Source organism: Acyrthosiphon pisum, chromosome A1 (assembly GCF_005508785.2).
Source record: "Acyrthosiphon pisum isolate AL4f chromosome A1, pea_aphid_22Mar2018_4r6ur, whole genome shotgun sequence".
NCBI classification, from domain to species: Eukaryota; Metazoa; Arthropoda; class Insecta; order Hemiptera; family Aphididae; genus Acyrthosiphon; species Acyrthosiphon pisum.
In genome coordinates this window covers 83,298,467-83,360,228 of record NC_042494.1, presented here as the reverse complement: position 1 = coordinate 83,360,228, position 61,762 = coordinate 83,298,467, and the positions used below count along the sequence as shown (strand labels likewise).

The 61,762-nt window shown below is 28.0% G+C and overlaps 5 protein-coding genes across 9 annotated transcripts; 4 read left to right on the top strand and 1 right to left on the bottom strand.

The window, feature by feature from the left end:
• Positions 1–2,767: 2,767 nt before the first annotated feature.
• LOC100164214 (uncharacterized) lies at positions 2,768–7,528 on the top strand. The gene is given in 4 exon segments (NM_001162142.2): positions 2,768–2,888; positions 3,019–3,192; positions 6,688–6,969; positions 7,084–7,528. Coding segments are annotated over 4 exon segments (558 nt in total). The 5' UTR covers positions 2,768–2,828; the 3' UTR covers positions 7,126–7,528.
• Positions 7,529–9,562: 2,034 nt separating this feature from the next.
• LOC100166250 (serine/threonine-protein phosphatase 4 catalytic subunit) lies at positions 9,563–14,209 on the top strand. The gene is made up of 7 exons (XM_008181835.3): positions 9,563–9,905; positions 9,989–10,216; positions 10,780–10,932; positions 13,198–13,371; positions 13,439–13,565; positions 13,659–13,848; positions 13,932–14,209. The coding sequence occupies exons 2-7, from the start codon at positions 10,055–10,057 to the stop codon at positions 14,059–14,061; spliced, it is 936 nt and encodes a 311-aa protein (XP_008180057.1). The 5' UTR covers positions 9,563–9,905; positions 9,989–10,054; the 3' UTR covers positions 14,062–14,209.
• LOC100162151 (neo-calmodulin) lies at positions 14,052–31,063 on the bottom strand. Of its 4 annotated transcripts, none has more exons than XM_016802016.2 (7): positions 28,355–28,451; positions 25,243–25,447; positions 24,427–24,570; positions 23,831–23,940; positions 16,397–16,487; positions 16,224–16,280; positions 14,052–14,831 (listed from the first exon to the last, which is right to left on the bottom strand). In XM_016802016.2, the coding sequence occupies exons 2-7, from the start codon at positions 25,247–25,249 to the stop codon at positions 14,737–14,739; spliced, it is 504 nt and encodes a 167-aa protein (XP_016657505.1). In that variant the 5' UTR covers positions 25,250–25,447; positions 28,355–28,451; the 3' UTR covers positions 14,052–14,736. The 4 variants fall into 4 exon arrangements, with proteins under 4 accessions (XP_016657505.1, XP_016657504.1, XP_001948572.2 ...); XM_016802015.1 differs by lacking the exon at positions 28,355–28,451 and adding an exon at positions 30,875–31,063 and having other exon boundaries at positions 14,084–14,831; XM_001948537.5 differs by having other exon boundaries at positions 14,084–14,831; positions 27,822–28,445.
• A 4,783-nt stretch (positions 31,064–35,846) lies between these two features.
• LOC100168295 (MPA13 allergen-like) lies at positions 35,847–47,073 on the top strand. 2 transcript variants are annotated; one of them, XM_008181808.3, is made up of 3 exons: positions 35,847–35,957; positions 45,364–45,644; positions 46,686–47,073. In XM_008181808.3, the coding sequence occupies exons 1-3, from the start codon at positions 35,885–35,887 to the stop codon at positions 46,737–46,739; spliced, it is 408 nt and encodes a 135-aa protein (XP_008180030.1). In that variant the 5' UTR covers positions 35,847–35,884; the 3' UTR covers positions 46,740–47,073.
• A 9,385-nt stretch (positions 47,074–56,458) lies between these two features.
• LOC100159399 (MPA13 allergen-like) lies at positions 56,459–60,966 on the top strand. The gene is given in 3 exon segments (NM_001161928.1): positions 56,459–56,622; positions 59,559–59,839; positions 60,700–60,966. Coding segments are annotated over 3 exon segments (408 nt in total). The 5' UTR covers positions 56,459–56,549; the 3' UTR covers positions 60,754–60,966.
• Positions 60,967–61,762: the final 796 nt, after the last annotated feature.

Sequence of the window (61,762 nt, the reverse complement as noted above, 5' to 3'; positions counted from 1 at the left end):
GTTTTTGCGATATATTTCAGGCCTTTAACACTAATCTAGACTCGTAAATTGTAGATTTATCAGTGTTATGTTTTCACTATGAGCTGTCCAAGTGTCTTGTCATATATCGTTCTTTATGAGCTATCGTAGTGTTATATTAGTATTATAATATCCATGAATTCTTATTTCTTTATTTTAAAATCTTTTAAAACTTAGTGCTTACGGGAAGTTAATTATGGATATTTTAAAAAAAAAAAAGTCTGGGGGGGATATATCCCCATATCCCCCCCATAATTACGCCACTGAAACCCATCTGTGCTGGAATCTATACCCATCATAGGTGCAAATAGACAAATTATTTTTGGGGGACTAAAACACCTCCAATAATATTTTCTAAAAATTATAATATGCTCAGTACTAATTACTGACTTTTGAACTGTTGGGACTTGGCAGAAATGTGGGGGGACTAAGTCCCCCTCAAGCCCCCACCTATTTTCGCAATGATATCCATTATATCCAGGGGTGGATTTATCTATTTGCCGCCTCTATGCCAAATAAAAAATTGCTGCCCTGATCAGGGCATAAATTGTAAAATCCGCCCCCGAAATCTGAATACAATTTTGCTGCGTATAAAAATGTGCCACTCTATGCGGCCACATAGTTCGCTGTGCCTCAAATCCACCCCTGATTATACCTTATACACCCTTACACCCTTTAACCCTCGTCACGGCGACAGAGAGATAAGATTTGTAAATTAGGAATGTCTTTTACAAAAAAATAATAATTCCTGCTAATTTCTATTATTATTATTATTATTTGTAACCAATGGCAACCATTTATATAAACAAAAATATTAGATTTCTATATTTTACCATCCCCCATTTCATTCCCTTCAAGTTTCAAGACAAAAAGTAGCCTATGCTTTTTTCCAAGACCATATATGATCTATCTCTTTACCAATATTTATCAAAATTGGTTCAGTGGTTTAGGTGTAAAAACGTAACAGACAAATATACAGACAGACAGACTGACTTTCACATATATAATATTAAGTAAAGTATGGACATTAGATAAGTACTTATAGTAAAAAGTAAAAGTTAAAAGAATTTCAACATAAATGTTTTATTCACTTTTAATTGATTTTTGTCTTTGGAGTCTTAGAGATATCCAATAGATGGATCAAGGATGAAGCGTTAAACAGAACTTTAAAACTTACATTCATACATATTATGGATTAGTGGATTACGCGTTATAAAATAAAGTATACAATTACTGAATTACTATTATATTATAGGTAGTATTAGTACCTAATTTAATAAAATTAATTTCCTAAGAGTAGAAGTTTACTTTATAATCACAGTATCACATATCTAAATTTGAGAAAAAGTATCTAAGTATACCTAACTTCTAATGACGTTTAACGTTATTATACAATAAAAATATTAGAAATGATTTTTTGATAATATGTAGAACTTGTTCTGAATAGTATATTTGAGATATTTAAACACGGTGGTAAATCATTGTATACGCATACAAAAGTACTAAACAGAGACGATGAGTCGTACTCTGTTTTTTAAGTATCTATATTGACTATATTTTATAATATATCTATTTATTTATTGTTAATAACTAATTAGTTATTACCTATTAGTTTTTTTAATTACTATCTAATATAGTAGGTTGAACTAATCTTTGACAAAAATATTACAAATAATAGGTATTAATAGATAAGTAATTTTTTAAATTTTTCGATTATTATTTTTGGAATTACAACCAAATCGCAAAAATTGTTTTAGGGGAAATAGTATTTTACGTTTGAAAATCTAATATTGTCAACATAAAAATGCTAAACATGTGTGTGAAGATATTCTCCTCCCTACTATCACTAAACTACACCAAACAAATTGTAAGTTGTAGAGCTTAATTTATGAGCAATTTAAAATAAGTTTTTAAAATTAAAATTCATAAAGTTATTTATACAACTTTTTAAACTTTGTGTATTAGGGTTTACTCACCTCATTATTCGTCTACAAGAATTATATTATATGAATAATAAATATGTTTTTATTAATAACTAACCATGACAGCGAGAACTTACGAAAAATCGGTCAGAAACAAAAAATCTAGTATCCAGCCCAAAAACATATTTATAATTTATGTTAAAAAAAAAAAATAGCATCATAAAACTGGACCATAATCTAGAATGTATTCAATTTTTTTGATTCAATAGTAAAATAATTAAAACTAAATAATTAGGTAGTAAATAGTAGGTATAGTTTTTGTTACTAATCAAAATATTAACAAGACATTATTACATCCGGTCATTGACATAATTACAATAATTTACTAATTTACATTGCATACAATTTATTCGAAGGTAGATAATAATATACTCAATATAATATTAAGTATTTAGTTAGGTTTAGTTATATAAACTGTATAAATAAATAATATACCTAATGATATTATGTATTATTTAAATTTAATTTCGTTATAATAATTTATCAATGCATACAGTAGTTATGATACATAAGATTTATTCAAAGAATGTTTTTGACACGGGTCAATAAACAGTCCAATCTACAGTCCAAATTCCACGAATAACTAATCACTTAAAACGTTAAATAATCAAACGCATACAAATCAATACGTTAAATTTTCTTCTGTATGCATAATTAAGAGCATATTTTTATCTTTATGAATAGTAATTAGCATGCATAAGCCTAAAGGTCATAAAAGGAGGAGAATTTAGTGGAAAATTGATCTACGATCTGTCCATGTATAACTTAACATTCACTCCTGAACACTAAGAGATACAAGTTTCATATTTTGTATTAAAAAATAACACAATGTTGGCAAAAATATTTTTGGTCGTTTTTCTAACGACTGGTGTTATGACATTCGCTAAGGTAAATAAATATATTGGAAATAATAGTATAATTCTAAATTTGTTTAATTTATTTAAGTTTATTCATTAATTTTACATAAACATTTTTTTAAATAAATATGTATATGTTTTAAAAATCATTGATATTTTAGGATGAGAACGAACTTGTTAGCTCAGCTCTTGGGACTGGAACGGCATTTATGAAAGAAGCTTCAAAATATATTGCAGATGACCCGGATAAATACTCCGTGGACTTGAACGCTTTGTACAAAAAATATGAAATCGCAGCAAAGGCTGAGCAAGCCAGAAACATTATCCATAATCAGGTAAAAAAATGTGTTTATAATTTAGTAAATATTAAATTATTTGATATTCAAACTTATATAAAGATATGGATGAATGGACTAGACAAGTAAATCCACATTGTATTGTATACCATATAATATATTTAATTTAATATTTATATAAATTGCTCCTAAATATAATATTTTACATCTCCTCGGAGGCTCATTATGTTATTAATTAAGTATACATACTCAGCTAGGTGTCGATAAGTAGGTACACTATAGGTGTATATATTATATTATATTATATTATAAATAAATTATACCTTGTAATTTTACAACTAGTACATACTATTACTTATTATGAGGAATTTATTGTTTAAGCTTTAAGGTGTTAAAAGTGTTCCCTTTCTGATGATTTAATTAATAATTCTGATCTTTTTTTTTTATTAAAATACATATTGAGTCATATTCAATAGAAAGTCATATTCAAAAACAAAAGACATTTAATAATACGTTTTCAGTAAAATATAATGTTCAAAATAAATAGTAAGGTACTTATCTAAAAAAGTTTCTTTAAAAAAAAATCTCAGCTGATGTATATAAAATATTTCTAAGTTTTTTGGTGCATTATATTTTGGACTTTGATAAAATACTTTAAATTTTTATCTTAATAACTTTAAACGAATATTAAATGAAATTAAAATCATGTATAAATATTATTACATATATATAGAAACATACAACGTTATTTAGATTTTTTTTATGTCGTAATATAAAGACTATTCTATGGTAATAACTCATTTTTTTTAATATGTATACTAATATTTTTTACTGTAAATCGTTAAGCAGATAAATCGTTTTAAATATTGATGTATATATATTAATCGAAATTTGGTCGAGTAGTTTCTTTGGTATTAAACTATTTATGTATAAGAATTATATTCTTAGAAATTGTGAGGTTAGGTTGATGAACGACATTTTTGCCCCTATAGGCTATAATATATAAGTGCATAGTCTATACTCTATAGTTATAATACTTAAATATAGGTTCATAACTTTATCTTTTATGAGATTAAATTGATAACATTTAACTTCAGCAGTTCTTATCTTTTTTCATTCCTAATTAAACTAAAAACATATTATATTATACTATTAATAAATAATAATTATATTCCGTGATTTATACGTCCCCCATATAATCATAATTTATTAACAATGATTCAAATTAACACTGAATAAAATAAATTATGAATACAAATTGTTCTAGTTATTTAAAAGTTAAAGCAAACTCAAACTTATAAAATAGTCGAGACCCCATATTTAATATTCCAACCTTGAAATGTTGAAAAATAAAATATAAAATATAAAATAATTAAAAATATCACAGTTATAGGACTTAGCAACATAACAAATCGACCTTTTTATACTTTAAATTCCCAACTGGCAACTACAATATATGTCTATGGTTGGTTTCTCTATATAAAAACCAAATCAAAGACAAATATATTATATTATAGTTTAATAATCAACTTAAAAAATAAAATATATATTTTTAAGCCTCAGTACACCTATATCAAATTGTTAACCCATCTTTGTCAGGTATTTTAAATAAGTGTTATCGTCTTTGAAAAATAATAAAATTATGAGTGTTACTCACTGCCTAAGTCTGTTTATTATTCTATACCAGTGATGGGAAAGTTCTTTCTAAAAATGAATTAGTTCAAGTTCAAGTTCAAGACATTAAATATGAACTAGTTCAAATTTTAGTTCATAGTTTTTAGAATGAACTAGTTCAAGTTCTAGTTCAGACAATTCAGTAGTTTATAGTTTTTAAAATGATCTAAAATCATAAAAGTTACTAAAGAAAATAAAATAAAATAATACGTGGAAATACGTGCGACTGCCGACTATGCGTCGAAACCGGCGATTTTTATTAGTAATTGAAAATAACAATTATAGAGTAGGTAGTGGTTAAAATAATGTTGAGTAATAAACGAAAACAAAATCACACTTTTTGTATTATATGTCAAGTTACAACAGAATTATAATAATATACCATAAATGGTATACCAACTATTCTTATCGGCGATCAACGGCGCGGCGTTGTGATTTCAGGGCAAGAATAAATATCAAAACTAAAAATAAACAAAATTAAAAACAAATTATATCTTTTGATTCTTGAGAAGGAACCTGATCGGCTACAAGACATTTCAAAACGTTATCTTATCGCCTGTTCTATTAAAATTAAATTGTCAATGAACGAAACCAAAACGTTTAAAATCATAATTAATAAGAACTTAGTTCACGTTCAAGTTCATTTCTTGAAAATCGAACTCGTTCATATCAAGTTCACACAATTTGAATTTGTTCAAGTGAACGCGTTCTTATGAACTCATTCTTTCCTATCACTGTTCTATACACTGTATAGCTTAATGCCAGAAATATGTGAAAACTGAAAATTAAAGATACATTACAACACTACATTAGAATATTTTAGGATGAATTTTTTTTTTAATAGCTCATAATGTAATATCCTAATATACAATCTAATCTATGCGAATATATTATTCACATTAAGTAGGTATTTAGATATGCGAGTTAGAGAGGAAAAACCACTGCTATAACCTATGAGGTTAAATGATTCAGAACTTTGAAGCCGTCTATTAGTGACACTTGCCTTTATATTTTAGTTGGTTCTATTTAAAAGATCAAGACACCACCTCATTTTAAGTCGGGAATTTCCAAGAATAGTAACAAGATATGACGTACACTATTAATAAGGGGATTCTCGTGATTTTAAAGTTTATTGAAGAACCTCTCTTAATATATCGCGCTGGCTTTTTTCATCGACTGTTTTTATGTCATTATGACTGATGAAATTGGAAATGTAAAGGGAAGGGGCGTTAGTGAATTTACATATCCCGGACATCTTACCCCCTCGGACAATTTATATCCCCATCTAATCCCAATGTTTTAAAACAACAAATTATGTTGTTGATTCAGGATCTGTTAGATAAGATTTAAAGATGGATTGAAATTATTATAATTTAAATTTTAAAAACATATAACTAAAATAATTGTATTACTATTTACATCGGTCAATCGTTATTGGTTGACCAGTTTTATTAAACAGATAACTATTGTTTAGATAAAAGATTAATATATTTATAATAAAACAAAAAAGTGTAGTGATTTATAGGGCATGATTTGGTATAATTGTCACTTTTCAGGTTGAATACAGATTAATATTATCTAATATAGGTACATAAAGATGATTTCATTATCATTTTAATATCTTTGTAATTTTTTTTTTTTATTACCTATATTCTATAATTATTCTAATGCCACATATATTTTTGCCATATATTGGCCCCCTCACGAACATGTTCAGTAGGGCCCATTATCTTTTTGAAGAATAAATAAAAATATATATCCCATAGATAGGCTTAATAAAAATAGCATATTGCATTTATTATAATTTTAAAAATACAAAAGTTTATTAATATTGTTTTAATTGTTTAATATTTATCATAGTTAAAAAGAAGTTTTGAGTTGACTAATGATTATGTCAAGAAATTTGATATTGAAGGCGAGGAACAATTAAAGAAGAGTATTGATATCATTAAGAAGGAAGACTCCGTGTTAGGAGATAAACTAACTAAATTTTACGATAAGTCTTGTGAATTAGACAGATTATCTGAAGATATTATCAAGTACGTATTGGACGCAGATAAAGTTAGTGGTGCATTGGACAAGGCCAAATCTGCACTCCGTCCAATCGAACACAAATTGGCTGATTCGATCAAAAAGTTCGAGGTAAACTATTGTACATTTGTATAAGATTTGATTGTATTTGTAAACTAAAATATTTTAACAAATTGAACCAACTTATTAATAATTCAATACATATAATATATTGTATCATTTCAGACCATCGTTCTTGAACATCTGCCAAAAAAAGGAAAGAAATAGGAGTAATATATCAACAACAATTTCAACTTTCAACAATTTTTGAACAATATAATACCTAACCTAGTTTTAATGTGTTCAATATTGTATTATTACATTTAAATTTAAAATATATAATTTACGATTATATTTATAATACAAATTTTAATACAAAATACCACGCAGCATAGCCCATATGTACCTACTATAAATAGCATCCAAAATAATAAATTACATGTACTAATATAACTTCTTAACTGATTATCTAATAAAAAAAATAATTCATCACCAAGTTCACAATATCATATTTATTTATTTTAAATACCTATAAATATTTTTATTTATTGATATTTATTTGTATACAAATGACAAATCTATTAAAATGTGTTTAATTTACCAATATTATACTTTAATTGTTTATAACATATCATAAAGGTTTTTAAGACTTTTAGGGCTCGGATGTTTATGAAATTGCATATTTTTTTATATTTATCCAATTTAATGCTCACCTGGTACAAATTTAATTCATGTTCTAATGAATCTAATAATACTATTTTTATTTTAAATATTTTTTGCTTATTTAATGGTTTTGTATTTTAATAGCATATTTTGGGATATTAAAAATAAAAATGCATGTTTCAGTACATTTTTCAAAAATAACTAATAGGTAATAAAAATAAAATATTTGTGTTGTGTGCATGCTTTTATTGCATATTTTGGTGTTTTTATTGGCTAAAAATGCATATTCTTATATTTTTAGCGCATAAATGCATGCATATTTCAGTAATTTTATGTGCATAAACATCCGAGCCTTAGTTATAATTATTTAAAAAAATAACTTTAAGACCCTTACTAAGCTAATATTATATTATAGGAATTATGAACGTGTCTATATAATTTGTATGGTATTATATAGTTTATAAGGATTTGGATCAATATATTATATAAAATTAGATAGGTACAGATATAACTAGAACTAGATACAGTCATGATAATATAAGAAATAAGAAGTGTGCTCAATAATAAGACTACTCATATTTTTTTAAGGGGCAATTTATATATTAATATCATGCAACTAACAATAAACGTAAGTTTACGTCACACGTATACATTTAATCGGAACAAATGTAGTTTAGCTCCTAAGCGAATTTTCTTAATTATTTTTACAGAATCTGTGTTTGCATGCTTAATATAATAGTAGAATCAGAAATTACATATCGTACTTGCACTTTTTTTTTATTGATAATAATATAATATAATAATTTAATAGCAAAAATAACTTAGTGACGCGCGACGGGTTGGAAATTAGAATACTTCAATTTGCTGAGTTCAGAATTCTTAACAATGAATCTAAGTCTGACTGACAAACTCTGATTGCAAAATTGTTCTTAACTCATTGAAATACATAGGTTTCTGAACAAAATTTTCAAAAATCGCTTGGGAGCAAAACCACATTTATAGTTTATGCCATAAAATAGTAGGTAGTTAATAGTTATAGGTACCTTAATGTTAAGAAATAAACTTTGTTTGGTGTAGAGGGACAAAATATATGTTCCAATATGGCCTTGACCGCCTTAACTTCTGCTACATAATATATAAATGTATTCTAAATAGTTTCGTTAACTAAATATAATAGGTATGATACATATCTATCTGTCTTTTTATATTTTTATAGAATGGTTTGACTATGAACAAAAAAATGCATATTTAACTACCTAGTAATTTCAAATTTTAAATCAATTTTATATTATTAAAAAAGAATAAAATATGCATATGAATAAAGCTTTGACTGTTCTGAGCTAAACGGTTGAAAATTCAATAGATATCAGAAAAAATGTACTTATTCAAAACGGTGTCGCAAATAATTATCGCACATATGTGCAAAGTATGTAATTTTTTTACTTTGTGTGGCTGGAAAAGACTTTCTCACACTCGGTGGGGTTACTGTGGTAGAGTGGAGGTCTAATAAGCAGGAGGGAAGCCGTCATTGCAACATTTTATGAAATTCTAATATTTTAATTGCTATTTTACTAGTGCGCAGTCATAATTCGTTTTGAAACTTATGCAGTTATAAGTTATAACCTTATACCCTATATTAATAATTTATATTACATATTATATTAAACTTTTATACAAAACAATAAAATAAATTGTTTATTTTAGACACGCAATTACTTCAAAGTTTAAACAATCAAACGTCTTGTCAAGTAGTTCTATATAGTATCACAGATTAAATTTTCATTTAATCTGTGATAGTATAATTTAGAATCTTGTAGTAGATGAGGGGAAGCTGTAGCGAAATTAATCAAGCACAACGAAACCGGTTTTTAGTTTCCACAGGCGCCAAACATTGGCGCGGAGAATTCGGCGGGAACGCTTGTGAACAACGGGATATTTTCTGCTAACCGTTGCGGTAACCCTGGTTCGTGGTTGGCGCATGCGCCATTGCGCTCAGTCCGTCGCGGTTAGTCCCCGCAATCGGCGTGTAAACACTAAAAATCCCGACATCCGATAATTATACATACTTTTTTCGCACTTCCGAGTTGCGACCTACCTACCCGTTTTTGGGCTTTAGCCGCTGTTTTTTGTTTGTCCTCTTCGATACGATTCCATCCGAGTTCAACGGCCGTAATTCGTCGTTTTTCCGAACGAGCGTTTGTCGTACTCCTTTATAAATTCCGTTTTGGTAATAACGATGGTCTGCAACATCACTGTCAACTGAGCCGTCCGACCGCGTCAGTCGGCCCCGCCACCGGACAGGAATCGCGTCCCGCAGGAGTCGTTGGGTTAGGTACCTAATGCGGGTGAGTATTCGTTGGCCAGAATCTTATCAGCGATCCGTGTCCGTCTGGGCTCCGACTGAGAGCGCTCATAATTACGGTCTCAGCTGCAGGTGTGTTTGAAGCCAGTCTGAACTACTGACAGTCATCATTCCCCGTGCCTTTGCCCCCAAATGTCCAAGATGTATGATTCAAACAGCGACTTGGATCGACAGATTGAACAACTCAAGAGGTGTGAAATCATCCAGGAGCATGAAGTGAAAGCATTGTGCGCCAAAGCACGAGAAATACTCATCGAAGAAAGCAATGTACAGCGTGTTGACTCTCCTGTCACTGTAAGTATAGTTTTATATTGTGGTAATTGGATAAATGAATGTACATATTTATTTATTGTATAATCATGTTCATATTTTAACCAAATTTCACAGCAATGATTTCAAAATATACCATTCATTTCTGTGATTATAGGAACCACCACCTATTTTGGTTGTCTCACTATGGATAGCATCACCTTTCAATCTACTAAAGATCTTAGTAGTAGCGTTAGGATTTTTTCAAGGGGGGGGGGGAAATACAATTTTTAATAGACATTCAGAATACACATATTATATTCATATTATCATATAATGTTGTATTGTGTACAAAATTTGGTCTCCAGGGAAGAAGGGTATGGCCCCCATATCCCCTCTTCCCGTAGATACGGCACTGGATCTTAGAATTTGAAATAAATCATTTATCAAATTTCATTTTTTTTTTTTTTTGTACAACACCGCCTTTCTGTATATTCTAAAGTCAACTTAATTATGGTAGATCTAAGCATAGTTCAAATTTGCAATTTTATTATACATAAAAATATGTTTATAAATTATATGTGTATTTATATATATTAATGTTGCAGGTATGTGGTGATATTCATGGGCAGTTCTATGATTTAAAAGAATTGTTTAAAGTTGGTGGAGACGTTCCTGAAAGAAATTATTTATTCATGGGTGATTTTGTCGACCGAGGATTCTTTAGTGTTGAGACATTTTTACTTCTACTTGCTCTAAAAGTATATATACTATAAATCAACTTATCTTGTATTTATTATTTTTTTTATAATAAGGTATACCTTATACCTGCATTATTAGTTATATTGATAAGAAAAGGGACTAAGCAACATGGTTGGATTGGATAAGTGGGAGACAAACTATGTATTTGATCTTAATATTTTGTGATCATTATATAAAGATATATTGATTTTTAAAATGTAGGACTTACATGAGTTACTTCATGTGGAAAAAATATTTTCCATCTCTTGAAAACCTTGAAAATGTTGCTTAGCCCCTATTACCATGTAATTTGTGAATTATGATAGAAGAACATTTACTTAGTGCTATATTTTTCTTAAGACACAAATAATATGAAAATAATTATTGGAAGAAAAATTATTTTTAATAAACTTATAGACTACTTGACAATTTATACATTTAAAATTAATCTGTCTTATATTTTTTGGGATGGCTATAATATAATGTAATCAAACGTGTCCTAAGTTATTATAGTAGATCCCAAATAATGATAGCTTGAAGCTTGCAATTTTCACAGTACCTTTGCACCACCACGTAAGTATGTACTAAGATAGCATCTTCCAAAATTCAAATTTTAGTGCTTGCACAAGTATTTTGAGATTCATGATTCAAGATAAAAAATTTTAAGTTTTGAGCATCATCCACCAATCTTACAAATATTAAATAAACAAATTAAATAAAGTTTGAATCATAATATAGAGTTGTCACTTTTGACGGATAACAAAGTCAACGAGATCAGCCAGTATATTATAAAGTTAATAATTTTGAGTGATAGTGTATCTGAACCGTTTGGAACTTTTTCATTCATGTATTATTAGTTGTTACAGATTTCAGCTTAAAATATTTTAGTTTCACTAATAAATTAAAAATGTATTTCAAATTCCAAAAAGTTATTTTTAAAATTTTAAAGTGAACACAACTTTGCACAAATTGTTTTGTTCTTACAAAATATGTCATTTGGTCAGAAAATTCTTTTTGTTTTTTTTATTTTCAATATAATAGTTAATCCAAAAGAAAGCCAATCATCAAATTTAAAAATAATTATCTAGGTAGTGAATCTTGTAGGATTTTATTGATATTTTACATTAAGTTGAATCTATATAAAATATTACAATTATTATAATTTTTTACTTTTTAAATATAAATTCTGTGTTTGTGTGTGTTTTAAAATTTGTATTCTCAATATAGGTATTTTCTATATTTAAAAAAAAATGTAGTGTATCAAATTACTGTATAAAGCAAATAAAATTAACATAATAGATAGGTAATACTTATTATATAAATCTATTTATTATTTATCAATCTGTTTTTTTTAAAAATATAACTAAAAATAAATAATTGAAGTATTTCGCTAGTTTAATTAGGTTAAAGGTTTCTTAAATTCTGCTGAACACAATTTTGCTTTGTTGTATGTTTGTAAGATGAAGATGGTGGTGTAACAGCCTCTTTAGAAATTACAGTTTCTACTAATGTACATGTTTAAAGATTGATTTATCACTTAATTTTAATATCTGATTTAGTTATGTTTATTTTTATGAACACCTAAGACATATTTGATTACAGTTACTGGTAGTAGAAAAATATCTAACTAAGTCAATATTTTAACTAAAAGTGTAACATTTAAGTCATCAAATGTATTAAGAGGACATACATCACACCTGCATGTGTTTTCTCCATCTTGCATAATATTATGTACAACATAGCAAAAACTGTTTTTCGCGGAACAATTTTATTCCCTCAGTTTTCATAGTAGAATTACCAAAACTCCACAACGCATAAGAAAGAATTTGGTCTGTGTTTTAGTATTTTTATTATTTGGATAATATAAGTACATTTAAAATTATCAGTTTGAGAAAATCAAGCTTAATTTATTTTTTTCATTTAATTATTAAAAATTATTAGTGCTATCAAAAAAAAATGAAAACACTACAACACAGATATATTTCTTCCCTATGCGTTGTGGTATTTTGGTAATTCTACTATAAATAAAGAGAGATAGTAATGTTATGACGCGCAAAACAATTTTTGCTATGTTGTACATAATATGTAAAATGGAGATCACACATGCGAGTGACGTATTCTTAAGATTTATTAACTACTATAATTAAACAATTAAATTTTCTCATACAACATAAGTTGATCGAGTTAAATGTATTCAAGTTTAACACATTTTTGTAACTCCATTTATTTTTAGTTATCTAGTTATTAGCATTTTTCAAAATATTAATATTTAACTATTTATGCAGGTAAGATATCCTGATCGAATAACCTTAATACGGGGTAACCACGAATCACGACAAATAACTCAAGTTTATGGTTTTTATGACGAATGTCTACGAAAATACAATAGTGTTGCTGTATGGCGTTATTGTACCGAAATTTTTGATTACCTGAGCTTATCTGCTATTATTGATGGAAAAGTATGTTAATTTATTTATTTATTGAATTAGTTTTTATAGTATTTTTTTTTTTTATTATTATAATTAGATATTCTGTGTGCATGGTGGATTGTCGCCTTCAATTCAAACATTGGATCAAATTAGAACTATTGATAGAAAACAAGAAGTTCCCCATGATGGACCTATGTGTGATTTATTATGGTCTGATCCTGAAAGTAAGTATCTTTATTTTTTAATAATCCCGTTAATAATCATCACTCATTAGTAAAAAAAAAAAAATAGATTTTTAACATACACAATTATTTTAGATACTCAGGGATGGGGTGTGAGTCCTCGGGGTGCTGGATACCTATTTGGTTCTGATGTTGTCTCCCAGTTTAATACTACAAATGATATAGATATTATTTGTCGAGCTCATCAACTAGTCATGGAAGGATATAAATGGCATTTTGATGAAACCGTGCTTACTGTTTGGTCAGCACCCAACTATTGTTATCGGTAAATACTACTCTAAAAATTACATTATACTATTTATTTATTAATGCTGTTATTTAATTGTTAATACTAATTGTAAATAATAGATGTGGTAACGTTGCGGCAATATTGGAACTCAGTGAAACACTTCAAAGAGATTTTACAATATTTGAGGCAGCACCACAAGAAAACCGAGGAATGCCAACAAAAAAACACGCAGCTGACTATTTCCTTTAATTGTACTCTGGTTCTTAATGTATTTAAATTTAGTTCACAAAGCATAAAGGAGGAATGGACAATTTCACAAATTTGAATTAATTGTATTTGAAAGAATACTGACAATATAATTATGTAATTTTTTTAAAGTAAAAATACTTGTTCATAATTATTGTTTTAATTAAGTTACCTTAACATTTTCTATTTATAAATACCTTCCATGGAAGTAAATAGATACGTAAACTATTATAATAAATAATAATTTTTTATAGTTTCTTAAATAAATAGTTATAACGACTTATAACATATAACTGAATGTTTTTTGACTAAAATGTATACATTAAGTAAATTAATGATATAATATGTTTTTAATAAATAATTGGGTCTTAAGGTGAATTACTGATTGTACCATTAAATGATTAATTTATACATTAAACATTGAAAATGACATAAATTACTTAACAATACTACAGTAGTACATTGATATTAAAGTAAAATATGTTTTACTTATTAGAGATCATTAGTTGGCAAAAAAAAAACAGATATTGGTGTGTTTATTCCTGATAGAAATTACAAAATGGGTAAGTTTTTAACATTTTAACCTAAGTTTACAAAAAATATTGTTATCATTTTTGATAATTCAATTTTAACTGAACTTGTTATCGCATCATACTAAAACGTGTAATTGTTTATAAGTTATGTTTGAATGTCCAATTGGGGATAAATATCTTCTTCATCTTCGTCGTTTTCATCATAATCATCTCCTGGTTCTCCAAGGGCATTCACAAATTCTGTAAACAGAGATTTTTGATAATTAAAAATTGATTATTAATTCTAATAATTTTGTACATATTTTTTTAACACTTATTATACAAATTGAATTAATAACTATTTTATTTTAATTTATTAAATATAAAATATAAAATAATTTTTCCTTAAAGTAAACTTAATAGTTTCTAAATTGCTAAAATGTATTCACTCATTGTGCAAATTTAATATGATTTTACATTAACTCTTCACTCTTCAGTTTATATATTCACTGATGATAGTGTAGGTCACCAAATGGCGGCCAGTAATGTGGCCCGTAAACAAGAATTAAATTTTTTTATGGTGACTGAGTTAAAAAAGGTTTTTAATTAATTATTTGGTTTCACTTTATTATGTTTGGAAAAGTACACTAATTACCTATAATTATATATTTATTATTTAATGCTTTTATTATAAAATAAACAGTTAAATTAGAGTTAAACGTAAAATAAGTGGATCATTGATACAAAATAGTTTTCGAGCCACATTCGTTATAAATTTAAGAATAAAATAAAAAGTAACTATATAATTTAGTTGCAATATCTGTCATAAAGTTTAATACTGGAAAAGTATAAAAACAACAAATATATACCCTAAGGCACATAAGATATAAATATATCACTATCGATGTTTTATTTAAGAATGGGATAGGAGGTATTCGAATGCTATATAAATATAATAAATAAAGAACCGGTGACAAAAATAAATTATTTGTATAAATGTGCTTTAAGATCCTGAATCCTGAACACGTATAATAACTAATAATATGTACTTGGTATATTTTTTTTATAAAGGTATAAACTAAAATAAATGACTAGGTATCTTATTATGTTTATAAATTATATTTACATAATTAATATTACTTTAATTTAAAATACAGATTACAGACAGGTAAATGCGTGAGTTCCATGAATATACCCAGGGCCGGATAGGTTAGGTTCTATAAACCACATTTACAAATGAGATATTTTCAATTATTACAAAAAAAATTTAATTTAATTTAAATTTTTTTATCTCAGTATCTATTAAAAAATAAAAATGCTATAAGTATTATACGTGTAGCACACGAGTCAATAATTTATACATAAAAAAAAAAATTAAATAAATTGATTTTCAAAAGTTGTTTCATTAATTAATTTGTCAAGTCTTTCTGTTATACACCGGTATTATACCGTATAGGTACACGATAAAATAATATACTTCATGTCCAAATAACTGCTGTATCCACTCAATCATAAGTACGAAAATAAAACGTGATTGTGAGAATCCGTTTGTTATATACAATAGTACAAGGTACCTAATTCTATGGTTAGTTTGAGAACTGTACACAACAAAATAAAAATTCTATTCTACGTTCTCAATAGGTAGGTACTTGCCGTAAAAATCGATTCTTCCATCTCCGTCCACGTCTACTTCCTTGATCATATCCTCGACTAGAATAAATAAAGTAAGATAAAACATTATTTTTATAAATCCCGTAATATCTTTATTAGATAGCTGGTAGATAGTTGGTACTTTTTTTTAAACGTTACATATACAATATACTTACTTTCTTCTTCTGACAAATCTTCACCCAAACATTGAAGGACAGCTCTCAAGTCCGACGCACTTATATATCCTCGGTTATGTTTGTCAAATACCTGAAACCACATTATTTCGGTCCAGTAACTACTTATGATTGTTGAAAAAAAAAAATTATTGTATGCCTATATCAGTTACCTATTTGACATTATACATTTATACCACAACTAGGTATCTACCATAGAGCAGGGCCGGACTGGGTCAAAAATGTCTACCGGGAAAATAAAAAAAATCTGTTCACTTAGGTATATGGGTAGGTAACTATAAAAACAACCAAAAAAACCCTATATTTTCATACTCAATGAATTTATATTATTTTGAGAATTTGAACACTTAATATTGTTATTAAAAATTAAAAATTGGTTAGTACCTACCTACAAAGAAATGTTATCATTTTTATTTAAAATGCATATTAGTTTAGACCCCAGAATACACATTAATACATATTAAGCAATTTGTTAAGGTTTGAGCTCCTTTGCAAATTGAGTCCATCGAGCACATTATTATATCTTAGTTCAGCCACTACGGCGGCATCGGAATAGGTGGGAGTTTGTGTGTTGATAATTGTCGCAAATTTTAGGCGGCGCAGACGCAGTGTTGTGCGAGTTCCTTATAAAAAGGAATTCGTTCCGTTCCTCGTTCTTTTTTTAAAAAAAGGAATTCGTTCTGTTCCTTGTTCCTTAAAAAAAAAGGATTCGTTCCTTTGTCGTTCCTTTGGAAAATGAACGAGTTCCTTTTTTAATTCCAAATAAAATAAAAATTCTTATTTAATCATCAATGTTTTTTTTTCGTATTATGCATACTTCTTTAATTTTATTTATAATATATAACTACAAGTAGGTACATATTTTATACATTATTATATATTTTGAGATTTTCTTCAAAATTACATTTTTGGTTAACGTATATCGATTGTCTTAACGTCGATACTCGATAACAAAATATCGTTATATACATTATACACATTAAAAAAATATATCTTAATTTCGATTTTTACATACTTATCTGTGTCAATTATTGGAACTAGAAAGGAACGAACAATTTTGTTATTTTTCCTTAAAGAAAAGAACTAGTTTATTTTCTCGTTCTTTTTTTATAAAAAGTAATTCGTTCATCGTGCCATTCTTTAAAAAGGAATTCGTTCCAGGAATCCGTTCCTTTTGGAACTCGTTCCTTCCAAACACTGCGCAGACGTGGATTACAATAAGGCAGGGATTACCGATTAACGAAGACAATATAATATGACACAACATACAAGCATCGTTTTTTGACGATATTTTATACATTTTTTCATATCTATTTTGAAGAATTTCCTTAATTTTAAATAGTTGACTATTACAATCGCGTTGAAAAATGCGTCTGTCTGTCGACAGGATGAGCCTTAACCGATAAACCTAAAAAAAACATCGAGTACAAGAGTAACTAAGAGTACAAGCGGCCCAATTCAAACAAGCGCCCACCGGGAAACTCCCGGTATCTCGCCTGCCCAGTCCGGCCGTGCCATAGTAATTACCCTATGGTACCTACCGATTTGCATTATAATATAGGTATGTGGTACGTCAATATTATATTACATGGACATTAAAAATTAAACATGCGTTAGCGTTACCCTACAAAATAATAGTAAATAAGATAAATATAATTTATTTATTTGATAATTAGAAGTCCCGAAAGGCATTAAATTCATAATTTAGGTAACAACGAGTCCATGAAAATATATAAGTAAATGTAAAACATAACTGATAAGTGAAGTGACATGAGACTAAGTTTGGTTAATCCGGTGTAACATTTTGTGGAGTAATTGGTTGTGCCCATAGCCCATAGGAGTTAACTAGGTGAGATGAGTTGGAATAGAAAATAGGGATTGGTTTCTCATGTGGTGTAAAGGAGACAGATGCTAATATTATTCAAGGGCATTGACAGTAGGTACCGTTAAGAAGTTAAGGCTATATAAATATTATTCTAAAACTATAATTTGTTGTTTTGAACTTTGATAGTATTATAGAAATGATTAAATCTATTTTTTTTGTATTTGTTTTGTAAACGAACTTTGAATCGCTAGTTCTGGCGTAACACTGATGATTAATGGGTTATCACTTATAATATTATATTAATTCCTAGGTTCCTAAATAGGTATTAAGCACAAACCGAGGGGTAGTCTATCTGCTGTAGGAACATATAATGGATGTATCTAATTTTAATTCAATAATACAACTTTAGGCTGTAGCTATATGATAGGTATATCGTATAATATATACTTACCTATAGATATGAAAAACGATAATGAATAGATTATATTATTTATATATAGATTATTATATTATATTTACAAGAATATTTTATAATATATTTATATTATTATTACTATTGGTAGGTACCTAATTTAATTTTCTTTTAGGAATATGGTAGAGCACTGGTAGGCTGAACTAATTGTTGCAAGAACATCGCATAATAGGTATATCATATGATAATTATTATTATTATATAAGTTATAATATTATTTGTTTAAAGGTAGGTACTTAGGTACCTATACTTATAAGTTAAAAGTCAATACTGACGTACCACCAAAGAACGGTGATAGAATAGGTTTATAGTAGGTATATAATATAAATAAGTGGCTTAAAACATTAGCTCAGAATTATTATTGTGTGTAGAAAATAATAATTTACGCAAAACACGCAATAATGAAAAGTTTTAAGCCTCTATGGATGAAAATAAATAAAATTTTCAAGTAAAATCGTTATTTTTTGTATAAATATCTAATCACCTACAGCAACGTTTTATATTCAAACGTTCATAAAAATTAGCGAAGATTAACGTCAGTATTTTTTTTTTTTTAATTCCACTTAAAACAGTTTTTGAGAAACCTTAAATTAAATTTTCAGCTCTATGGTATAAAAATGTATGCATTTTTAACTAAAAATAATTTTCAATTTTTGGAATATGACAATACTTGCATAAAAAAAATAGTAATTATATATTATTCTCCATACCTATTTTTTTAATTTCTGTAAGGACAACTATTAAAGAATTTTGTATTACATTATCAAGCTCTTTAGTGCACTCTCGGTTTGTAATTACCTACCCATAGTACGATTTGACAATTTAAATCTGCAAGGCACCATAACCTTTTATAAAAAAACCCTATTAAGTAGGTATAACGAGATTTATCCTTTTAAACATACATAATACAATAACAATATGTTAAAAGCCCGCAATAAAATAATAAAAAAATAAAAACAGATATTGTTGGTTTCAATTTTTTTTTGTTTTTAAAATAGTTGGTTATGATTTTAGTTTTTATTATTTGAATCATTTAATTTTCCCATTTCACCCATCTTATAACTAAAATACATGTTTGATCTGTTAAAAAAATAATGGCTGTTATTTTGTATTTTAGTTTTAACTATTATATTTCTGGTTCGAAAAAACTTAAAAGGATGCCAAATTGATTAATGAATATTTTTCTCGTATAGCTGGGATGAAAAAAAACTTTCCAACTTACGATTTAAAGATATATTGTTAAATTTTAAACTGTTTTTAAACAGACATATAAAAATCTTTATTCGCTTTTATTTTAAATCCATTATGTATTATAAAAGTTTGAATACAACTGTTTGTAAATAATATATACATAAGTGCTTAATAGTTAATGTAAACTTATATAACTTTAATGTTTTAATTTAAAAGTTTATAAAGCGTTTAAAGGTGTTTGACATGTAAATAGCAAAAGTTCTTGTACCTATATATATATTGTAATATAAACGCTGAACTATCTCTAAAACATGAAATAAAAAAAATGAATTTTTGATTGGAATAAAATGTATGCTCAAAGTTGGGTACTGTAAAACGCACTTTTCAATTGTATAAAATACCATTTGTGACATATCAGCTTATAATAATTTTCATAATGCAACAATTTAATTTTACTTTTATTTAAAATGATGGTCTAAACTCTAAAATATGCCCACAGCATGGTTTATAAATTATCATAATAATATGAGAAACTATCAATGATTCGATATTAGATTAATTGTGGGTACCTAGTTTTAATATTAATTTACTCATAAAGTGGATTTTAATTACGCATTTAATATCATTACCTACTTCTTTGTTTTTTTTATCGATGCAATTTAATTACCTATAGAATATAGGTATGTAAAAAAAATTTAAATTCCTTTCACGATTGTGTGGTTTTTCTTTAAACTAATCAAATATTGTGTTACACGTTTTTATATTTTGAAAATTGCATTTATTTTCTAATTATTGAACATTAACAACAAATTAAGTACTTCAAACAATTAGTTCTGTTATTTCCATACCTACATACATTACTATACCTTTATAGTATTCCGCGATAATAATATTATTATTCAAATATGTAGGTACCTACTTGAAATAGCGTAATTATAATAATTACTCACATTGGGTAACGGTAATCGAATATCAAAGTGTCATATTTTATTATAATAGTTTAATATTTCATACAGTATTTGCTGCAGCCTGTGGGTAATACGAATTTATTATGTCATGTAGGTAGTATGGTAGTCGCATGGTGTACGAATTACCTATGAACAACTTTTCGATTCAATCAATCGATTATTATTATAAATACTTAAAGCAGGTTATAGTTGACAATTATACTGTTGTATCTTCAATATATTATTGTTCTGTGAAGTAATAATTTTATTTCAGCAGTTCATGATGTAGGCACTAAATATCATACTCGTTTCAGCTGTAGTTATCGCAGCAGTGGTTCAGAGTGTGCTGAATATTTTATAAGACCCATTCCGAGTCAAAAGCCAAAAGTTGTATTGTTCTGAACTTTAATGTATGCATTTATTTACCCTCGGGACATTAAACCAAAGACCACGTAAATAAAATAGTATTATATATTGTATACTCCCATATATATATATAGACTATAAAACCGTAATATATATATACCTATCTTTTGTCGTAATGTATACACATCGTTGATCGTTAAACATACACAAATGGTGTAATACTAACAGTTTATCTTTTTTATCTCTCCTTAATTTTTAATAGCTTTTCAAATTGAATATATGTATAAGCGTATACAGTCTACGCGTGTATATACGCTGGTTTTATTTTTCCCATATCTAAGTGATCCCATACCTAAGCCATCCCATTACACGATTATATGAGGAAACACGAAGATCAAGACACGAATATTAATATCAATATAAATAATATATAATATACAAAACGCTACCATACTAGTAGAAACGAACGTGTGAAACCGTAGGTATATTATTATAAGCGAGGTATAGCGTACAAAATAATATAAATAGGTCCCAAAATGCCGTCCACATCCATTGAACTCTGTATATTTTGTTAAAAAAACGTTAAAATATGTTAGCAATAAATAAACGTGATGCACAAAAAAGTTTAAAATAGGTATAGGTTATCGTCAAAACTCAATGAATATTTTGTTTTTTACGATGTCTAGAAGGGAACAACCTATATTTTCAACTTTAAATTCAATGCAAATATTATATAAACAATGTCAATTCACAATGGATTACTCATAGATAAGATGTTAAAAGAGATTACTATATTTTACTGGAAACTATATATAACAATAAAAATATGTCCGAAGGTACATTGTATAATTTGTGTATAGTTTATAGTAGGTTTTATTAATAGTTTTGTTTAAGTACATCGTATAGGTACATTATAATATGAAAACATTTTTTCTATGAATGTCAATAAAACTTTATTTGTCGAGTAAAAATACTTGAAAATTTAATACATGGCTCCTACTATATTGTTACAATGATATTTGAAAAATATTAAAAATCCATAGTCACAGTTTTTTTTATTAGCATTTAAAGTTCAAAAATTGAGAAAATATGTAAAAATCACGAAAATTAGCAAATTATTTCGAGTTAAGAATTCGTAAACATTTTTCTTTTTAAATCTAAGATTTGAAAATGTATTACAAGATTCCAAGTAATATTTTCTACCTTTATCAAAAAAAAAAAATGTCTACAAGAAAGTCAAATTAAATTTTTATGAGCGTTTGAAATTCATATTTTTACAACATTTGATATTCGCTCGATTTCTCATGTGACGATTTTCTTATTTTATTGTAATTAAAAAACGCATGACTGTAGATATTTAAAAATTTTACTGAATGTTTATATTAGCATTTTCTATATACGATAAAATTTTGAAAATAATTTGACTCTTTTTGAGCTATGTACAGACATGGTCAGTTTTCAATTTTTTTAGTTTTTTTTTTCTATAAATATAAATAAAGTTTTATCTGTTGGATCAAAAAGTGTAAAAATGTAATACCAGGCTCCTGATATATTGTTAAAATAGTAATTAAAAAATATTAAAAATACATAGGCACAATTTTTTTTTATAAGCATTTGAAGTTGAAATTTTGACAAAATTTATGTAAAAATTCATAATATATTCAACTTTTGTATCTAAGAATTGAAAATTTAGAACAAAATTCCACGTTAGTAATTAATTCTGTTACCAAAAAATCTAAAAAATACATTTACACAGTTTATTTTTATAGTCATTTTAAGTTCAAATTTGGACGAAATTACATATTAAAAACCTGGAATAACTATTTTAGTTATTTTGTTGTGATTGTATAATATATTACGTGGGTATACTTGAAACTTCTTAAGTATACTATTATATATCTATGATAGTATCACGGTTTGTTGTTGATGTATAACATGATATAATGATGGATATTGTGATATGATTAATTTGGAATTTATTATAGGTACCTTAGTACCTAATATAGGTCAATTTTTTTTTAATACCATATAATATAATATTATGTCTTATACCTAGACTGACATACCGTCTCCGCTCAGAATCGTTTTTCTTATACAATGATATTGTATCATTGAATTCAAATTTAATACCATTCATTATACAGTGACCCACTTGTAATTTACTGTACAACAGAGCGACATCCACTTACCCACCTTTTTTACTATATAATTACCATACTACGAATTTGCACAGGGTATCTGGGTACCTATTTTAAATTGTTTTCAACACGTATAAGTACCAATATAGTTTTGCTGTAAAGTGTGAGCATTTTTTTTTTTTTTTTTTGAATTTAGAACATTTAACAATCTGTACTCGTGGTACAATAAGCTTAATAGATATTTGAATTACAATAGTAATAGAATTAATACAAACACAAACGCATCAGCATTCAATTTATATGTAACGCTATTTTTATTTTACATGAAAATCTTGAATTGAAGAGACTGTCCAGCAACAGTACTTCGGCGAGAAACTTTTTTTTGTGAGCATTTTTAAATCTATAAACCACTGGTTGTAGGTACCACATCTGTAGAGAATAATCTAAATAACAATAATATACAATATTTTAACGTACCCTAAATGCGTCTCGGAGCTCTTTTTCCTCTTGGTCCGCCGTCTTTTCTGCTGTACCACCCATATTGTACACAATTTCTACAAACTCTTGAAAACTGAACGCTCCATCGCCTATATAACATAACAGAACAAGTTAACAATGGCCAATTTCAATATTTCATTAAATGTTCCTTATAATTTGTTAACTTCTTAATAATGGTTTAAGCTTAAAATTATAAATATCTTAGGTGCCTACATAACACAAACGTCGCGCGTTATAAATTACCAATATTATTATACATTATAGTTTAAACTATCAACAATAATATAAATATTTCAATAATTAATGGATATTGTCGTATTAATGTACTAAAATTATAAATTTTTTTTATTCCAATATCATCTAGTCTATATTTATACGTAATGTACCTAGGTATATATATTATGCAATATTATAATTTATAATATTATGTTGGTATATTTTATATAGTCCGACGAGTTTGAGCTCACGCCTATGCCATTCAAGTTTGGTTCTATTTGATTATTCAAACAGTTTGACTGTTTGACCCACTTATTCTAAAATATGCATAAATAAAATTAAGGCATAATATTATATACCATCGATGTCGACTTCTTGTAACATTGTCTCCAATTCTTCTTCTCTAGCAAACTGTCCAAGACTCCGCATAACTCGACCCAATTCCTCTTTAGTGATGCTGCCGTCACCGTCTTTATCAAATAACCTAAATGCTTCTTGAAATTCTACAACGAAGATGTCAAATCTATTATAGTCTTTGTTTATTTTAAATAATAATATTATTTGTTAGGTAACTAAAAATAAAACACTCGAAAAATGTACAAAAAGAACACTGTTTTTAATCACACGATATTTTAAACTCTGTAATTTAAAATTAAATAATAAATAGTTTGATCTGAGAACAAACGATTTCATTTAAAAGTACCAAATTAAATACCCACATCATTAAATAATATAAAATATAACTGACCATTTATTCAGATAAGCTTTTCTAATTAGTAATTAATTAAATTACACATAAATTAAGGTTTAATGATAATATTTTTTTCATTTTAAAACGGTTTACTGACTCACCGTGAAGTTTAACTCGAAATTTAATTTTTAATCTCTTTAAGTAGATACCTACGTTTAATCATAACTGGACGATTAAATTAGATACGTTTAACAATCATGAAAATTGGATAAAATGCTATTTATATACATATAATATAATATATGGTATTTAAATATATTGTACTTATAATTATATTGAATCACATGTATCAAATCTACATACGATTGATAAGTAAGAATTTAAATTCTTTTCGTCTACTATTTTTCGAGTGTTCGTTTTCAAACTATACAATTTTAATATTGTAATTTCAACTGTTTTTTTCTATATAATAGCAGTGTGTCACCTTTCATCTGTGCTTTAGTAACGTGCACTAAGTTTCTATCGGCAGGCTGAGTGGGTTGTGGATGTACTTGGACTTCCGTTGGTTTTTCGTTGCTTGTGATGGGTTTCGGAGTGGTGCCGTTCACTACATTATTACTGTGAAGTTTCGCTACAGCGGTTGGTTGTGTGCTTACGTTTTGTGGCGTTTGCTCGTCTATTTGCCGATTCTATATTATTATATATTATTATACGGTAAAACAAACTACATTTTCATAGGTGACATAAAGAAACGACTAACTATAATGCTTATATAAAATATTATATTACTGATAGTTAAATATAAGACAGTTGTACCTTAGGTACCTATATAAATTTTTACGTGTAATTTGCCGTGTAATGGGTGACGAATAAAACATTTTGTAGCTAATATAAATAATCAGTTAACACTAATATAATAGATACGTTTAATATAGTAAATATGATATTTCAATTTATTTCAAGAAATTCATAATTATTTTTATTGGACGTAGGTTATACCTATATTATATAAGTTGAATTCATTGCACTTAAGAGTCAATAGTTAGGTAAAACAAAATACCTACTTCTATGTTTCTTACCATATTATCCTCTTTAATCTTTACAAGTACCTACCTAGGATTTTAGGCCCTAAAGTCTATAGATATATCTGAAAACATTTTTGAAATTGATCTTTTCATTTTACATTGAACGCTGAACAGTATACATTTGTACTTTTATGAACATAATAAATACCTAGTACATTTTACGTTTATCGATAAATTGTAATATCTTAAATTGTCCAACTCGTAACTTTATATATCGGGGAAAAAAATAGTCATGAAATTTATTATACCAACTATTCTCGTTCATTCTCGTATTAATCAAAATGTCGAAAATAGAAAAACCAAGCTGTACCTATACGTACTTAAACATCTACTCTCTCTATCTCTCTCGTACTCTCATATTATTATATTCTCGTATTTACAATACCTCAGTGCTTCTACATAGCAATAATAATTAATATAAATTATACAGTTCAAGCTTTTTAAACGGCTGTTATCACTTGAACAAGTAAGTGTGTATAACGTTATTAAAAACTGAGAAACGATTGTACATAACTACATAAGTACCAAAGAATAGGCACATACCCAAAACATCATATAATATAATATAATTAGTAAAGAATACGAGCACGAGAAATATACGAGAATTAATGCGCTGGAAAAAAAGGGTCAATTTAAGACCGTCTACCGCTTTATTTATTTCATACAAGTATACAAGTATAAAAATATAACTCGTGAGATATAACCTATTAAACATTTACAGTACAGTTTATTATATAATTTTTTTTTATATACCTATAATAATTATAAATAAATCTTCTTTACTTTTGAATATTAACTGTAGAACATTCCTTAGGTCACATAACTGACGTGTCACAATACATAATAATAGCAGTATATAAAAAGTTGAAAGTTAAATATTAAAGTTTACTGCATTGCACTTTTCCACACAGTTATATTAAAAAATTATTGTACATATATAGTGAAACGATGAATGTCATTTATTTGTCGTGATTGTTTTAAATGATATTTTTCTATCAAATTCAATAAAACGTAGTATTTTAAATTTTAAACTATATACTTACCTACTTAACTGAATAGTGAAAATTAAATAATTTAAAAATATTATTATAGAAATTATTAAATCTAAATTTGTCGAATATAATATTTAATATAATATTATTTATTAATTATTATTTTATAATAATATAATTTGTATAATATTTAAAAAGCGTTTCCATTTTCATAAGTAAATTTGAATTATTTTTTAAAACATAGTTTTGCTGTGAAAAGGGTAATGAACTTTTATTTACCAATTTATAATTATTATTTTAAATTATTTTGATGATCGTCATAACAAACGAACGTGTATATGGTTTCAAACCAAATCGTCCTAGACCCAATCAAAAATAACGTTTGGATAGAATCCAAACACTATCAATTGTTTAAACATATATTATCGTGCCAAAAAGGAAGACATATAGACATAAATGCTAATTTATATTTCCTTATATTATGTAATGGATAATCTTATTCAATATTTTTAATTATTATGCACTTTAAAATTAAAGTTTAAGTTTAATCCTTTTTCATGAATAAAAATATTCAATACAACAACGACTCAAAGTGACGTTTTTTTATAAATATATTTTATAAAATGTGTAACGAATAATATTTAAAAAGTTGTATGAAAATGTAGAACAAACATAAAAATAATTTGAATTTAAGATTATATAAATTTTTCTAATCAAATTTTAGTTTTAGGTATCCACAATTGTATATTATGGTTATCGGTCTAAAGTGTCACGTATAAAGTGTAGGCACTTAAAGATATTTAACGCGATACAACTGACTTAAGTCTTTTTTACTGTATATTTGTTGTGAATTTTAAACCGTAATAAAACTTCATCGGTTAATTAATACATATATATTATATATATTGAGTTTACATTGTATTCAAATATTAGATTTATATACCTATATTTAATACGTATAAATATTATCATTTAAAAGTACTCACGACAAAATTCCTTATTTGGTTCACCAGCGGTGAAGGTGAAAAGTATTTTTCGAATACCGATGATATTTTACCGTCCATGATAGATATTATATAATATTAATAAATTGTGGTATAGTTAAACGAAATGTTCACTCAAAGGAGTAAAACAAAATACTGTTTATATATAATATAATATGTATATCTTAAAAAGGTGAGAACTGCCTCAACGACCAATTATCTGTTTCTATTTTCAAATACAATATTATATTGTAATAATTATTTACATCAAAATATCTATTCTCTCTTTTTCTCTCTCTCTTTCTCTCTCTGCGCGATTCTCAACACCAAATGTCGTATCGTGTCAAATTAAAACGATATACAATAATTCTATAATACAATATAACGATTGTGATAATATAATATTAGATGATAAGAATACAATATATACGATGTACGATAGTATTATAACGTGTATATCATTGTGTCCTCGGTAAAGGGTGTCGTCCTACAGATAAGTATATCGCGATGGAGTGTGATGTGCAGTGTTCACGTACTCTGATGGTCTTTCGCCGGGTCTCGGAGATGCTGCATGACGACGACTGCACGAGCGTTCGTAATCACAGCGAGCGAAATAACGCTCACGCGGCGGCGGCGGCGTCCACACGCACACCGAGTTTATCCGAAACCCGGGGGGGTTATTTAAACGAAAAATCGCATGCGCCCTTATTTCTTTCTCACTCACTCTCTCTCTCTCTCTCTCTCTCTCTTATCCTCGCTCTCTCGACTCTCTCACTCCTTTTCTCTCTCTCTCTCTCTCTCTCTCTCTCATATCCTCACTCTCTCAACTCTCTCACTCCTTTTCTTTCTCTCCTCTCTCCATATCCTCCTCGTTCATTTCCTCTCTCTTTCTCTAGGGTAAGAAGCGTATTTCCATCATCCGCGTCCACCCGACTTGTTTCCGCCCTCGATATATCGAATTTTCAGCGGCGATGTCGGCGGCGACAAATCTTTGCACCACCGCCGCACCACAACTTACCACCGCTTTTCCCTCGTTCAGTATGTATATAGTAAATAGGTACTTTAAGTCCACGTATATTAGGTATGTATATATACGAACCTTATCGTATGTGACTTAATTCTATTTCTTCTTTTTACTCTCTATTCCCATATTGTACGCATCGCCCTCTGTTATCCGACGATATTACACGCAGTATTATTGTACTATATATATATATATAGTATTATCCCCTTTAGCTTATATAGTCAGCTGCAGGATGCGATGTCGGCGAGTGGAGGGTTTTTTATTTTTCACTTTTTTCTTTCGGTATTTTTTTATTTCACGCTCGCACGCTCGAAAATCGATTACCCAAACAGACGACACTAATATATATATATTATATATTATATACACACACATGACACACATATAAATATATAACGCGTTACGAACGGTCATATATAATCTCATACAATGAACCATGAGTGTATATAAACAGTATACATAGTACTTTTTTTTATTTAATATTTCTTCCCCCTGACGACAATACACCACACATATTATTATAACTCGCTAACAGTGAGCTGTTGTCAATGTTTTATGTACGCAGCTGGTGTATAATCTACAGTTTTTTTTTATGTTTTCCGAGGGATTTCGTGCGCAGTAACCTAAATAATATTATCTCGGCACGTGACGAAAATTATGGACCTATATTATTACATTATAGAGTTGACGCGGTTCTTTTCCATTATTATACCTTATATAATACACAGCAGTGGGTGCACTTAAACGATTATCGACTAAAATTATAGTTATAAATTAATAATTATAATAGTTACACATTTTTTACTTATTGTGTCTAAAAGTGTAATGAAGATGACTATTGACTAGAGGTTACGTCCTTCTATCACTCAAATAATTTACCAATAATAAATCTATACTTACATATAAACACAATACAGCAGTTCTTTAAGTTTTGTAGGATTGTAAAATATAATTTCAAGTTAGTAAAATTTATATTAAATATAATATTATACAGTAAAAACATTTTAAGATGACGCTATAACTCACACAGGTTGTGATTGTCACTGCGTCATACACACGCGTTATATGCGTAATATATCAAATTTATGCATAAGATTTTTACTATAAAGTTTATTTTTAATCACCTAATATTAGATCACATTTACATAGGTATTATTGGATTTGTATAGAAGATATTATAAACTGCCCGAGTGAGGAGTTTTTTTTACATAGGTACCTATTCATTTTAAAAATAATTGAACATTATAAAAAAAAAATATATTAATTAAAATAAATTATTTGAATTGGTAGGTACTTATAATTAGTTTTAAAAGAAAAATATAAAAAAAACTCATCACTCGAGCACTGCAGTTTATAATCGCATCTAAAAATTCGATAATATGTACATTTTCTCTAATATTAACTACAATTAATAAACTATAGTAAGAATCCGGTACAAAGATTTGCCACGATCTGCGACTGCGGTCGAATTAATCTCTTAATTACCAACTAATTAGTAGTTAACGCACACAGAAAAAGAATATTCAAGTATGTTTTTTGAAACAAAAATGTGTTTTAGTTTACAATTAATTAAACCTTAAATATGGTGCACAAAACAATTTATTTTACAAAGTAAAGTTTTGTGTGTATAGTGTTAGTGAATTGTGTAATGCGCGAATAACGTATAATGTATAACATTTATATAAAGACACATATTTCATTATAAATGTTGAAATGTCACATCAACTTTATATTATAATTGATAATTGTTTGTGTTTTTTAAATTAAATTAATTTTTCCATTATATATTATTAAATTGTTAAAACGAATTAAATTCTTATATTTTGAATTATCGGTTTTATTCATAAGTTATAATTACTGTTCGAAAACCTAGGAGCATCGTTGGCATAAAAGATGATTTATTGTTACATGAATGTTATCAATGTTCTGCTGTTGATGTTTCAACGCGTTGTAAAAATCAAATTAAAAATAATAAAGTACGTAGAATAATTATTGTTGTTATCGGTTATCATAGAAAAAATGTAAGACTTACCATTATTACTACATATAACAAACAACAACACAGCATTACTTATATACTGTATATAAAACTGATGACGAACCTGCAGGTATATAATATTACAATATTTTGAATGCTTGATAAAACTGAACAATATTGTGTGACACAGATTTACGTTCGTAAGTACATATTATCATAACTGAAGCGTTATAAGTTCTAACGCTTTATGAGTGTAAATCTTTTGTCTTTTATACTCGTATGATTACAAATAGCGATACCACGTATGTTTGCCGGTGGATGAAATTTATCTCTGAAAAACTATTTTTAATTTATATTCAAGTAGGTATGCGATTTTGTCTATACTTGTTCGTATCACGACAGTTCCTTGTGTAAATCTGATACAACCTCCCATAAAACACATTTCAATAAATTAGTATTCTTTAAACTCGATACGGATTATTATTTAAGCCTTTCTATTACATATCATTATTTACAGAACGCTTTAGTATAGTTTTATGGTTTTATATAATAACTAGGTGTACATGTTTATCTATACTTGATATTGTAAAGATGAAATGGTTTGGATGTTTGGAAGTAATTGGAACCAATAAACTCAAAAACTACTAGACCAATTTGAAAAATTCTTTCACCATTAGAATGCTGCAGCATTAACCCTGGGTAACATTGGCTAATTTAAAAAGGTTAAAGTAGAACCCGATGAGGAGGTGCTCAAACAGGGATTTTGAAATTTATGATGTAAATGCTTGTTTGTTAATGGTTACTATTGATTATGTAAGAGGAATAATAATAGTAGACATTTGTAATTATTTATTAATGGTTGTCATTAGTTATTCGGGAAGATCAGGTACAAGCATGCATGAAATCAAATTATCACACATTGCCTACTATGGTGGCTGACCGCTGAGTTGCATTTACGGCAGCAAGTTACGTCCAAAAAGAAATGAACAATCACAATTTTTTTAAAGTTGTAATTTTTGCGGGCAACGCCGTACTCCAAGATCAGTTAATATTGTAAGTATGTATGTAAGTAGTAACGTAATTAATTGTCCATAATATGTATTTATTTTTTATTGGGCTTACGGTGTTTACTGTATACGCATACAAATAAAATAAAATTAAGAATATTTAGATTTGAGTCTTAAAACTACAGATTTTCGATATAATTTATAATAAATTACAAAATTACAATTATTCAATTATTGATAATTGATATATGTTCTATTCACATTGGTATAGGTACGTAATTATTAATATTATACCTATATATTTAATGTTTTAAAGTTCTTAATTTTTATTTAGTTGAACTATTGTATTTTTAAAAATACCAAAATAAATTCCGAAAATATATCATATTTTTATACGAAAAAGGAATCTCCAAATAAATTACCTATAATTTATTATTTTTTTCGTACAGCAGTTTAGTTCTTAAATAACATTTACAAATTGGAATCGTTAAAATAAAAGATCTCGATTCGATTCAAAAATAATATTATGTTTATTGGTAGGTAATATTTTATGTTACGCCCTATAGTAACAATATAACAAGTAACAATATTTACAATATTTTTTTTTAATAACCCTTATAAATGCGTATTTTTAAAAGTTTTTATATTATATATTTATTTTTATTGTACCACGAAACTGTTTATAAATGTCAGCTTAATGCTATGAAATATGAACATTTTTATCTTCTTAACAAGATATAATAATCTTTTTAAATAATATTTAATATTATAAAAATGTTTAATAGTGATTTTTTTAGGTAGTTATACCTATTTAGGTATTACCGGTATTTATAGTTGTTGACTAAGTTTTCTTGAAAGTTTCTCGACAATTATTTTATACCAAAAACTAGTTTCTAGAGCTGTTAGTTTTTTTTAACACTTCATACTTCGAACGTATATGAAATAAATGGACCCGCGATTGTCAGTCATAAAACGTCATGTCATTTCTCCTCAGCATCAAATTAGAGAAATATATGAGAAACACAAACAAATAGTTATAAGTTATAAAGTCCCCCCTATACTATTTTAATCAAATCGTTAATCCAAAAACTAGTAAAATATACGTAATGTATGAAGCTAATGGCCGCTGTCGAAGAAGCCAAAGATCAATAAAATTGAAAAAAAAAATACTTCTTACCTCGATTTATTAATAATAATAAAAGCAAAAACTTATCAACCTTTGTGTATATTGCAAATTTGTTTTATTTATTCGATATGTCAGCCAAAACTATTGTAAGGTCATTGCAAGGGAAAATTCTATTTCAAATTCTATATAGATTTTATATGCTCACTATAGCCACCTGCTAGTGCAAATAGGTAGGTACTTTAGTACTTATATAGGAGAAAATCCGAACGACTTCTTAAATATCTTGGAGATTTATACTTAATGTTCTAGGAGTGATAACATTTTCCAATTTGAAACCAATAATACGCATTCCTATTGCGCATCATCCCTCAGAATCTAAATGTGTTATAAATGTTGCGTGCCAACTTTAGCGTACAGGAATAGTAGATCAAAAATGCAATTGTAGAATTAGAGCAACTTGCAGTTGTTGTTAAATTAATGTTCTTATAACTGATTGTCCGATTTCAAAAGAGAAGAATATTTACCACTAACTAAACCTAGTTGGCGGAGTGCGAACTGTTGGAAAATATATTTAGTCAACATTTTTTTTTAGAAATAACACTGGGTCAAAATAATATCTGAAAAGTTCTGACCCCTCGAAGCCCATCATTAATCTCCCAAAAGATCTATACTTTCTAGTACTGATAGCTTTATAATACATGGTTGCTTTTGCAGATGACAAAATATAAAAAGCATTTAATACAGGTATAGTCAGTTCCGCAGAGAGAGAAACCCTGGCCCAGTGGTGTATTTCAGGGGGAAGGGGGGCAGTGGGGGCGAATGGCACACATGACTTGAGGAATAATTGGTTTTATATAGTTGTAATAAGTACATACTATATGATGTTAAGGCAAAACTATTTTTTTTTTATATTTTACATGTTTTCATATTATAATATGAACTTATCACCGAATTAAAGATATTATACTATATAAATATTATTTTAATTTATATAGTAAGTTGTTTAAGAGGATGTGATACCCGCATGTGTTGTCTCCGTCTTACAAGTGCGTAACATAGCAAATTATACGCAAAGCAGAACACGTCCTCTTAACCCAGAAATCTCTTTTGAAATTGAATATTTAACATTATTTCTTCTAGAAAGGGTCATCACTTATCAGTCATAAAAGTGGTAAACTTCGTGGTAAATTCAATAGAGTAGAATATAAGCCTGTGTATAATAATTATTAATTTTAGTGTCACCCCTCTCCCCATAAAACTAAATAAAATACGCCACTGCCCTTGCCTTGGGGTAATACCTTGAGGGCCTCACTATTTTTGACCACCTATCATTAACTTTGTCAGGTTAGGATTTAGAATTTCCGCTGCGTTCATAAAATAATATTTGTACCTACCCTACCCTTATCGTTAGACGATAGTTTATTTAAATCAATTACATTTCATGGTATTATTTGGTTATTATAATTCCAGAGTATGAAATACGTATACATTTTATAAGATTGTGGCTAACTAGTTTTGGGCGATTTTAAATCAAAATCAATTTATTAAGAGACTTTAATACGTATTTATATTATTTATTTTTTACACATTGGTACATCAGATGTTGATTCACTTGATCCTAATTGCACATCTGATATTCTGAGTAAGTAACTAAAGTTTTACACTTTTACTGTTTTTAAAATAACAAACGTATTATATTTCTTTAATATTTTACGGATGTAATATTCGTTATAAGAACAATTAAAAACGATAACATGATGTACACTTTGTGTATATTTATCATAGTTGTATATTTATAATTTATTAGTCATAGCCTATCAAGTATATTGTTCTGTGACTACGTGCAGTTTTCCAAATTGTTATAAAAGTATACTTAATATTAGTTTAAAAATTATAACTATTATTCAAAATCACAACGAAAAATAATATATTTTAATTTCATATTATTATCGATTCCTGTATAGGTAATAGGATTCGTGTTGATTAAACGACTAAAGTCGTACAATATATAGATAATTAAATCAATAGTTTTTCAGAAGCATCAATACCACTATATTATATTAAATACGTAAAAACAAAAACGTTATAAATTAAAAAACATCGTTTGGCTAATTACAAGATACTGTTTCGGTAAGATTATCTCTAATACTATATCATGAATCCAGAATCCTAATATTACAATATAATAATATAATCTCGACATCGCGTACCTAAGTAATACGTTTTGAATTTTCGACTGCAGGGCGTCATCAGACCGTATTACGCTCGGCAGGCGTTCCGATTGTCCTCGCCACTACGTGAGGTCCGATTAACGTTTAAGTATAGTGTAATTGTCAAAAGTAAAAAAATAATGATAATAATATGAGTCCATAATGCAGTAGCGCAATGTATGCGGAGCGATTATTGTCGTCACGAGTTAATAATTCGAAAATGGAAAATCATAAAATCCCCTTTGGAAGTTATATACACGCACACACACACACACACACACACATGGCATTATATACGATATATAATTTAGACGGAATATAAATGTATAACACTATTAAAATACAGTGATGCGTGGTGCACCCGTCAATCTGTAGAGGTCTGTTAATTGGAAGTCAAGGCCCAAGGACGGGTTAGGCCTATACTATTATATCATATTATATTATTATGTTTAGTGGCGCGGGTGCATTGTACAATAATTTTATTTCTCGTTCATTGACGCCGACTACTGGACCAGACGCGTGATTCGAAATCGGTACAAATGCTTCCACCGAGCGCCGACTGCTATAAATACTCGCGACACCTGTGCGATCGCGTACAGTGATCGTCCGACGGCCAAAACGAAAATTTCTCAACTTCATCTACATTAGAAGTGCCGTGATATACAATATAATATATAAATAATTATATTATTGGGAATCAATACCACATATTATTATAATTATGTCTCTGATTTTCGATAAAAAATTCAAGCTGGAGTCCAGCGACAAATTCGACGAATACATGAAAGCTCTTGGTAAGTCCTCAGTATTGTATTATCCATATATACGCATATACATAAAATAAATACGCAATAATCGTATTACGAGTACCTAATACCAGACTTGGGTAGTATTCCGAATACAGTACTGGGAAAACTTTTTAAATACTTTCAATACGGTATTTTGAATACTTTTTACAAATATTCTGAGTACAGTATTCGGAATACTTTTTTTCTTATATAGATATGCTCATATATATTACTAATTATATTAATTTGGATTTAATTTATGACTAATAGATAGCCAGTCAGCCAGATAGGTGTGTATTATCGAGATTATAATAAAGTTCATTTATAAACACAGAATTGAAAAAATAATATTTTTGCTATTAAAATCTAAATTTACTGAAAAAAGTATTCGAAAAATATTTGGAACACTTTTTGTGAAGTATTCCAAATACTATTATTATATATATTATTATCATAAAGTATTCGGAATATGTATTCGAAATAATTTTAAAAAGTATTTTACCCAAGTCTGCCTAGTACACGCATCATATCCGTTGACGCGTTCTCAACATTTTTAATATTTAATAATTATTTTAATGTCCTACAATAGATTACAATATAATATAATATATTATAATAATACCCTTTTGGGAAGACGTGAATGATTTAAATATTATGATTCAATAGATCGTTAAATTTAAATATGTTTAACCATCGTCAACCTCGACCACGATTTTCAATTTTTTTTAAATTTAATTTATTAAAAACAAAATTTGTTGTATTTTTAGTTTATATATTATACCTACTGTTTTGCGTAAGAAATAATTTGTTTAGAATATTAATTGATAGCAATGCAACGGTGTCAGACATACTTCTTAATTCTTAAATACACGGTTTTTGTTAATTCAAATATTATTGTACATAAGTACAGCATATTATTTCAGTCGTTGAAAATTATACCTATTTAATTTATAAACTTCACTTTATTAAAGTAAATGCGCTTATGCCTTATAGTAGGTATAAGTAAATTACATTATTTGTTACGTTTTATTTTACAACTAGGTAGTGCATTCGTGTAGAAATTGAAGCAAATCGATTGTGGTTTTTTGAAGATTTTGTAATACTTTTCGATGAAAATATGCTATTACTATAATTTAAAATTTGAATATCGTTTTAATAGAATATTAGAGTAAAATGTATGTTTCCTTTATGCGATTATGCAAAATGCGAATAGTATGTAGTATTTACTATTCAGTATATACTATATTATACATAATAGGTACCTACTACCTACAGAATGTTTCAGAAGGACTTGACAATTTATATAACGTGTAATGATTTATATTACCGATCGTCAAATTTTCCAGACACTTTAATTCGCTTTAATTCCCTTTAGTTCTTATCAAAACTGTGATTTTTTTGTCCCTAAAAATATACGCTGTATAATTCTATAATATATTTAAGAGATTTGAAATAATATTATTAATTATTATACACCATACGCTTCATAATTATTTTATTAATACCTATGTATCTAAAATCTAAGTATAAGAAATGTGTGTTATTTTCATGTAATAATGAATAATGAATAATAATGAATCAGAAATACACTGGATTTAGAAAATGTATATCTAATACCTAATAAGTGTATAATCGTTTTTAATTAACTATTACATTTTATGATAATATTCAATGGTATTATTTACAAACATCCTGTTCGATGGTCGATGAATACTTTGCACCTAACACTTGGACCTATAATAGACACTGTATCATTAAGTATAATAATTAAAAAACCAATTAGATTTAAGTTTCAAAAGATTTCACCAGCTGATTGCTGATGGTACGCGTATTTTGATATAAATTTAGAGGTATTGTATTAAGGTAATACTTATACGTCCTATATAGTTCAATCAATAAAAAGTTTACTTTTTGTGGTTAATGCAAATTGATAAATTAATAAATTAGTTCTGAGTTAAAATCAACAATTTCTCCTGTTAAACTCGATTTTAATGAATTTTAAATGTCTGAATTAATTTCTCAATGTTGGTTCTTGTATTTTAAAATTTATATTCAAAATCGAGGATATAAAATAGGTTAGGTATCTAACTGCAATATCATAATGTTTTTTATTAGTTAATTCGTTATACATCGAAAATATAATTTTTTTTTTATTTAAGTGGGTTCGCAAAAAGTTATTGACGCAATTAAACTTGATATAATATGGATCAATAAACATATAGATATTAAATATATGGATGGGCCATCTTATTATATTCATGATCGCTTAATAGTTACCATTGTTGGTATAGTATCCCGATTTAATATATATATAGGTACATATAATCGTGTATAGTATATTAGTATGTGACAGTGGATAACTTAAATGTGTATGATCAATACTCGCATAAAAAAAAATATATTGAATGCATATAGAATATAGATATTGCCTGCAATACCAACAATAAATTTGTATATTATATATACGTAATACAGTTATTGCTTATTTATAGTTTCAATATAGTGTAACATAGAGATACTTAAGCAAAAAATAAATGGCGGAAGTACAGATGTATTGTATAAGTACCTAAGCTTAAATTTAAAAGTATAATTTTTATTTCATAACGATTCAATATAATGTTTATTCTCTTGTCTGAGTGTCGGACACACTAAAGAAATTTATGAAAATAGATAAAATCATTCAAAAATTAAATATAAATTGACGGTCATGGCTATAGTTTATATTCTATTCTATAATATGTCTTAACATTGTTGTCAGAATCTCACGGAAAATTGTATATACCGCTAACGTCCTTCAATACAATTTATATTTTACTTTTTACTATTTCTGAAATTGTCACAACATTGACATTGATTATGTAATAGACAGTACTACCTACTGTCAAAAAAACAACTTTGAAGAACATCCTTGGTTACAAAAATATACGTGTAAAATAATTTCTGCACCCAGTCGATACTTTTTTATACATATTTGTTGTAGCAGTTGTATAGGTACATTAAAAACTTGAAAGTATATGTAAATTTTAATTGGTACATAGTATTTTTTTGGTCTTTTTAATTGGATCAATATCGTATTCTTTTTACGTCGGTAATTTTATTTTATTTAATATTTATAAAATGTTTTCTATGCAAATACAATTTCGTCGCAAACGTCAATATATTATTATATCGTTGTATACATTGCACGATATGATACTGGGCTTTACAACTTATAAAAGGAATAGTGTTGGTATAATGGAATATAATATATGGATACATATTATATTGTATTGGCACACTCTGTACTAAAGTCCAATGTGCGCCTATATTATTGTATGATCATTGGTTAAGTTACGAAAACGATTACGAGATAGGTACTATCATTATATATGTTATTATTTATTATTAATTAATAATTATAATAAACACGTTGATTGACAGACTCGTGTACTTGCTATATGGGATATACAATTATATTGTAATCAAACCGTTTACAAGTTGATGCAATTAGTAATTTTGAATTAATATAAAATGGCAATTCATACAAATAATAAAAAGTCTCCGCAGGCATGGGCGCTCACACATATATATATTGACCGGTCTCTATATAGCCTTTGAACTGTTGTGCGCAGGTGTGAGTGTACTTAGTACTCGCACCACTCACGACGACCATGGACCATCGAACGAGCAAAGCTTCCGCTATGATAATAAATCGTTAATATTGTAACAACATCATTACGATATTATTCAGTTGTTATCAGCGCGTGTTATCACTGTTGAAGATCATAATGGAAACCGGGGCGGGATCGACCGGAAATACGACGTTTTGACGCACATAAAACGGGACGACGGTCTGATTTTAATAATATATAATAATATAACATATAATATTGCATTGTAACGCGTACAATACGCCGCCGCGTAGTAGTGGAACCGACAACGCTCTTCGTCAGTATATATATATATATATATATATTCTAATATCGTTTTACACACGATACACCAGACCGGCTCGCTCGCACATTCGTTTTTCGTCTCTCATCGTCTGCAGTACTCGCCCACCTACCTTCCTGGCAATACCGTACACAGCGGTGTAATATAGGAATAGTACCTGGGTACTCATATATCATATAACATTTTACCGCCGTCGTCCGATTTTGTTTAATTTTCCTATACGTGACCATGGAAGCTTTCCTGAACAAAAAATACAAGCTGAGCTCCAGCGAGAAGTTCGACGAGTACATGAAAGCTTTGGGTAAGATTATTTCGTATATATAGGTACCTATTGTACGCATTATCATTAATATCTATATTACTACTTTTATTATTGTTATTATATCATAATAATATTAATTATTATCTACTATCGTGCCTTATTTACTACTGCACTTTTCGCACAAGAGCTGTTGCTTTTTTCAATCGTGCCATGCCTTAAATTTAAATATCGCGTATAAATATTACAGGCACGTCGTGTGTAAATACCGTGCGCAGTTATTATCGGTAGGAATATGTCGTCACAACGGATGTATATAATATTTTATACTGACCAATACGTAGACATCTAAATTCAAGCGAGCTACACGTCTTAGAGATTTAAGTATTTAACTGCATAATATTACTATTTACTATCACCGCCGTATGACAGACCGATAGATAACAGCTGTGCGTATAAAACGATATTATTTTATTATTATTATTATTATTATTATTATAGGTACACGCCGCCGAGCGTTTCTCTTCGGCCGAGCTCGTTTTAACGATTACGGTGACCGTGTTTATGCACGCGCGCACGCCATCACCGCATAGGCCCCCCACCACCCACCCGCCCACCCATCCAACAAACCCGCAAGTCCCGCTACGGCCGTATGTAGGTCACGACCGCACCAGAGGTCTCGGCGATAAATTTTCCAAAAACCATCTTTCCCGATGCACAACAGCGCAGGCTGCAGCATCACAATGCACGGTGCAGACGCACCACAGAATAATTTATTCTGTGAGAGTTCTTCGAATTTCGATCGAATCCGGATAGAGGTGGTAGCCCGGTCAAGCCGATGATTTAAACAACGATTAATGTACATAATTATGTACAAACGACGGTATACATTCTAAAAATGTCGATAATGTCACATTCATACTCACCTATTTTTTTTTTTATTTTACTCCAATCATAACAACGCGTTTTTCCGTTCAAATATTATACTATATTAATTAATATAATATGTGAAAAACATTCAATAATAATAATATTACATTACATATTACATATACATTTTTCAAATTGATTTTACAAAAACGTTTTTTGCTTCCCGCGGGTGTGTACACTGGAGACGGCGAGTTTATTCTCAATATATATATAGACTGTATCTAGCGGGTTTATAGAGAGGGATTATTGAGTGGCGGCGACCCTTAAAGTAATAAATTCCATATATTAGTATAATACGTGACCATAGTACTATATAATATGTCAAGACGTGTGTTTGTTCATCGCCTTTTTCGACAAAAAATAATCGTAAACTTGCCATTTCAATATAATATTCTGTGTACTATTATAATGCGACGCGACGAGTGATAAGCAAGTAAGCAACCCTCTCTGTAACAACCCGACGGCCAACGCCCTGCGCTTCTGTATGTTTAATTTTGTGTTTTATAAAACCGTTAGACAATTAATTTATCAGAGATCTGTCTTTAATGCAAGAACATTATGAAATTCGATACATATTTATTTAACTGTTAATCGGCTTCAACATCTAGAGTTATTAACCTACTTTTAGCTTAAATATGCATATTATGTACCTGGTCTACTTACATTAAATATTCATAAAATGTTGTAATTTAGTACCTACATAATAATTCGGCCCATGGTTCATACATAATATTTTATAAAAGATTATAGTACATATCGTAAGTATATTAATTATTATGTATCAGCATGTGTATGCGTTTACATAAATCATACATATATTATATATATTATTACTAAATTATAACCTACTAATTAGTAGGTAATAGTGCCTACTATAATTATAACATGTTTTAATTTTAAATAAATCTTCCTCTGTATGATTATAATATAATATATAGTCATATTACGACTCGTGGTGACTGCGTACAATGTACATTTTATATTAATATTATATAGTTAGTTTAAATAATACTGCATGCAGGTCGTATATTGGTACAGACAAGAACTTGCTGTTTCCATTAATTTATTTTGAGTAGCGCGTAAAATTAAACAATCATTCTATAAATTACTAAAGTTTCTACTATATTTTTATTAATTGTGTATCATATAGTATAGACCTTATAATTCAATTTGTTTTTAAAACATTCAATTGAGTTAATTTGAATTTATAATACAATAAATACCAACAACAATAATCATAGATATATAATATGCATCTATATTAATTTATCAATTTGATTTGATTTTAGGAACGGCATCGATAAAACGAGGCTAGGTAGCTTTTTTTTCTAAAATTTAAGTAGATAGCTTTATTTTTTAAGTGATTAATTTAAATACTGATAGGTAAATTTTTTTTTTGTTATATAAAACCTAACAATAAGGTTTTAAACACTAGGTTTTTACACAGCACTACAGCGGTATGCGTGTAACAGCTCAACAGCTGTACATTTTAAGCATTATTCATCTGTAAAGGTACGTTAAAATTACCAATTACTGAATAAACGATATTAATTCTACTATATTATAAAGTATAAACTCTATTTTCAGTAATTATTTTGGGATAACAATAATAACGTACACAATTGATAGTAAGTAATTATTTACAAAAAAAATATAGAATTCAGTTAAAAAAAAAAGAAAAGATTTGCCACAAAAGTTCTTAAGTAGAATGAAAAATACGATTTATTTTCTATGCTATCGTGTGGCACTGTAGCTTTTCACGTAGGTACATACCGGCTATACCACAGTTTGAGAACCTCTTTTATAGCATAGTGTAGACTGTAGAGCTATAGCAATGTAGTTACATTGTATATTAATAATTATTAAACACATTCTATACGCATAACTTGAATTCACTCACGTGTGGCTTATTATGGTGTGAAATATCTATTTAATGCATTAATTATTATTAGATTATCCATATGCAAATAGGTACCCGTTTTAAATCGAAACGAAATTAAATTTAAATTTAAATTTAAATAATTTAGGAAAAATTAACTTTATTTTTATATAAATGGTGCCTATATATATAACATACAATTATATATATTAGTACATACATAATTATACTACTGATAGTTTTTTTTCGTGCCTGGTCTAAAAGTAAGAAGTAGAGTATACTTTTTCCTTTGAACCTTAATAAGCAGGGAGCGCGGTCATTGCCCACCGGTGAAATTCTTTTACCGAAACGAAGAAAGCGCATTATTATATTTTATATTATTATTACACTGTAGCTCGCTCACACTCAATTTTGTTTTGTCATTACATAAGTAAAATTATCATTTTTTTTTACATACTCATTGTTATTGTTGCAAGTAATGCAAAAAAAAATAATATTATGATCTAGGTGCAAAGTATCATTTTTTCTACAATAATTATATGTATATACGTAAACCTACGTGATTAACCGTCTATTTTCCTTTCTCTGTTATATTTTTCTACTTAGAAATAAACTAGAATTTCTCTACATGACTATGATATTATGTATCTGTATTAATCAGTTATTCAATTATTGGATCCCGTTCAAAATATGAATAAAATACATGTACGATTTAGGCATTTAATAAGTACTCAATTATTATGGGTGAAACATGAATATATAAATTAATAAATTATATACCTACGATATTCGTACCACGTGTTTTAATTTGTAAAAAATTATAAAACTTTTAATAAAAATATTATGTTTACCTAATATACATTTAGTCGATAAGGTATAAAAATAAATACATAGGTAATACTAAAAATGAAAACAATCATTACATAAATAATTAACACGTTTTTGATTTAGCAACAGAATAATATTAACATTTTAATTCGACTACAGTTAACATTACAAAAAATATTTACTTTTACTAAATACAATATAATGATATGATTTATAAATTATAAGAACTATTTAATAGGTACCTACACAATTTATTTGTATGTTATGATTTAAAACATAAATAAATATTTTACAGTGAATATTTGTATCAATATATTATAATTTGAATATTTTAATGACAATAATTATAATAGGTATAATGAACATCGTCTTATACTTCAAACTCAAAATATAGTACAACTATATTACGAATACAACAGTCGTACCTATCTACACGACTAGGAATATTAATAAATACAAATAAAAAGTATAAACTACCAAACTGGTTAGTGGTGTGTACTATATGTCTATATGTAAATTTGTAGTTTGTACCGACTACCGAGCGTCTCATAACTTTGAAGTTGTAGAATATATTATAGATGTGAATTATAGTTTATGACTATGTCAACGTCATTGATGCATTTTCGACGTGCCTCGGCTAAATCGATTTGATTTGTAAAATAATTATTAGTCTTATCGAGACAAATCGTTAAATTAAATAATGTGTTCATTGTTGGGAACGGCGAGTATCATTAACTATTAAGTTATACCATATACTATAACTATTTTAGCTATACTTGCTTCTGTATCATTTTGAAGCATTATTGTATCATATTATTTCAAGTTTTAGAATGAATTAAACTATATCCAGTCTATAATTGATATCAAAAATAATTCTTATATTATATAATAAATTATATTATTGTATAAAAAGTATATTGTAATTTTTAATAAATTAATAAGTGTATTTAGAAGAACTTCATAGATCTGGTCATTCATATTTTTTTGGAAGTTCTTTTTCTGAAATCAGTTCCCAACTATTTTTGAATAATTACTTTAAGTCCACAATTCCAGACACGTTGGTCACACTAACACGCCTATGCACTTAGGAGTTATGAGTATATTAAATGACAATATTTTATGTCTATTCCATAGAAGTATAGAACTATTATAATATGTCTATATAGAAGAGTTGTATACTTACACTGTGTAATATTATTACATTACGAGTAGCAGAATAACAATGGAGAACATTTGTTCTAATATGGATATGTTTTTGACTGATTACTATGTCATTTTTTTATGACCTGTTTTTTTTTTTTGTAAAGCCTAGGTTGCCCCTAGAAATCGATTATATGACCGATTTCGTGTCGTCAATTTATCTTTACAGTACCTAGGTAGGCCCTGGCTGCTCATGCATAATATAATAAATTACGTTATTAGCAACCTCTAAAAAATTGTTTCATAGACTATAATTATTTCCGCTTAAAAACATAATAATATCAATGACTCATTATTTTTTCATGTAACTGAACCAATTATTAATACTTGATTTTTTCGGAACAGTTTTAACTATATCGCACGTTTCTTATTTTGTCTTGCAGGTGTTGGAATGATGACCCGCAAATTGGGTAATACCGTATCTCCGGTGGTGGAGCTGACCAAAAGCGATGACGGCAAACTTGTGCTGTCGTCGAACTCAACGTTCAAAAACTCATCTATCGCGTTCAAACTCAATGAAGAATTCGACGAGGAGACACCCGACGGCCGCAAAGTGAAGTCACTCATCGTCCAGGACGGAAACAAGCTGGTGCACACCCAAAAATGCGACAAACACAACGACACCACGATCGTTAGAGAATTCGAGCCCGAACAATTGAAAATGGTAAAAAGGACAATAAAATACACCATTACCCGGGTTTATGGTGGGGGGAGGTACAATGACCAAACACTTTCAAGACGATCATACAATAACAATAATATAGATACTTAAATTAAATGACAAAATGTATTCTATTCATATAAAAAGACTTTTTGTTGAAGTCTTTTAAATTGATGTCTTATTATACAGGCATTATGGTGGCATATTATTCATATATATTTATATTTATTCTTATAACAGGCGATGCATTAAGTATTTAAGTATTGCTACTTACCACAGTGGCACAGTGTATAATAATATGATTAACTATAAAAAGACGATTTTTGATTTATAACAATAATCCATCCGCGTTTGGCGTTTGCAATAATTACTCATATTGTACTAGTATAGTAAATTAAAAATTATAAACGTAAATTTAAGCAGGTGATCAAAATCTACTCAACCTACTCAACAATTAATTTAGAAATCTTATAAGTTATAACATTTGGTCAATAATTGTAGTGTGGACAGTTTAAAATCTGTCAGATGTTATCATAATTTTCTCTATTTCGAATTTGTAAATCCGAATTTTCAACGCTAGATTGAACAAAATTTAAATAGTCGATCGAGATTCGTTGAAAACCCCAAATTGATTAACAATTAATACAATTCCTAAAATTTAAAATGTTTTTCGTTTATTTCTTACAATCTGCACAATCATAATAAGTGCCATCCCTTATAAGCTATTTAGTATTTACAGCCGTAACGAAATAATACAACAACAAAAATTTACAAATATCGATTTATACAATATCTGGGTACATTTTAAAGACTTACCAATTAAGTAAATAAAGATAGTAGGTACCATAATATAAGTAAACTTAAAAATCGTTCTTTCACAAAACCTCAAAATATAGGTTTTGACGTCACTCACTAATATGAGATTGTTCTTAAAGTTTGTACGGAAAACCTGAAAACCCTTATAAAAATTATAATATATTCTACTATACAAAATCTTGTAATAGCTAATATAATATTGATAACAGTGTGCTTTTTAATTTTCAGGTCCTGACTGTCGATGACATCACTTGCACCAGGATCTACAAACCAGTCCAATAAATATAATATATTATACCTACTATTTAATTACTATACAATTCAGATCTTTTTCAACTTATCCGAAATTTGGCCTATTATATATTTATTATAATGTTTTACATGTGATTAATGATATAATTACACGAACTATATTTATTTAATTTTAATAATGGCCTTGGCTCTTGTAATCATTATTATTAAACTTATCCTTGATGTTTGGTGTGTTAGTTATTGCAGTTATCGCAATCGGTGAAGAATGAAGATATAAGAATCTGTTGATATATAATATTGGTGTTATCACAGATTTAACAAAACTTTATTTGGATAAATATAGCAGGTGCTATCACAAAATGTTTATCAGTTTATATTATTTGTTGTTAGTAGCTAAACAATTGTCACTATAAAAAAGTTAGATTTATTTATTTAGTGCAAATGCACTCAGTAAATAAAATAGTAAATATTTCTACAATATAAGAGAACATTAGGACATAGTTATGTCTTAAATAAGCAAGTTACAAGTTGTAACTTACAACTACATACCCACCCATCATGACAACATTTCTTACCAATACTGCTCCCATAATTATTAAACAATTATTAAATTTTTAATAACTGAAAAATTGAGAAAACCTTGTTAAATTTTTTTATTAGGTACCTATTACTTTCATCAACATTTAAAAAAAATTATCCACTAAATAATTCACAGTAATAAAAGAGAGTCCTCATTTGAAATACAGAAGTTTGTATCACCACAGCCTACAAATATACAGGACATTCCTTAGTAGACAGTAGTACAGAAAATCGCAAGACTTTGAAAATATGGTCTTTAAAGTGTATTAAAAAACTCCAAAATACAGAATTTGAATAAATTCACCATTAAATGAAAAATGAGAACGAGCATGCTTTGGAGTTTTGCTGAAACAGTTTGTACAATAGGTATTCTGGTATTATGTGTAAACCTGCATCGTATTCATGGCATTTTTTATAGAATTATTAAATTTTTACTATCTATAAGTTTATGCGTATTATTATTGAGTACCATTATTATATTTTATAGTATTGTGTATACTATGAGGTGAAATACACTACACATAACATCATATTATATTATAATATGCAATTTAAAACATTTTTTTTTTTAAAAAAAACATCCTTTTTTAACTCGCTCCCATAATTATATTAAGTGAATATATGACGTGGTTGAGTAATATACTATATTAAAACTAACAAAAATATTGTGTTATGCACTTATGGAGGATAATTCACTTATATATTTAAAACCATTATTAAGAATATAATATGTATAGATTAAACACAAATATAAAATACATATAATTTTATGGTAAAAATAAAAATAATTTGTGCACTACAATACGTGTATTGAATTGAATACTGGAAATTTCCTTTGACAATATAATTAGAATAAAATAAGGCAAATAATTACATATTATATTACATTGCAATAATAATAATATGTTTAGTATTAGTTGAATAGTCGATGCAAATATAGGTACGACGCCGCGAGTTGTCTGTATTGATTTTTTTTCGATTACGGCATCAAATTAAACAAATGTTAAAAACATATACATAATTTAGTAGCTGACATTTTGTAAAACATTTAATTTGTGCCTGTATAAATATATTAAAATATTAATGTTTCAATTTAAATTCTCCTTTTTTCCGCTTTTATAATGTAAATACACCGCATATTGCACTCGATCACGGACCGTTGATTTATTGTAAGCCTAATTATTGTTTATTATATTAATTATTAACTACCTTATCTAAATAAATCAATAGATAGGTACGAGTAATTATTGATGACTTTACCAGTAGCGTACTCAAGGGGTGGGAGGAGGAGGGTTAACGCCCGCGTGTCGGATTTTTTTAGCTGACCTATATTTGTTAGAATGGATTTTACTTATTATAGTTTTAACTATTACATTTTTAATCTATTATTATTAAATATAAATGAATGAGTGGGTTAACACTACGTTTAGTTTTGATACATTTTTTAATGTTTGGTGACAATAATTGTAATATTGCGGCGCATTAATTTTATATAATCAAGTTCCGAAAAGGCAGACTCACAGAGGTAGGTCGTTGGTGGAGGAAAACTTCACTAATAACCTCGCAGCTCTTTAGCTGCTTCTGGATATACAGTAAGATAACACAGATAACTATCTAACATTCTAAGAATCTAGGTTCTAGATGATGTACAAACTATGTAATTATTGTAGTACATAATCAGTGGCGTAGCCCCCCATTGGACGTATTGTTTTGAGCGCTGGACCTTTAATTCACACCGCAAATTGACTTAAAAGCCAACACGAACGGGTACAAATATAGACACTAGTACACAGGTACACTACGTTTGAACACATAGAATAAAAGGTGTTTTATAATTTTACCTGGTAAATCAGTCTGATCAGAAAACTTTTGAGTAAACATGAAATATATATAAAATATTAGACAATATAATATATATTATACTAATATATCTTCATGACACCTGTATCAATATGATATATGACTACAGATTTCTTTATTCTTTAATTCACATAGACTCGGTATGACAGTATCTTAGTTTGATTCGTTTTCCCCAACTAGTATCAGTAAGAATCATGAATGTGAGTATTACTGAAGTTTTTGAAACGCGCCATGGCAAATAGTGCGTTATAATTGGTAGGTAATTTTAAATATAGTGAATTTAGAATAAATAAAGACGAGAGCAAAATTTTTTTGTTGTACTTACCTACGCTGAACGTAACTATAACATAACATGAATACATTTTTTTTTTTTTTATTTTTATAAGAAGTTACACAATCTATACTAAAAGCACAATAAGCGTATTTGCAGAGAGAAATAAAAAAAAAAATACTGGATAATACGGGGGTAAGAAGTCACCCATTAGCAACACTTGGCATGAGTATGGATTGTTATCTATGACTTAGTGGGAAAATAAGAGTGAGATGAATAACTAGGAATAGATCGTTGGAGGTTATAAGATTAGGAGGTCCCTGCACCATCTCCTTTTCAGGCGACGGCGAGGTGTTTCAGGCAAGGTTAAAGTGTTTAGATTCCTAATTAGTGGATTTTTATGGTTGGCTAGGTGTGAAAAGAAACGCTTGTAATAAATTACCGATTCTTCTTCGACTGTTTTCATGCGCATGTAATTATGGAGGGTTAGATTGGATACATACGGTGGGGGGGGGGCATTTGCTATTCTGCGTAGGGTGATGTTCTGGAAGGTCTGGATTTTATTTATATTAGTTTTTTTGGCTGATCCCCATAACTGTAATCCATAAGTCCAGATGGGTTTTAATAATGACTTGTAGATGAGAAGTTTAGTTTCTAGTTTAGTGAATTTATTTTTTGATAAGAGCTGTGTTTGAGGGAGCGAGAGCGAGAGTTTAATGTTAGTCGTTTGGACCTTATGTGCTGTTTCCAAGTTAGCCTTTTGTCAAGGGTCAGGCCTAGGTATTTGACGGTGTCAGACGACGGAATAGGAATGCTGTCTACAGATACAGGTGGGCAAATTCCGTGTTTTAGCGTAAAAGTCGTGTGTACCGACTTGTTGTGGTTTAGTTTTATTCGCCATCTGGAGTACCATTGCGAAATAAGGTCTAGGTGAGTTTGGAGATTGGTTGAGGCAATTAAATGGTTTTCATGTACCTACTGCTATTATCGCTTTATCGTCTGCGAAATCAGCTACAAGGGTGTCTTGTGTTATGGGCTGGTCTGAGACATATATGTTGAATAGAAGGGGAGATAGGATACCGCCTTGAGGTACTCCTGCTTGGATTAGGGACATGAATACATTTAAAACAAATTTAATGAATTTAATCTTAACAATAACATTAGGAAATATCTATATGATATGGGTTCACGTTATATAATAATATGTCGGAATAAAAAAATTAATTTAATAAATAAGATAGCAGTAAATAAAATAAAATACGATTTTTGAATTAAGTATATTTAATATTTTTGTAATGGCCCAATGATTTAATATAATATTATTATGTAATATAAAAAATATTTTTAGATTAGATGAAAAAAAAAAAAATGGGAAATAGTTAAGAGCCAACCTCCCCTTGGTGTCTCTTGGGTAACGCTAATAGACTCTAAAAAATTAAATGTAAAAAGTGTGTACCTAAACGTATTAGTACCCAAACGTGGTATTATTTAAAAAATATGATGTATACCTACTAAAGGCTAAAGTAATGTATTTATTTTTGGTGTCTGAAAAAATGTGTACCCAAACGTATTTTCTCAATTCCAATTTAAAAATATCTTTTCATGTCCGAACGTGTTTTGGCGTTTATTTTTACAATAATCAGTATATAGCTGTTGAAAAATTGCTATAGAGATGCTCTTTTTAATTGGTTTCGCATTGAAGATATTTATATTTTATGTCATAACTTGTATTCTTATTTTTTTGTTGCGTTTATCAGATAACAAAACGGTCGCAGATTTTTTATTGCTCGATCGATTAGTTTTAACTATTACTCATAACATATCCTGCCATTGAAAATTATTTTGCGCACTATACTATGTCTTACTAATTTCATGATTTTTAAATATATCTTGGTTTCTTTTTTTAAGGTGTTGTAATGAGATGATCCGCAAATTCGGTAACACCGTATCTCCGGCTAGCTGACAAAAATCGACGACCGAAAATCGTCGTGTGATAGACGAACACGAGCCTCAAAACCACTGCCTCAGGTTACCTTTGGTAAAGAATTCGACGAGGTCAAGTCGTGAAGTCTACAATTGCCCAGTAAGGCTAGGTCGATAAGCTGATGCAAATACGAATTAAGAACTTCATTTATAAAGTGATATAGTAATATGTTATAATTTATAAGGAACGTAATTTAATAAATTTAAATGAAAACAGTTCGTATTCCACTTTGAAGTTTATAAGTAGGTTATCCGTGGAAATATCGAGGTTATCCCGTTGGTATATAAAAATTAAAAACATTGAAAATAACTTTATTTTGGTAAAGATAATAATGTTTTAGTATATAGTCACTATTAAATAGTCTATGTTTAAGTTCAACCAAATGATATATGACTAATTAATCATTTCATTTATTTTATCAATTAACTGATTCAATGTAGACATGTAGTACCTACGTGCAGAGTATAACTGTGTAACTGTGTAAGTATGGCTTTATGGCTACATTTTCTGAAGTCCGTATAGATATTATATAATATTTAAGATGAAAATAATATCATTAAATTGTTTTCATCCAATAGTAGATGCAAATAAATATCGTAAAAATTAGATTCATATTATATTTTTATTTTAAATTTTTTTTTTTATTTTTCTTAAGAATTAAAATAGTTATCATTTAACATAAAATACTTAAACGATATCACAAAAATAAATAACACATTTTTAGTATTATGCTATTAATATTATGTATAATATTTTTCGATAGAGGTTTCAACTTTCCTCGCTTTCTTGAGCGTCAGCATTATAATATTTAAAACTTTTAATCTTTTATCATATTATTTTTCACTGTTTACACATTATCTTAAGCTTCTATTTATTTGTACTTACAACTGTCGAATAAAGTATAATATTATTATTATTTAATAAGTGTGTGTTTAAATGCTATTTATTTTTATTGCAGTACATACGACAATATTGTATAGTTAATATAACATGTATTAACTGTCACCTACAGTAGAGTCAATCCCTATGTACAATGCGTGTTGAAGTCGTCATATATTTATTAAATTATGTCGGGTGGTGGTCGATGGCAACTGGTATTTACCATTAACACAGTATATCTGGAATTCTGGATCGGTGTCACTGTGGCACCAATTAGCCGTCTGTGTCGGACAATTTGGTGGTGGTGGACTGCGCTTGGACCACGCTGTTGAATAATGAATAAATGTCATACAAGAAAAAATTGACTTCGATAGGTACCATATTATATTGATCACGTAGTCACGTATTTCATTATCATTATAATATTAATTTTTATGTGGTATTGATAATTTTTGAGTGTAAACTGCATAATAAAATGTATTTGTACACGTTTCATTTAAACTGAATCATAGTTATAACTTATAATGGTTCGTTTTATATTGTTGTTATCTTTAGTTTAAACTCTATAACTATTATTTTTAACGTTGATCGACATCCATCATAATATGCTTTCGTCATAAATGAATATAAATTATGTGTAACATACAGTATTTAAATAATATTTTTTAACCAGGTTTACTGTATAAATATTTACATTTCCAATCAAGTTAATTAAATAATATAATGTACTGTTTATTACAAAATTATTATACGGACAGCATATTTTATTTTTCATCACTAGATTTAAAATGTAATAAAAGGCGTCTAATCATTCATATGTATCATTTTAACTATATATTTTTAAATAAATAGGAAAATACAGTTCTACCGTTCTGGACCTTTTTTTGGACGTTAAAAAGTTTAATGAAGAATATATTTAAGATTAAAAGCATTTCACTGTTTTACACTGGAAATATTGATATTGTTAACCTAACAAAGAACTTTTTGAGGCAACCAAATCGATCCAAAAAGTTGTCCGAATTATTGCTTTTAAATTGTGCACCCGTACTAGATTAATCACAGTTTTCAGAACTTATGCTTTGAACCAAGGATCGAAACCGGTTTATCCGGTTTTCCAAAAAACCGGTTAAAACCGCGGTTTTCTCATTTCTGAACACCGAAACTGGAACCGGAACCAAAAGCTTTGAAACACCGGTTAAAAAACCATAACCGAAACCTAAGACCTTAAAAAACCGTTTTCAAAACCCAAACCGAAACCATAGAATTGTAAAACCGCTCTTGTACTGTTCTTGAAAAACGGATTAAAATTTAAAACTAATGTCAGTTTCTTTGAATTCCATAAAGTTAATTATATTATTTGTAATCCTACTATTTTTATACGAAGAAATTATTATGTTTGGATTTATTGATAAAAATCCCGATGCAGTTACTGAGTATTAAGAAATATTAATATAATATATATTATTACTAAACTTATGATTGAAAATTGAAAATACAAATAATATAGTGTGATGTTATTGTAATATACAATTAAATATTAATGTAATCGAATAATGATCTCAACCATAATATGGCAACATAATATTATGTCGAATGCAAAAGTAGGCATGAGGCACCTTAATTAGGTACAAAATATTCAAGTTAATAACACGAAATTAGTTCTGCTGAACGTTTATTTGTTATATCGTATATTGTACACTAATTATACAAAGTAGCCACATTTCAGTGCTTTAGACTCGGCCCTTATAATAGTTAATAGATAATAAAAATCGAATCTACAGTAATTAGACAGGAAAATAAAATGGAAATTTTTAAAAACCGTTCCAAAAACCAAAACCGAAAATTTTCTAAAACCGTTCTTTAAACCGATAAAATATTTGAAAAACCTTTTTTAAAACCGAAACCAAAACCAAAAAATTTAGAAAACCGTTCTCAAGAACTAAAACCGTAACCGTTAAAATTTGAAACGGTTTCGATCCCTGCTTTGAACAAAATATTAGCACATTTGAGTAAGCTACCTAATTTTTCTACAAATTTTCAGTTTAAATTATGTATGGTTGCGTTCGATTTAAAAGTATCCATTTATCGCTATATATTTAATCATATTAGATCCATCAAATTCTTAGCTAAAAAAAAATAGTATAGGTAGGTACACCTTCACAAATAACATATAGAACACCATATAAATAGAAATATAGGTTCTTGTCAATACCCATGCAGTGTAATAAATATGGACCTAGTGTAATTATTTACCTAGTGAGCCGGACTTGAAAGGACTGACTCAGCACAATTTCATGACGAGTTCCACTTGGACTTAGTGTTGCATAACCACTTCAATATTTGAATAATAGTTTTGGTAAATAAATAATTTCTTTAATAAATATATAAAGTTTATTTGTTTAATGTTTACTAATACAAAGTTACCGATAAGTCGGTAAAGTAGTGAACCGGTCTAAGGTAAAGTGAAATAAATAATAATATTTAAATTGTTATAGTTCCAACACACATCTTTATATAAAATATATTGACGTATAGTCCTCGATGTTATTATATTGTGAATCAATCAACCTAATCAAAAATTCGTCTTTTCACTTCTTCATAAAATAATATAACATGCGTTGATAAATTTTAAAATATGTGTACTGTGTAGTTATAGTTTAATAATATAATAATATCTGAGAATATATGTTAAGTAATAATATGAATATAATATAAATATATAATTAAGAATTGTAACATAGCATACAAACTGTTTCAAAATAATTAAAAGTTATATTTACTATTAAATACAATAGAAATTCAGGTCACTATACATAATATGTATTATTGTATTATATAAATCGATAAATGGTAATACTTATATAGATACACTTAAATTACCTGGTTAGTAAATACTCAAAAAACGGACAACATGCGACAGTATTAAATAATATATTATTAATAAGATATTAGATACTTACCTATTAGATATTTTTGAATTTAAACAGAGCTGTTTTTTCAATAAACGTTTATAAAATACTTATAATTTTCTTAATATTGGCTATTTTTTTAAGTCTCTTTGATACTTGTAGCTATAAAATTTAGATTTTAGAAACAGAAGTAAGTACAGTTAATAATTTATTGTTAAATGATTGTTGTATAGAACTAAACAAATAGTGAATAACATAAAATTCTTAATAATGATTATTGATTAATGACTCAGGTATTAAGTCTAAATTAAATTCATTATTAAAATTGAATAGTGTAATATTATATGTTTGATATTTTAATCATATTGGTTGGTTATACATTTATAATCAAATTAATAAAATAATGATCACAAGAATATTAAAAAAAAAAATAGAGTACCAACGTAAAGTTTTAACCACGGTATATTATACCATGGTTTTAACTATAAATTATATTTTATTAAAGCATGATAAGATATTTTAGGAAGCTATGTTAAAAAAAAATCTAGTTAGTACTTCGATTATAATTACTTAAATAATATGATATGAATAAATATTGTAATATCGGATTTAGCATTTTAGGTTAATAATCATCAACCGTCATAATTGCAAAACTATACAGGTTTGCATTTATTCAAAATATTTTATCGACCGGCGTCATAATTTCATATAGGTACCTACGCATAGAAAACATTAAAAAAAAAAATCAAAGCTCAACTTAAATTTGATTTTTTTTCTAATGTGTTTTATGAACTTTGGTCGAAATCTAAAACGATTTAAATAAAAAAAAAATAATATCTAAAGTAGGTACTTCAATCGATAATTTATCATAACAGAAAACACTAATATAATATAATATTTTATTTAGAGGTCTAATACGTCTAAAACATTTAAAATTATACTCATCAAATTATTATAATATGTTCTTTGATGCATATCGATGCTATTACTTGACGATGCTTTAATTTGATTGGTTTTATTTAATGATAATAATTTTATGATTTATTTAATTACAAAAAGTATATATTTGGCATATTTGTTTGATGTACAACTTGGTTTTTAATTTTATGGGCATTTATTTTAAAAGATAATCCATAGTCATGTACAATATAATTATATTTATCGTATGCCTATCATAACAAAAACTGCCGATTACAATATATCAAGCGGTATGCCGGTATCTATTCGAGCGAGCGTAAAATAATATTAGTTGTGTGTGGTTATAGTCAGTAGTCGCCTGATCGCCGGTACGAAAAATTGTACTCCTGCCGCCATAATAATATATTATATTATTTAAGAAGACTCGTAAAGGTGAAAAAATGTCTTTGATTTTCGACAAAAAGTACAAGCTGGACACCAGTGAAAATTTTGACGAATACATGAAAGCTCTGGGTAAGTAAACGATACACTTATTTATCGTCTAAAAAAAATTCACGCGTTATATACTCACGTTATAAATTATAAAATACATATTTTAGGTATGGAAACGCGTTAATACTGGAACGTTGTAAATTATTATAATCGTTATTAAATAAAATTATACTTGATAAAATTGTATTTCCATACAATGGAGAAACGCATTATTACAATATTCTGAGTATTTTTACATATTTATTTTGATTTAATAATGTCTTGTAAAAATGTTTCGGACAATTATTAATTGCCACTGTTCGATTATTTATTTTTATTTTTTTTAACACTATTGCTGTTTAATAATTTTTAAAAATGTATCTTAATGTTTTTATTACATTTAAATAGTTTTACGGAGCATTATAAAAATTAATTTGTAAGAATTAACTTTTTTATTATTATTATTTCCAATAACCTTCAAATTGTATGGGATATTTAATTGATTTAAAACGCATTGGAACAAATCTAAAATGGTTTTCTGTTGACATTGTAATTGTATAGGTTTAATTATAAAACGATTAATTTAAAACCTAAGTAATACTTTTAAAATAAAGACATTTTTCAAATCGTTATAAAAAATATACAGGGCTGTTTACCAAGCATGCACACCTACCTTTTTATTTGATCATTTTTGGTGAATAATTCTGATTTCTGTTTAATACCTATAATATGCGTAGCGATAGGTACTCTTAGTTTATACTAACATTTATTTATTTATTTATGATACGGGACGAGCCCAATAAAAATGTTGAAATTAATATTATTTATTATGTAGATTTTTGTCAAATAAAAATCAACGACCATCGAAATTAAATATACATTTATGTTATGTTATTATTATCGTTATTATTTAAACATATATTATATTTAGAGGCGATCGTTTAATTACTGCTATTGTAGTATCTTAAAAAATTATCTATAAGTAGGTAATAAAATACGAAAAAACGGTTTGGTGCGACATGTTTTGAAATCAATTCTCCAGATAAAACTTTATTTAAAAATAAGCAAACATTATTTACCATGTCAATAAAATCTTTATGACGTACAAAACGTCGTAAATGCAAATCAATAAATAAAATAATAAATCTATTTAATATAAATAGTTTTCTACTTAGCTTAATTGTATAAGCTATACGTACCTATGAGTAATACCATTAATTATAAATACTGCTATATTTAATACTAGTATTTATAATCAATGACAATACATTTCATCGTGGTTTTCAAATTTCTTATTTTATTGATACAGTGGAACCTTGAACGTGAACGTCTTTAATTTGAATTTTCGGTAACTCGAATTTTTTTTGTCTTCAACCGATTCGAGTTATCGAGGTTTTACTGTATTTCCAATATGACCATTATAAGCTATTGTTTATGTCTATATATAATATTATAAAATATAATAATTATACCTGTATTAATGCATAGTCATATATATTATTATATGACGTGTTCTGTCTTGAACATTAAAACAATCGATTTTACTTTTAACTATATAAAATAGGTATAAGTATAGGTACGTAACACATAGGTATTTACGTAATATTATCACATGCATGTCTTAAACAGAAACAGGCAACAGCAAGCTATCCAGTTATTCCAATTTATATAACAAAAACGTTATTTTGGTCGAGTTATGTTGGATTATTGAACTATGAGACTGTATAATAATGTATATTATCATATTATTAAATATATATTAATCAATAATCAATATCAAAGTATTAAAATGTTATATGCTTATTATAGTATTACCTATATTTAACAAAAAAATTACCTAACGTGAAATAGGTATCTCATATAATCATTATTATAGTCATTACTATAGTTTAATTCTTATAAATATATATATATAGGTATAAAGGATAATTACAATAATAAGTAATAACTGTATAAATCATATAATATATATTATATATATGCAATGGTTATATCAAACACTTAATTACGGTTTTATGATTATTATAAAATTAAAAATATAAATATAATATTATAATATGTTAAAATTATTTTAATAGTATAAATATTAGATAGCGTTTTTAATATATACCTATCCGAGTCCTTATATACGTAGGTGCCTGTATTATACAGACGCGGGGCGGCCAAGCGATCGATCTTGAACGATTTCAAAGTCGATCCCTTTTTGTTAGAACTTATACTTGGCAACGGTATTTTCTCACATCAAAGTTATATAAAAGCTGAACTACCGAGCTAAAATTTCTAATGATAATTTAGAGAAGCGTCTTTGTTTAGCAGTTAGCCACTATTCTCCAGGTTATAATAAACTGGCCAACGATATGCAACACTACGCTTCTATGCCAACAATATAATTATTTAGAAATTTAATGCGAAACACTAATTTTTAGATAACTTTATACTTTAATTTTATTATTTACATATAAGTACGTGTGTTTATTATTAATATTAGCGATAAAGAATTTTAAAAAAAATGTATTGTTTTACGTTTGTCAATTATCAAAAAGAAAAAATATTATATTCTCAGTAGATCTTAATCAAAAGAAGTTTGGCCATCCATAATAACATAGAGTATAGACAATAGGACACGTGCATTTTTCAAATGCTGCAGTGCAACAAAATCGGTGGGGTTTCGTCCGAGAGATTTCTCGCATATCCTGTATACCCATAGACGCAATTTCAACTTTTGACTTGGGGTGGGGGGGGGCTAAATATATTAAAGTCAAGCAGACCATTGCAATAAAGCATTTTAAAATTGTAAGTCCTATGTTTTTTTTTTTGGGGGGGGGGGGGCTTAGCACCCCAAGCCCCCTCAATTTTCGCCTATGTGTATACCTACCTATATTTTATACCTATTTTAATTTATAACACGCAGAAAAGCTTTTTACGCCTATACATATTGGAGAAAAACGGTTAAAAAAATTGTTTGTTTTTCAACGCAGGTGTCGGCTTGGTAAAACGCACATTGGGCAACTCCGCGACTCCGGTGGTGGAACTGACCAAAACCGACGACGGAAAATTGGCGTTGTCGTCCAACTCGACTATGAAAAACTCATTGATCGTGTTCAGCCTCGACGAGGAATTCGTCGAAGAGACGCTCGACGGCCGCAAAGTTAATTCGATCATCCGCCAGGATGGAAACAAGCTGGTGCACGTTCAGAAATCTGACAAACACAGCGAAACCACGATCGTCAGGGAATTCAATCCTGACGAATTGAAAATGGTACAAAACTAATGACAAAATCCATATACTTATGCACATTGCCTCCAGTGGCGTATTTACGGGGTATCAAGGGGATCAATACTCTCATAGGTTGTATATAATATGCAAACGTTTTCGTAGTCCTAACTTAAGACCTCTAACTTTAAAGGCAAGGCTACTGGATAAAATCATACACCCCCCCCTCCCCATCATGACAAAAACCTAATACGCCATTGATGGCATATTTGCCTCTATATACAGAGTGCAACAGAAAGACCTGATAAATTAAAATAAGATATTGATAACTACTAGTTAAACGTAGGACTAAAACCATGATAATTATATGAATGATAAATAATTTATGAAGTATACTTATGTCAGAAAATTCCCGAAATTAATATTTGAAAAAAAGTCATTAGGTATAGGTAGGTGCGCGTTTCAGATTAATTTACTCCAAAAAAATGTTGAGATCTTAAAAAATTTAAAAAATTAAACTAATCGACCTAATTAAACATTTTTACCATCAAAATTTGTCTAACAATTAGATTTCCAAAAACAATATATTAAAATTTAATTTTGTTTATTTTTAGTATACAAAAAAATTGCATAGGTAGGTACTGTATTTGTAGCAAAAGGGCCTATAAATTGTATATGGAAAAATGTTTATATATTGATTAGGTCAAAAGTTATTTGATTTGCCAGGTCTTTCTGTTACACCTTGTATATACCTACTTAGATCACATACTAATGTGACGATCGACGTATTTTATAACAACATTTTTAGTATATTGTGTATAATAAAATTAAGTCGATCATTGGTCTGATTAAACGATTGCATTTTGTCAATGTGTTATATTAATTTATGATTCGTGTATTTTTAGGTCCTAACTATCGACAATATCACCTGCACCAGAATCTACAAACCAGTCTACTAAATGCATAATACAATATTACAATAATATACTAAACTCGTATTATATTAATATATATTATATTATATTATATTGGTAAATGATTCGATCGATTTGGATATTCACTGCAGTAGTGCCGTCCTAAGCGAAATTCGGCCTACAGCCTACACTATAAATATATATTATGTTAAATATATCATACGATTAAACAAAAATAAATAATCAATTCATTTTTAATTTTGGTCTTATGTTTTTAAATTATTTTTTTATTCATCACATCCGTTATAATAATTATAATTTATACTTTATATCATACTATCTGTATAACCCGACTTTCCAGGGAGAAAATGAAACAATACAAAATAGTACGCTCTGTTTATTTCGGTTAGTGTTCCTCAGTTCACCGGCAAGTCGGTGTCGTTGAACATATCTTTGTGGACAAATATCCGACCAAGATGTGGAATCCGTTAAGGCGTGAGGGGCAGATTGAATATGTTATAATATGTACATTGTACATACTATGCAAAGTTTGGCGTATTTCAGTTTTAGTGTTATAGCTAATAACTTCACGAGCAAATTGGTTTTAAGTGTACCTCCACCCGGAAAAAAAAAGAAAAAGAAAATATTTTAACATGTAGACAACACAGGTTTTTAATAGGCCAAAAAGTGGTTTCTTAGAAAAATTTTTAAAATGTTGGCTTAGCTGCTAGTGTATTTCTATTAAGTACAGTATATTGCACCATACTCAATTTTCCGGGGACAGGATTTAGGAAAAATGTTATTTCTATATGTTGGCCCCTTTCGTTTGTCTATAAAATTGTAATAACTTAAAAATAAGAAGAAATATAAATACGACTCCTGTCGATAAATATATTTAATTCAGATGTTAAAATATTAAAATGAAACTATTACCTTCCTCCAGGTGTTCGGAGGGCTCTCGAGATCGTGTATTCGAGAATTAGATCAAATACACCGTACAATATAATTTATGTAGAAAGCACATATAAATTATACTGCATCATGTAAAATATTT

What these genes read in the sequence shown, in the direction of transcription:
- LOC100166250 (XM_008181835.3), top strand. Translation starts at nt 10,055, where the DNA reads ATGTCCAAGATGTATGATTCAAACAGCGACTTGGATCGACAGATTGAA. An exon ending in CTGCTATTATTGATGGAAAA is followed by an intron (nt 13,372 to 13,438) that starts GTATGTTAATTT and finishes TATTATAATTAG; the next exon opens with ATATTCTGTGTGCATGGTGG. An exon ending in ATTATGGTCTGATCCTGAAA is followed by an intron (nt 13,566 to 13,658) that starts GTAAGTATCTTT and finishes CAATTATTTTAG; the next exon opens with ATACTCAGGGATGGGGTGTG.
- LOC100168295 (XM_008181808.3), top strand. Translation starts at nt 35,885, where the DNA reads ATGTCTCTGATTTTCGATAAAAAATTCAAGCTGGAGTCCAGCGACAAA. An exon ending in CGAATACATGAAAGCTCTTG is followed by an intron (nt 35,958 to 45,363) that starts GTAAGTCCTCAG and finishes TTTGTCTTGCAG; the next exon opens with GTGTTGGAATGATGACCCGC. An exon ending in AGCCCGAACAATTGAAAATG is followed by an intron (nt 45,645 to 46,685) that starts GTAAAAAGGACA and finishes TTTAATTTTCAG; the next exon opens with GTCCTGACTGTCGATGACAT.
- LOC100162151 (XM_001948537.5), bottom strand. Translation starts at nt 27,899, where the DNA reads ATGGACGGTAAAATATCATCGGTATTCGAAAAATACTTTTCACCTTCA. An exon ending in ACAAGAAGTCGACATCGATG is followed by an intron (nt 23,941 to 24,426) that starts GTATATAATATT and finishes TATGTTATATAG; the next exon opens with GCGATGGAGCGTTCAGTTTT. An exon ending in AGCTCCGAGACGCATTTAGG is followed by an intron (nt 16,488 to 23,830) that starts GTACGTTAAAAT and finishes ATGTGGTTTCAG; the next exon opens with GTATTTGACAAACATAACCG.